Source organism: Thermobia domestica, unplaced genomic scaffold (genome assembly GCF_964235325.1).
Source record: "Thermobia domestica unplaced genomic scaffold, izTheDome1.hap1.1 HAP1_SCAFFOLD_698, whole genome shotgun sequence".
NCBI lineage: Eukaryota > Metazoa > Arthropoda > Insecta > Zygentoma > Lepismatidae > Thermobia > Thermobia domestica.
In genome coordinates this window covers 74-72,162 of record NW_027656408.1, presented here as the reverse complement: position 1 = coordinate 72,162, position 72,089 = coordinate 74, and the positions used below count along the sequence as shown (strand labels likewise).

Genomic DNA, 72,089 nt, shown 5'->3' with positions numbered 1-72,089 from the left:
GCTTGGGTGATGGTGTCCGGAAAGTCGGATTCCTTGAATGGGCTATCTCTGGATAGAAATGGCGGAGATGGTGGGTGCATGGCTGTGATTTGTGGAGTTTCCTCTGATGGACCCCAGATGTAGTCGCGACTGCGTAGAGAATCACTTCGTAGTTGACGAGTGGAAGTAGCCTGTTCTGTTTCTGCTTCTTTCTTCTGAGATGGTGTTTGCACTGGTTTTCGGGGAGCGGTATGGTCCTTAGGTTTCCTTCCTGAGGTCTTCATGGTGATGTTGTCTGGCTGAGATATTAAGGAACACCACAGATTAGTAGGTGTAAGAATAGCTGGGGTGGGTTATGAGAGGGACTAAAAAGGGCCGAAGTGAAAAGTAAGGCTCTGGGACTAAAAAGGGCCGATAGGAGGTGTGTATAACGTATAGTGTGTGATTGTGTATTGAGGGTGTTGGTATAATAGCAAACCTTTAGTTAACACCGCTGGGTAGCCAGGTCGCTGTGTTGTATCGTATGAAAAAAGTGTAAGTGTGATAAATTATTGTCCCTAACTCAACAGTCCCGTTGGGATTGGTTAAGGCCAATCGTTCCCCGGCTGTCGGCAAAGCCTGTACAATCTAAAGTCCTTACTCTATGCTCAGGAGCTCTAGAGGGCCAGGGAAACGTATGATCTTAACCACTCCGGCCGGTGTGTCACTCGTCAATACAGTCGGGGAGGGAGGAAATTAACTTAGCTCTGGCCCTAATAAGAGCCGAATTCACTTAGGAATTCTATTCAGTCAATGTCAGGTCTTAAGAAAGACCGGCAAAGCCGATAGTCCAAGTCAGATAACGATAATTCCAAAAACCCGGAGACGAATTAAACAATTAGCCCATCCGCAGACTAATTTCCAACAACTGTTGTAACTAGTGTGCTAATAATATATAAACGCGTGGACGATAGCTTGCTACGGTTAATCCGCAGGAAACGTGCAAACGATGAATTGTGTTCTTGCGCCGAATTGCGCGCTGAATGAAGTCAAGTTATATAAAGAGCAAAACCGTTAAATCAAGCTATTTCTCATTGGATAAAGTCAGTCGAAAAGGACAGTTCTCATTGGCTTAGACACGTTTTGTGTTTTTCCTCCGTGCTTTCCCTGCATGATCGAAGGAACAAAACCACGAGTCTTGGGCTGCTTGGGCTTGTATTTCTCGTGTGTGGTGAGCGAAGCAGTAACATATCGAAATGACAGGACGTGGAAAAGGAGGCAAGGGTCTTGGCAAAGGAGGTGCCAAGCGCCACCGTAAAGTTCTTCGTGACAACATCCAGGGTATCACCAAACCCGCTATTAGGCGTCTTGCTCGCCGTGGTGGTGTGAAGCGTATCTCTGGTCTCATTTATGAAGAGACCCGAGGAGTATTGAAAGTATTCCTGGAGAACGTAATCAGAGATGCTGTTACATACACAGAACACGCCAAGAGGAAGACAGTGACAGCTATGGATGTTGTGTATGCCTTGAAGAGGCAAGGAAGAACCCTGTACGGTTTCGGAGGTTAAGTTGGGGTTCCTCCTATTTTGGATATAAAATTGGCATAAACGGCTCTTTTCAGAGCCAACAAATTTATATAAAGGGAAAGATTTACTTTGTGCGATTTTCTGTTAGATTATAAGAATTCGTGTAACTACATTAAAGCCTTTTGATGCACACTAAATTACAGACGTAGAGAGATTAATTTGAGAAAATCATACGTTTTTTTTTACATTATGTACGTTCATGTATACGTATTCATATCATGTAGCAGTATTAATGCTGGAGAAGGGGTTCTGGTTGGAAATTGGCGATTTGTTGGAAGTAGCGAGCATGAGAGATGCGAAACGCAAGTCGGAATTTCTGTTCTGACAGTAGGATGTACGTATAGAGGCTTATACAACTTCTATACTGTGCTGTGAGGGGCGAATAATGCGTTAGAAACCTGAATCTTGTCCTTTATCTTGTTTACGTGGTCTTGGGTTCGATTTCTTTCTTTTGCGGTAGTGTCTATTGTGATTTACATGTAAATTAATGACACTTCGTAGCGGGTTACTAAAATAAAGAGTAATACAAATATGAGATGTAGGTTAATGCATTGTATACTTCACATTATTTACTAAAGAAAGGCAGTAGTTACAAGAAACCTAGGCTCGCTCGTTGGGCACAGTAGCAAATGAGTTCTGAGATCAGAGAATAAGAGTAGTTGCGTATTACAAACCATATACATATAACACATATCACACAAATATGAATATCGACCTTGCAAAGAATAAATCGTACTTAAGTGTGCATTTAATGTCATTACTATGTTGCAAAAGAAATTTAGGAAAGTTTTCTGATCCGCTCTGTTCATGATGTCATTGGGGCATAGTAATGAACAATAATAAATGTCGAGAACATATTGAACAGAGTAATTTCAGCCAAGCCAACGCAAGAGAGAAACATGAGTGCTTTAAGAATGTTGGAAATTCCTTTGTCTAGCATGAAGTACATGAGAATATGTGGTATGAGGTTTTCTTCCATTGCTGAGAATCTGGGCTCGACTGTCCTGTCCTCTGGGTAATATGAGCCCGATGTACGCAAATATCAAAAAAATGTAGCTAGCGACAATACAAAAGGTAATGATCTTATAATTAATAATGTAGTGGGAACTAAGCACATCGCTGTTTGGAGTATTCTAAAGTTAGTGTGACTTCCTATGGGCTTCAATTACGATCGACGACTACACATATACTAATTAATCGAATAGCAGCGAGAATTTCGAATGAAACTAAGCAACTATCTCAGACACTTTTGATGAGTCTGTATATCGAAAACAATTCATTTCAATCGTAAATCTCCTCTATAAAGGGGTTTGTGGCCCTCATAAGGGCCGATTTGTATGAGATATAGGTCTTACATTTATGCCTTCTTCTCAGTTTTCTTGGGCAGAAGTACAGCTTGAATGTTGGGCAAAACACCACCCTGAGCGATTGTAACTCCAGACAACAACTTGTTTAATTCCTCGTCGTTACGGATAGCTAACTGCAGATGACGTGGAATAATCCTAGTCTTCTTGTTGTCACGAGCAGCGTTGCCTGCCAACTCAAGAACTTCAGCTGCCAGGTATTCCATGACTGCAGCCAAATACACGGGAGCGCCAGCACCAACTCGTTCGGCATAGTTACCCTTTCGCAAAAGACGATGGATTCTGCCTACTGGGAATTGAAGGCCAGCCCTGCTGGAGCGGGACTTGCTCTTTCCCTTGACTTTTCCACCTTTGCCGCGACCAGACATTGTTCAATATTCTTTCGTAATAAGATGAGAGGAAAAATTGCGGCCTCCCATGAATCAAGTCAGTTTTGTTACTACTTCAAGCGTGCACCCGAGTGCATCAAATGAAAAGCAAGGCAGTTGGCGCGAATTGAAACACGTACTGTAATTTAAATGAAGTCGATAAATCGGCGGACACATCTAATTTTGCTGAACGAGTGAGTCATCATGCCACCAAAAACTAGCGGAAAGGCTGCAAAGAAGGCTGGTAAAGCCCAAAAGAATATCTCCAAGGGAGATAAGAAGAAGAAGAGGAGGAGGAAGGAGAGCTATGCCATTTACATCTACAAAGTTTTGAAGCAAGTGCATCCTGACACTGGCATATCTAGCAAAGCTATGAGTATCATGAACAGCTTTGTTAATGACATCTTCGAGCGTATTGCTGCTGAAGCTTCTCGTTTGGCCCATTACAATAAGCGGTCAACTATCACCAGCCGGGAAATCCAAACAGCTGTGCGCCTTCTTTTGCCTGGTGAACTTGCCAAGCACGCTGTAAGTGAGGGTACGAAGGCTGTTACCAAGTACACAAGCTCTAAGTAAAAATCTTCTTCAAGATTTTTCATTTCAAACGGTCCTTGTCAGGACCAACACATTATTCGAAAGAGTTAAATCACGAAATTTGCTTCATTCTGTTATGTAGAAACACGTTGAAATCCAATTTCTATATGCTGTTAGTAAAAAAGTAAAGCACATAGCGGAGATGTGTCGTGCTTGTATACGAAAGGCATTTACTCGCCGGAGATCTACACTTAGTCATAATAATTTACTTTTAAAAAGTGGTAATACATTCCGTGTTAAGTATAGTAGTAGGTGCACACGGATCGGAAATCAGGTTATTTTAATGTGCCGTGCAAATAAACAGGCTGTTAGTGTAAGAAATAGTGGGTATAACGCTTAGAATATCGATTAATCGCTATGAAATAATGTTGATAAATTATCTCTTGAAAGTACTATAAAATTAATGTTTCTAGTATTTTCGTACTTGAAGGATAATGAAATTTGAAAAAGAGATGCCAACAGCACCTGGTGTTCCCAGGCGGTCACCCATCCAAGTACTGACCAGGCCCGATGCTGCTTGACTTCGGTGATCGGACGAGAACCGGTATATTCAGCATGGTATGGCCGTTGGCGAATGCATATGGCTTCGAGTGAGTTATTGTAGCTACGTAGGTTTGTCGGTGAATACTCAAAAAGACCAGCGCGTGGAAAGCGTTGCTAATTGTTTTAAGTAATGCATGATTACGAAATTATCGTGGTGAACGATGTGAGAATATTCGTCTTTGTGAAAAACAAAATTAGAAAAAGTATACCAACAGCACCTGGTGTTCCCAGGCGGTCACCCATCCAAGTACTGACCAGGCCCGATGCTGCTTGACTTCGGTGATCGGACGAGAACCGGTATATTCAGCATGGTATGGCCGTTGGCAACTACCTTTTCTTCAATGTCCTGTTAAGGAAGTATGTTTTAAGTAAGAATTGACATTATTAACTATAAAGGCAAGCATATTAACGTCGTTAACATTACTTGGAATATACTAATATTCGAATAAATATTTGAATGTTCGAATGATGAGTGATTCGGATGTTCATAGTGCCACTGTGTCCTATCGAGTTTACTATCACGAACCACGTATGAAATTGTATATAAATAAATAAAAATAAATCCTTTATTAAGTATTGATTACAGGAAAAAGGCAAACTTACATTCTTTAATGTACACAATGAAATGTATGAAAGATATTTTTAAGATATGTTTCACTTACCCTTTATAACGCAAGGTAGTTTTCAGTGTAGCATTCTCTTCAGCTGCGAGATAACGTAAGGCAGATGATCATTCAGTCGTGAAGCACTAAAATGTAATATACATTTTAACTATTATCGATAAGAATTATTTACTGCAGGGATGCAAATAAAGTGAGGCAAATTAGTAAATAAAAACCGATACTGTAACTGATAATATAATTAGTTGTATCTGTATTAGTTGTATATACAGTAATCGCACGATTATCCGCGGAGTTGGATGTTGGCATAATCGCGCATAATCAGCAGTATGAGCAGAAAAGGGAAATGAAATGAAATATTTAGATTTACGTCGCATACTTATACCGGTTACGCTAAAGGAGACGGTGATGATGAGTACTGAATGAAGAAAGTGGGAGGAAACGGGAGAAACCCGAGAAAACCCATGAGCACGGTCTTTATGCACGACAAAGTTCACACGGCACGAGCTGGGATTGAATCAGGGACCCCAAGCACCGGAGGCCAAAAAACGGACAAAAAGTCTTTCGTGCAACTTTCGTTTTCGGTAAAAAGTTTACACATAATTTAGAAAGAGTAGTTTTCTGGTCTTTTTATTTCACAAGTTGGTTCATGTCTATATTTTTTACATGCATAAAAAATTTTTCAACTCCCTTGCTTATTTCCTGTTAAAGACCTCTACCTCTGATTGTATTTTTTGCACATATTCTTATTGTTTTCAGACAACATTTCTAAAAGCGTAATTTATCGTCAGCAAGAAAAGAAAAGGAAAGCCTCGGATAGTGGAATGTGTACTGTATATATATATATATATATATATATATATATATATATATATATACGTATTAGTATATAGTTTTATTTTATACGTCTCCTATTATTACACAATGTGCAGATATTGTCAAAGCGCAAGTAAATATGTATAACTCCCCGTTCTGCACTTAATAACTTGAAAGAAGTTCGGGGAAGGTAGTGTAACAGAAAGTGCAAACAGAAATGAGGGTTTAAAGGCATTTAATATTATTCCGTAGTAGTATGATTTTTTGTAAAAAAAAAAATATATATATATATATATATATATATATATATATATATATATCTAAACATACATATTCAATGATATAGTAAGAGGTTAGCAGCACTGATAGAACTGCAGAAAGTACAAAACCGTTAATAAGAAAGAGAGAGAGATGGTGGCCGCTTTTGTGCTTTTCATTGGCTAATTCCGAATTGCGCGCGAATACGTACGAGATTTCTTTCTTTTTCCTCTTCGCAGCCCAGATGTTGCCAATTAGAAGTTTTTAGTACTACATTTGTATGAAAATGTTGCCTTTAAGAAATGTGGTTTGCATACAGAGAAAAGAGCAAAATGAATATTTACCTTAGTGGGCATGAAAAAAGACGAAACATTTTGCAAGATGGACACACGAACTTCCTTAATGCAGGCGTTCAGTACATTATTGTAAAGAAAAAAACACTAAAAAGAATTACTTCAATATCCCTAGCAACATTCAACAATTCATAGAGAAAAATCTTTATTTTGAGAACAATGGAAAACTATGTAATTGTAGATAACTACTAAATTTAATGATTAAGGAAAACGTTTAGGCCCGGCCCTTCAGAAAGAAAGTGCACAGAATATTCTCTCATGGAAGCAATTGCAAAATCAACATTTTGTTTGCAGTTATAATTAGAGGATCTATATACAGGGTGTTCGAAAAAGAATGTATCCTCTTGAAAGAAAATATTCTCTGGGCCCCTAATCCTTTATATACCGAAAGGAAGTTTGTATAGCATTTTTTCTTACCTTCGTTAGAAGAATTGAAAGTGACTACTATCGTGACACGGGAGATATTTAATCGATAGTCGAATTACTCACATACTCGAATGAACACGTCTCTTGTAAGGAGAGGAAAGGCTTCTGTGATCCGCTATCGCAGCTGTGTCATATCTGCAGAGAATGTTAGGACACAAACGTGATCTTTGAGAGCCTCGTGAAAAGAAGTCGCATAGTATCATGTGTGGAGACATCGGGGCCATCTGAAGAACGCTTCATCATTAGGACCAAGGGCGAGTTACGAAACACTCTGGGATATATTTATTAACATAACTTCTCGTCATTCTGCAAGTGTGGTGGAGCTCCATCCTATTGGAAAAGGAAACCTCGGGAGCCCTCTTCATGTGTAGGTATCGTTCACATCTGAAGCATGTGAAGATAGATTACTGTACTATCGTGTACCTAAAATCATTTTCTACGAATACGAACATGTCTACACTGAAGGCAGTGCAGCTCTTTTTCTCTTTTTTTTGGTCATGTATTGTAACGCGGGGCAATGCACACAATAACATGTAATGTTGTGTATCATCATAAAGGGCCAGGGCGATGATTGGATCTTGATGGACGTGGAGAACTGATAGGTGATGTGAGTGGTATTGTGATCTATGGTTGTATGTTTACTGATGAATGCATAAGGAGAGGTGAAGGGGTTGCCTTTTTTTTTATGTCGATCGGGAGGGAAGCGATTGGGAAACTTTTGACTTTGTTTTTCAACCGAATATATTGATTGAATAGGTCGCCGACAATTTTACGGGGCGTCACGTCGTTGCCTTTTTCATGTCGATCGCGAGCGAAGCGAGCGTTTTTTTTTTTTTTTTTTTTTTTTTTTTTTTTTTTTTTTTACCGACAATATGTATTGAATCGGTTGCCAACACCTTTAGGGGCGCGTCACGTCCTTCTTTCTGTGCTGATCGCGAGCGAAGCGAGCGCGAAATTTTTGACTTTTTTTTTTTTTTTTTTTTTTTTTTACCCACAATATTTATTCAATCGGTCGCCAACACTTTTAGGGGTGCGTCACGTCCTCTTTTCTCTGCTGATCGCGAGCGAAGCGAGCGCGAAATTTTGACCTTTTTTTCTCTTTTTAATTCTTTTTTTTCTTTAAGAAAAAATATTGATTTCATAGGTCGCGAACATTTTTACGGGATGCAACATCGTTTATTTGTTTTTCCAACCGTCTTTCTGTCTTGAGCCCCCGCCAAGTTAACTTTATGGTGGACAAAAACTATGTGCGGTGGGTTACCGCGGGGTTCTCCCGTTTCCTCCCACTTTCTTCATTCCACCACCATTTCAATCATTTCTCATAATCAGCGCCTCTTTTAGCCTAAGCGGCATAACGTGGGACGTAAAACAAAGATTTCCTTTAGTTGCTTTCTGTCTTGATTACGAGCGCGAAATTTTTTACTTTTTTTTTCTTTCTTTTGATATTATTCATTTAATAGGACGGCAACACCTTTACGGGCCGCCGCGTCGTCGTTTACACTTCTTCAGCCCATATTCTTTCTGCTTGTTCGTTTTCCGGCATCTTGTTATCACCGCCCGCGGCAATGCCTATGTCTTTCATCGCTTTTTGAAGCAAATCTTTAATAAATATGCACTCTCACATTTGTACTAATATGCATACCACAGTGGATAGACTGTAACTAGGAAAGCAGAAGCCTGCATATCATATTATTTAACAGTTGAAAGTGAACTGTCATTTTAAGTTTGATTTTGATCAGATGAGTGCAGTTCAACTCGTCGACAATTGTGAAGATTCTCGAGGTTAGGGACCATCCATTTTGTGCTTTGTAATGAAAATGGCTGCAGCCAAACTTCTCTGATCTGAATGAAACTTGGCATGATGATACATCTTGACCTGCTCTACAAGTTTATTTAGTATTTTCCGTTGCGCAGGCTTTTGCTTCTCCAGGTTCTCCCATGGAACTGAGAAACGTATTCAGTCGAACTTCTGCGGTAAGTCAGTATATCATCCTGAGAAGTTTGATCGAGATAGCAGAGGTTCGACTATTCGTTTTTCAATTCCATGTGATATTACAACACGGTGAACTAAATTTATATAGAAACACTTTGATTTTGTTTTGTTTTTTGCTAGCATTAAACTGAGAAAATGTTATTCAATAGACAGAGAACACCACTCAAAGAAAAGTACATCATAAGAATATATATATGGTTGCTGTGGTTCTCGGTTTAATTTGCTAGTTAAGAAACTTGCTCTAAATAAGTACATCTTACAGGTGAAAAACTAAGCCAGGCGATAGAATTAAATATAAAGTTATACACTTTTATTTTACGTTTACTAGTGTTGGGTTACTACTGTAAAATAAGTCAGTATATATGAAAGATAACTGTATTAGGTACTATTTTCCACCGGCGGTGTATTCTTGCATAGTGTACTTAATGTTTACAAGCGGGGCGCTACTAGTATGGATGCATGACAAGTGCTATTGAAACTCGAAAACTAACTGGTTTCCACTACCCTTGCTTATACGTATACCCGCGTCGCCTTCGCTCCTGTTCACTTTGGACGCACATTCTTGCTATCGCTCAGGCCCCCAGCTTTCTCCTGTTTTGGCTCCCTTAAATAGTATTCGTGCTTTTTATTGGCCACCTGGCAAAGCACTTGTAATGATTTTACACCAGTAACTCTAAAATACATGTGTATTACTTTATTTAATTCTGTCGTCTGCAGAATTTTTTTTTTTTTCGTACAAATATGCCTTTTCATGCAGAACACTGAATTTTGCCTGTAAATTTTTGAGAATATGCTGTGACGAAACTTGAGCACCGTTCTTCTTTTCTTTCTTATCACGAGTCTTCTTTAGCCTAATGAGCACAATCATCACACGATAACGACTATTCTTTTCATTTAACTTGTAAACAAGTTGAACTAATAATAATAATTGATGTACAAAGGAGAAGTGTCCTACATATTTGAGGTAAAAAATAAAATAAATATACTTCTACTTCATCCGTGTTTACAAAGTTAAATGTTATCGATTTACAAAAAATGGTCACCTATCCACACACTGACCAGGCTCGACACTGCTTGACCATACATATTAAAACATCGGTCCCACTGAATACACAAGTAGTAAGCACATTCACATAAAAATAATTAGGATTACAGTATATAAAATGCGTTAATTAAAATAGCAAATGCCTTACCTTATCACAGGCGATCCAAAGCCACTGCACATCATCTGCTACGCACACTATATTCCTCCAATATTTCACTCACTTCCTATATCACGCAACAGAAAATATTAATAAAATTCACTTAGCAACATTTTCATTTTTAATCAACAATACGTATAACAATTAAGAATAAAATTAATTGTGAGCACATTGTTATAATTAGAATACTGTTTTTATTCGTTTACAAATATGGGATTAATATAGAGCTGGCAGCAACAATATATACAACTCATCCTGTATGTATCGTAAATCCTAACTTGAGAAGACATCTCTGACGCAAACAATGAGACAAGAAATCAAATACTATATCCGACACATTTGGGGTTTATTGAACTTCAATGTTGGAAGATACCACCTTGTCGGTAGTACAAATGTAATATCCTTACAACACGCGGAACTTTTGCCAGGCATATCTAGGAATTTGGGAAGATTAATTGATATCCTTAATGTGCAATGTATGATTATGACGCATTGTTATGTACACGCAGACGGAACCAGGACAATCTATAGATGACATTTGCACTGTGTTTGGACAATTTGTTCGCAGAAAGTAACCGTTTTTGTCTATGAATACTTGAGAACATGGAAGGTATGAGATATACATTTTATGCGCAAATATTATAATACAAATCATTGTTAGTTTGGTGGATGCGTGAAAGAAAGAAAAGGAGTAGATTTTTGCAGACGTCCGGATATAAAGCGAGAACTGAGAATACGCATCTATAACATCTATTTTCTTTGTGTTAATGATATCGATGAACTAAACGGGGAAACTAAAATACAACTGTTTGCAGTATAATTCGAAGTATAGTCAAGTGCAGAGGCGTACTCACGGGGTGTCCACCGGGTGCGGACTCCTCGCAAAAGTTCCTAAGTGAACATACATTTGCAGACTTTCTCATTAAATGTAGTTATTAACAGGGAAAATATTGATGTATCATCAATATAAATCTGATCTTACACTTCATCTGTACTCTGTCTGTATCATGTTTTTGTGAAAAAGTAAGTGGAATATTTATCGTGTTTTCGAATGCAGAATAATAGTATATAGACATAGTGGCTTGTAGTATTGGAACCTTGCCCCCCGAAGCTTGGATCCCTTAGAAGAAAAAAAAATGCATGCGCGCCTGGTGAAATGGTTAAGGAATTCAGTTCACTCGATGAATCGACAGATAGTAATACACATTTCGACAGATCGACAGCATTCGACAGATACAGACATATGAAAGTAGCACAAGAATTAGGCGAAAGTCCGTGCGTTTCCTCAATTCACGTAGGAAACAACAGAAAATATCAACTACCATAAAATAATCCGTATATATATTTAATTTATTTGGAATAAAATAAATATAGAAACAACCTGTTCATACATAACTACGGTAAGTGCGTTAATTGCTAACGTAAGAACAAATATGAAACAAGGCACAAAATAAAAAAGAAAAATAAAGTTAAAGGGAATAAATATTTAGGCTTGATTGTCATTCGTATTAAGAAGCTGGGTAATAAAATGTTAAAATCTACAGAAAATTATGAAATTAAATCAGGATTTGAAATAAAAGTCTATACATTGGAAGTAGGCCAGGGAGTTTGCAAGGCAGATGTGTGCGACACGCGTTACTTTATAGATTCCCTTCATTGAACTATAGTAAGCAGTACGAAGATGGTACTTTGCGTATAATCACAGGAAGGATTGAAGTTAATTACCATGGTAATATAATTATTTATTGATAAGTATTTCCATGTTAAATTATGAAAATTATAAGCACAAGGAGGGTGAAAAAGTAGTGTGACCGACTTAGCAATGACTGAAACATAAAATAGAAAAGCGAATAAAAACAAATGCCTTTTGAGTTATGTGGAATAAAGTTTCTTCTAGCCAGTAAGGAAGAATAGGATCTGGTGCATTCATTGAATACCTGAAAAAAATCGTTTATCAAAATAGAAGGAAACACACTTATCGTTGTGGCAACTACGAACTTCTGTTTACCTCAGCCCGCCTCAGCAAGTGCTTTCTATCCGGTCCGCGCTCCGTAACCAAACTCAACGCTGCCTGCTAGCGAAAATTGTACCCGGATGTTAGATGTTTACAGTGCGTTCACGCTTGTTTTCATTCCTGATATTCGTGTGTTTTTCTGTGGGAGAAATAAACTTTTTTGACCCAGAAACACTTTCAGAACAAATCGGAACACCATTGCTCCCCTTTGTGAAAGTTTGGTGACGTTTAGTGCAGTGGAAGTGCTCTAAAAGTGTGCATTTAGTAGCTAGCGTGTAGTTAGTGTGTGCATGTGCATGACGCTAAACGCACACAACAGACCTAAGCTACAGCACTGAAGAGCAAAAACTAGTCATCTGAGAGCGCGGACGGGGTAGTAGTCACCCTTCCCTGATTGGCCCGTTCGAACCAAAATACTGCTCGCTGATTGGAGGAAGCATTTCCCCATTCAAATCCAGTATAAAAGAGAAGACAGGCGCTGGATTCATCCAGACTGCCTAGAGAAGAGGCAGTGTAAGGATCGTGGTAACCAGTGTCCAAAAAGTGAAAATTAGTCCCACACCCATTAACTAATAAACACTGACCATCAATCCAATAAGTTACCAATAGTGAAAATTACTCTTAACAGTGTAATAGGCTAAAAGAAAAATAGGCCAGCCGGGCGCAAGCCAAATAAGCCCCCGGCACGCAAAAACGTGCATAAATAGTGCAAGAGACAACTTGTTAGTGAATTTTTACATAAAAATCCACGTAATCCCAACCCGCAGCGGTCCTTTCAAGGGCCACGGCGAACATTAAATAGAGTCAGACTCTCATTCTACATCACCAACAGCACAATAGCAGATCCACCAAGTGCAATACCAGTGTTCAGCCCCCACCAGTGATAACCCCCCCCCCAAAATAGCCAGCCCCCCACAACTTTCATCCCCCTCGCCCCCCCTAAAAACAGAGAGATGACGAAAACCACGCCAACAGGGCAGACAGGATCAGCATCAGGGACCGCACCCACTGAACCCCCCATCAGAAAACCCCCCAGTTCAACCCCCATGGCCACCCTGACTAACCAACTGAAATCCATGCGGTTCAGCAATATTGGTGCTGTACAGAAAAGAAGAACCAAGCCTAAACTCATACCAGTCAGCATAGACGAGCTACAAGAGGCGGCCAACCCCAGCGTTGCCCCCCCACAACACCACTCCACGACTGATAGTGCAGAAACACAGTCTGCCCCAGCCCCCCCCCAGACTCAAGACCAAGACAACCTCATTGACATGGGGAACTACTCAGACGAGGACTGCAACCGAGAATCAGACAATGACTTCAAGCAAGCTAAGAAGAGAGCCCGCCGGCAAGAAGCCACCAACATCCCCTCCCTGATACAATTCAGGAACCAATTCTCGCCCCTAGCAGACGAATGCCCCGACGACCCCCAGACAGAACACGACACAGACGAGACAAATGAGCAAGCAAACACATTTTCCAAGAAACATATACCTCCTCTTCACATCTATGGTGTGGAAAAAGTGTATAATTTTACAAGAACTGTATCAGCCATCTGTGCCGCCCCCCCCAAAGTGGACAGCCACGGAAAAGATTATATCACATTTCGATGTGCCACACTCAGTGACTTCGAAAAGATTGAAACATATTGCCAACAAACCGGTCGCTCCTATGCAACAGAGACCCCGAAGCGAGACCGTCCCTTCAAGGTGGTAATAAGGAAACTACCCATAGACACCGACCCAAATGACATACACCAAGACCTATTGGACCTTGACTATCCAGTCAAATCTGTGACACAACTCCGGGGGAGGAGTGGCCCTGACGGTGAGAAGCCCCTCTTCCCACTATTCCTGGTTTCTCTTGTCAAGACCCCAGGAGTATCGCAAATATATGAACTGAAACACCTCCTAAGCTACCGGGTAGTGGTGGAAGCGTACAGGGGACAAAGTGTACTTCAGTGTTACCGGTGCCAGCGCGTAGGACATTCGCAACGAACGTGCTGCGCCGCACCAAGATGTGTTAAATGCGATCAGGGACACCTCAGCACATTGTGCCCGAAGACAAATAGAGAAACTCCACCGAAGTGCACCAATTGTGGTGGGGATCACCCAGCGAACTATCAGGGGTGTCCGACACTAAAGGCAGCCAGAGCAAGAAGAACTCAACAAAGATCAAAACCCGAGCCACCTCCCCCCAACCCTACCAGTGATACCACAAACAAGAGCACTCCAACTCAGAACCCACCGAGACGACGGAACTACGCCGGAGCACTCAACAGCGACCCCAAGCCACCCACCCCCAACCGAGGACAGACGAAAGACAAAGCCAACAAGAACGAGACAGGTGACCAAACCACAGACCAGACAAACGACACCAAACCATCAGCAGACACAACCTCCATCATGGACATGATCAGGGAGATCAAAGACCTGTTCCAAGGGCTCAACCTGAGGACGTTCCTGGAGAAGATCAAGACGGGGCTGAGGAAGATAGCTGAAGCAACTGATCCGGTCACCAGGATCACAACCATGTTCGAAGTCATCGCAACCCTGGTTGATGATGGTACGGACTAGGCCGACAATCTCCCGTGACCTCAGGGTCGTCCATTGGAATGCGGAGGGAATCCGCACACAAAAACACACCCTCGAAGATTTCCTTCAGAGAGAAAGAGTTGACATCGCCCTTATCTCAGAAACACTCCTCAAACCTCCAATCCTCTTCAACCTCAAAAACTATACAGTTCACCGAACCGACCGCCCAGGGGCCACCACCAAGGGCGGTACAGCAATCATCATCAAGAATCACCTTCCCCACGATCTCCTTCCTCCCCTCCAACTCCAATCCCTTGAGGTCACGGGCATCACACTCCATTCACCTGAGGGTCCGGTCAAGATCTTTGCAGCCTACAGGTCCCCAAACACCCGACTGGAGCCGCAGGATCTCAGAATACTACGCCAGCAAGGACAGAAGATACTAATTGGGGGAGACCTCAATTGTAAACATCCTGAATGGAACTCGAGGACAACTAACGAGAATGGCAACATCCTACACAGGGCCCTCAGGCACATCGATCTGCTCCCGGCCGCACCGAACGAACCAACCCACTACCCCCGCAATGGAGGAAGACCAGACGTACTGGACATGGTACTTACCGCCAACCTCGCTCTCCTGGAAGGACCAACAGTCATCCACGATCTGAAATCAGATCACATACCAGTGATTCAGACACTCGCCATCCGCCACCATCTGAAGAACTCCGAACTCCCGAACATCACCACCACCAACTGGCAATACTTCAGGCAGCTGCTGGCAGAAACAGTTAACCCTCGGCTCCCCGTGAACAGCCCAGAGACCATAGACGAGACAGTGACCACCATCACCTCCCAAATCCAAAATGCACTCAGACTAGCCACGACTACCAACCCCACACGACTCCCAACTCCACCACCCGAAGAGCAACGCACAACAGTCCTGATTCACCTCAAGCGCTGGGCCAGAAAGCAGTGGCAACGCACCCGCCACCCCAACTTCAAGCAACTGTGGAACAGCCTCACCACCAGGGTTAAAAAGAGACTGCTACGGCTAAAACTACAGGCTTGGAACCAGCGACTGCAGGAACTAGACTCTCCCAACCGGGACTTCTGGCGGCTGGTGAGAGGATTCACCAAACCATCCTCAGGACCTCGGAACTACCCCCTACAGGGACCCCAAGGACCACTGTATGAAGCCCAAGAACAAGCTGACTTGTTTGCCGAAACGCTCGAAGGCATCCTGCAGACAAACAACATCCAAACTCCACAGGAAACCGAAGACGCAGTCAGGCACACCCTGGAAGAAGCAGACCTGGACGATCCTACGCCTCCAACCGCTTTCACCACCCCTAGAGAAATCCAACAAACCATCAAGAGACTGAACCTGCACCGCGCTTCCGGACCCGACAGGATAACACCAGCTGCACTCCGAAACATACCCCGCAAGGCCCTGGTTCTGCTCTGTAGAATCTTCAACGGAATCATGACTACAGGCTACTTCCCGCAGGCATGGAAGCAGGCGAGAATAGTGATGATCCCTAAACCAGGAACTACTCGGTCCAACCCAAACAACTATCGCCCGATCAGTCTCCTTTCGCATACCAGCAAGGTATTCGAACGAATCTTTCAAAGGAGACTGAAGCAGCACATAGATGATCACCAGCTACTACCCGATCACCAGTACGGATTCAGATCTGGACACAGCGCAGAACAACAACTGGTCCGAGTAGTGGAAATAATCACGTCCAGGTTTAACGACGGAGGCCACACGTTGGGGGTCTTCCTAGACATAGAAAAGGCCTTCGACAGGGTGTGGCACGAAGGGCTCATTCACAAGCTCTATCTCCAAGCCCTTCCACACTACATGATCCGAGTCATCGCCTCCTACCTGTATCAGAGGTCATTCTACGTCTCCCACGCAGGGCAGCAATCTCCCCCTCATACGATCCATGCAGGAGTCCCACAAGGCTCCTGCATCTCACCCATCCTGTACGCATTGTACACCAATGACATTCCTACCACCCTGAACACCTCCATCGCAACCTTTGCAGACGACACCGCCATATTTGCAAGTCACGGAAACGAGAGATATGCCTCAACATATCTCAGGCGCCATCTACAACTGCTTGACAGCTGGACCCAACAATGGAAGATCAAAGTTAACGCAAGGAAGACAGCCATTGTCGACTTTACGAAAAACCGCAAACGGACACCAGTGCGACTCCACCTAGATGGCCATCCGCTAACGGAAGTCGAACAAACAAAGTACCTCGGGGTCCAGCTCGATCGAAAACTCACCTTTGGAACACACTTGACAACAGTAACGAAGAAGGCAATGCAAAGGTTCCTGGCACTCCTACCCATTCTCCTGTCCCCATCCCTAACTCACAAGACAAGGAAACACGTCTACGAGATGAGTATCCGCCCTATCCTCCTGTACGCACACCCTGCGTGGCAACATGCAGCAAGAACTACACTCCGCCAACTGCAAGTCCTGCAGAACAGGGCAGCCAGGGCCATCACGGGTCATTCAATGGACACCAGGGTGCAGCAAATTCACGAAGACTTGGACCTTCCCCTTCTGGAGGACGTTCGAAGAAAAAGAAGTGCAAAATTCTGGAGAAGCATCAGAACCTCTCCTCACCCACATGTGCAAGCAATTGGAACAACGCAGCCCAGAAGACAAATCTATAGGATGCCCCAACCGCCCGACTGATCAGGATAAGTAACTGAACACCGGAGGACGCGACAGCTGCGACTCCGCAACACAACCAACATCTGACCACCTCACCAACAGCCAATCACAATCAAAGAACGAAGGCATGGGCTTCGGCCCGAAACTTCTCACAGAGGCAACAAGCCTGAGAGGAACAAGACTGAGACTGAGACTAGCGAAAATTTCATTCTTCAGTATCGTTGAGTTTATTGCAGAAAGCAATGGCAGATACGGCATCAGCACCTGCAGCCCCGGCACAGGCTTCTCCTAAGAAGTCTGCAAAGCCTAAGAAACCAAAAACAACACCTTCTCATCCAAGAACATCAGAAATGGTGAACAACGCCATCAAGAATTTGAAGGAAAGGGGAGGAAGTTCACTGCAAGCTATTAAGAAATACATCTCTCAGAACTACAAAGTGGATGCCGAGAAGCTTGCTCCATTTATCAAGAAATACTTGAGAAGTGCAGTTGCTTCTGGGTCTTTGGTTCAGACCAAGGGAAAAGGTGCATCTGGATCGTTTAAGCTTAGTGCTTCATCGCTGAAGGAGAAGCCTGAAGGTGGATCTTCAACCAAGGCGAAACGATCAGCATCAAAGGAGAAGAAGCCTGCGAAAAAGCCAGCAGCTAAACGTCCCAAGAAGACTGGTGAAAAGAAAAAGGCTGCTGCTCCCAAACCTAAGAAATCACCATCTAAAGTGAAGAAGGCAAAAACTCCCAAGAAGCCAAAGGCCCCGAAGCCAAAGAAGGCTACAGCAAAACCGAAAAGTGCTAAGAAGGCTGCACCAAAGAAGAAGTAAATGTGTCAGTAAATCATCTGACATTTTAAAACGGCTCTTTTTAGAGCCATCAAATACTTTGAGAAGAGTAAAATTGTGCTTTTCCTATCATTATCACATGTTCATTCATAGCAATGTATAGTATACACGCAAGGGACTTTGAGTTTTCTTTTTAACCGAAGCACTTCTTGATGTAAGTGCTTTATAACAGAGGGGAATTGAGGGTGGGGAAAGAAAGCTTTCACGGGTGTCAAGAATGGTGTACTCGAAAAAAAATGGGGAACACATTACGTAATGTCAATTTGTGATCACTTACTTTTTCCTTGTTCCTATCTTCAAGTAGCGAAACAGTACAGAAAACGCACTTAATGCATTTGTTAGAAAAACTTTTGCAGGCTGACTGGGTTCGATTCTCGGTGGGAGCTCAAATGTTTCGCATTGCACGTTAATAAGTAGGTCCACGTTTGAAACAGCCTTGCTGCTGAAAGGGACACTAAACTAAAATCAACTCTTTTCAAGGCTGGGGTGAAAGAAATGTTCGAACTTATTACAACTCGTGAAAGTGAAGTAGACTATGTTTCAATTTAACGTCGTACTATTATGATTTTTATGATAAAGGAGACGGGTGATTACGCCTAATGAATGATGGAAATACTGGTGTAATGAGAAAGTGTTAGGAAAAGGGAACACGCTAATAACCACGGATACCGTCTTATAATTCGTAATATTGCTATAAAGAAAAATAGTAACACCAGCAGAAATGTAGGTGTACAATTGAACTGATGTTAAGTACAAACAGACACTTAAAGAAAGTTTAGTTTAACGTTTGCATTCAACAGCAGCGACCTCTGACAAAATAATATTACTTTTGCTACCTTGGAAGAAGTACATATTTCGCCTGCGAGTTCTATCAGATTAATAACGTTGAGAAGGGCAAACAGTGGTTGAATCGAAGTTAAGTTATGCAACATATGGCAAAATCGAACCCTTGACCACATAAAACGAAGATAATCAATCGGTAAACATAGGGGAAAACTAAAGAATATACTTGAAAGATAGGATGATATACGAAACGACAGGAAAACGAAGGTAGATGTATTAACTATGCAACATACGGCGTGAGAATTTAAAAAAAAAAGATAACAAGTATGGACAAGATCCTTGTTAGGATAACAGCATCTCTAAGTAGTGTATTGGTCCTAAAAAGGACCGTTTTTGAACTCAGTGCCAGAACTTCAAACTTAAGCACGTTCCCCACGGATGCGGCGAGCAAGCTGAATGTCCTTAGGCATGATTGTGACTCTCTTTGCGTGAATAGCACACAAGTTGGTGTCTTCGAAAAGCCCTACAAGGTAAGCTTCACTTGCCTCCTGTAAAGCCATGACAGCTGAGCTTTGGAAGCGAAGATCTGTCTTGAAATCTTGTGCAATTTCTCGGACGAGTCGTTGGAAGGGCAGCTTGCGGATGAGCAATTCAGTGCTCTTCTGGTAACGACGAATTTCTCGGAGAGCCACAGTACCAGGCCTGTAACGATGGGGCTTTTTCACTCCACCGGTAGCTGGAGCACTCTTTCTTGCAGCTTTGGTGGCAAGCTGCTTTCGAGGAGCTTTGCCTCCAGTAGATTTCCTAGCTGTCTGCTTGGTACGTGCCATTGCAACTGTCACGACTTGTTTCAAATAATTGCGCGCTGAATGAAGTCAAGTTATATAAAGAGCAAAACCGTTAAATCAAGCTATTTCTCATTGGATAAAGTCAGTCGAAAAGGACAGTTCTCATTGGCTTAGACACGTTTTGTGTTTTTCCTCCGTGCTTTCCCTGCATGATCGAAGGAACAAAACCACGAGTCTTGGGCTGCTTGGGCTTGTATTTCTCGTGTGTGGTGAGCGAAGCAGTAACATATCGAAATGACAGGACGTGGAAAAGGAGGCAAGGGTCTTGGCAAAGGAGGTGCCAAGCGCCACCGTAAAGTTCTTCGTGACAACATCCAGGGTATCACCAAACCCGCTATTAGGCGTCTTGCTCGCCGTGGTGGTGTGAAGCGTATCTCTGGTCTCATTTATGAAGAGACCCGAGGAGTATTGAAAGTTGGATATAAAATTTTGGATATAAAATTGGCATAAACGGCTCTTTTCAGAGCCAACAAATTTATATAAAGGGAAAGATTTACTTTGTGCGATTTTCTGTTAGATTATAAGAATTCGTGTAACTACATTAAAGCCTTTTGATGCACACTAAATTACAGACGTAGAGAGATTAATTTGAGAAAATCATACGTTTTTTTTACATTATGTACGTTCATGTATACGTATTCATATCATGTAGCAGTATTAATGCTGGAGAAGGGGTTCTGGTTGGAAATTGGCGATTTGTTGGAAGTAGCGAGCATGAGAGATGCGAAACGCAAGTCGGAATTTCTGTTCTGACAGTAGGATGTACGTATAGAGGCTTATACAACTTCTATACTGTGCTGTGAGGGGCGAATAATGCGTTAGAAACCTGAATCTTGTCCTTTATCTTGTTTACGTGGTCTTGGGTTCGATTTCTTTCTTTTGCGGTAGTGTCTATTGTGATTTACATGTAAATTAATGACACTTCGTAGCGGGTTACTAAAATAAAGAGTAATACAAATATGAGATGTAGGTTAATGCATTGTATACTTCACATTATTTACTAAAGAAAGGCAGTAGTTACAAGAAACCTAGGCTCGCTCGTTGGGCACAGTAGCAAATGAGTTCTGAGATCAGAGAATAAGAGTAGTTGCGTATTACAAACCATATACATATAACACATATCACACAAATATGAATATCGACCTTGCAAAGAATAAATCGTACTTAAGTGTGCATTTAATGTCATTACTATGTTGCAAAAGAAATTTAGGAAAGTTTTCTGATCCGCTCTGTTCATGATGTCATTGGGGCATAGTAATGAACAATAATAAATGTCGAGAACATATTGAACAGAGTAATTTCAGCCAAGCCAACGCAAGAGAGAAACATGAGTGCTTTAAGAATGTTGGAAATTCCTTTGTCTAGCATGAAGTACATGAGAATATGTGGTATGAGGTTTTCTTCCATTGCTGAGAATCTGGGCTCGACTGTCCTGTCCTCTGGGTAATATGAGCCCGATGTACGCAAATATCAAAAAAATGTAGCTAGCGACAATACAAAAGGTAATGATCTTATAATTAATAATGTAGTGGGAACTAAGCACATCGCTGTTTGGAGTATTCTAAAGTTAGTGTGACTTCCTATGGGCTTCAATTACGATCGACGACTACACATATACTAATTAATCGAATAGCAGCGAGAATTTCGAATGAAACTAAGCAACTATCTCAGACACTTTTGATGAGTCTGTATATCGAAAACAATTCATTTCAATCGTAAATCTCCTCTATAAAGGGGTTTGTGGCCCTCATAAGGGCCGATTTGTATGAGATATAGGTCTTACATTTATGCCTTCTTCTCAGTTTTCTTGGGCAGAAGTACAGCTTGAATGTTGGGCAAAACACCACCCTGAGCGATTGTAACTCCAGACAACAACTTGTTTAATTCCTCGTCGTTACGGATAGCTAACTGCAGATGACGTGGAATAATCCTAGTCTTCTTGTTGTCACGAGCAGCGTTGCCTGCCAACTCAAGAACTTCAGCTGCCAGGTATTCCATGACTGCAGCCAAATACACGGGAGCGCCAGCACCAACTCGTTCGGCATAGTTACCCTTTCGCAAAAGACGATGGATTCTGCCTACTGGGAATTGAAGGCCAGCCCTGCTGGAGCGGGACTTGCTCTTTCCCTTGACTTTTCCACCTTTGCCGCGACCAGACATTGTTCAATATTCTTTCGTAATAAGATGAGAGGAAAAATTGCGGCCTCCCATGAATCAAGTCAGTTTTGTTACTACTTCAAGCGTGCACCCGAGTGCATCAAATGAAAAGCAAGGCAGTTGGCGCGAATTGAAACACGTACTGTAATTTAAATGAAGTCGATAAATCGGCGGACACATCTAATTTTGCTGAACGAGTGAGTCATCATGCCACCAAAAACTAGCGGAAAGGCTGCAAAGAAGGCTGGTAAAGCCCAAAAGAATATCTCCAAGGGAGATAAGAAGAAGAAGAGGAGGAGGAAGGAGAGCTATGCCATTTACATCTACAAAGTTTTGAAGCAAGTGCATCCTGACACTGGCATATCTAGCAAAGCTATGAGTATCATGAACAGCTTTGTTAATGACATCTTCGAGCGTATTGCTGCTGAAGCTTCTCGTTTGGCCCATTACAATAAGCGGTCAACTATCACCAGCCGGGAAATCCAAACAGCTGTGCGCCTTCTTTTGCCTGGTGAACTTGCCAAGCACGCTGTAAGTGAGGGTACGAAGGCTGTTACCAAGTACACAAGCTCTAAGTAAAAATCTTCTTCAAGATTTTTCATTTCAAACGGTCCTTGTCAGGACCAACACATTATTCGAAAGAGTTAAATCACGAAATTTGCTTCATTCTGTTATGTAGAAACACCTTGAAATCCAATTTCTATATGCTGTTAGTAAAAAAGTAAAGCACATAGCGGAGATGTGTCGTGCTTGTATACGAAAGGCATTTACTCGCCGGAGATCTACACTTAGTCATAATAATTTACTTTTAAAAAGTGGTAATACATTCCGTGTTAAGTATAGTAGTAGGTGCACACGGATCGGAAATCAGGTTATTTTAATGTGCCGTGCAAATAAACAGGCTGTTAGTGTAAGAAATAGTGGGTATAACGCTTAGAATATCGATTAATCGCTATGAAATAATGTTGATAAATTATCTCTTGAAAGTACTATAAAATTAATGTTTCTAGTATTTTCGTACTTGAAGGATAATGAAATTTGAAAAAGAGATGCCAACAGCACCTGGTGTTCCCAGGCGGTCACCCATCCAAGTACTGACCAGGCCCGATGCTGCTTGACTTCGGTGATCGGACGAGAACCGGTATATTCAGCATGGTATGGCCGTTGGCGAATGCATATGGCTTCGAGTGAGTTATTGTAGCTACGTAGGTTTGTCGGTGAATACTCAAAAAGACCAGCGCGTGGAAAGCGTTGCTAATTGTTTTAAGTAATGCATGATTACGAAATTATCGTGGTGAACGATGTGAGAATATTCGTCTTTGTGAAAAACAAAATTAGAAAAAGTATACCAACAGCACCTGGTGTTCCCAGGCGGTCACCCATCCAAGTACTGACCAGGCCCGATGCTGCTTGACTTCGGTGATCGGACGAGAACCGGTATATTCAGCATGGTATGGCCGTTGGCAACTACCTTTTCTTCAATGTCCTGTTAAGGAAGTATGTTTTAAGTAAGAATTGACATTATTAACTATAAAGGCAAGCATATTAACGTCGTTAACATTACTTGGAATATACTAATATTCGAATAAATATTTGAATGTTCGAATGATGAGTGATTCGGATGTTCATAGTGCCACTGTGTCCTATCGAGTTTACTATCACGAACCACGTATGAAATTGTATATAAATAAATAAAAATAAATCCTTTATTAAGTATTGATTACAGGAAAAAGGCAAACTTACATTCTTTAATGTACACAATGAAATGTATGAAAGATATTTTTAAGATATGTTTCACTTACCCTTTATAACGCAAGGTAGTTTTCAGTGTAGCATTCTCTTCAGCTGCGAGATAACGTAAGGCAGATGATCATTCAGTCGTGAAGCACTAAAATGTAATATACATTTTAACTATTATCGATAAGAATTATTTACTGCAGGGATGCAAATAAAGTGAGGCAAATTAGTAAATAAAAACCGATACTGTAACTGATAATATAATTAGTTGTATCTGTATTAGTTGTATATACAGTAATCGCACGATTATCCGCGGAGTTGGATGTTGGCATAATCGCGCATAATCAGCAGTATGAGCAGAAAAGGGAAATGAAATGAAATATTTAGATTTACGTCGCATACTTATACCGGTTACGCTAAAGGAGACGGTGATGATGAGTACTGAATGAAGAAAGTGGGAGGAAACGGGAGAAACCCGAGAAAACCCATGAGCACGGTCTTTATGCACGACAAAGTTCACACGGCACGAGCTGGGATTGAATCAGGGACCCCAAGCACCGGAGGCCAAAAAACGGACAAAAAGTCTTTCGTGCAACTTTCGTTTTCGGTAAAAAGTTTACACATAATTTAGAAAGAGTAGTTTTCTGGTCTTTTTATTTCACAAGTTGGTTCATGTCTATATTTTTTACATGCATAAAAAATTTTTCAACTCCCTTGCTTATTTCCTGTTAAAGACCTCTACCTCTGATTGTATTTTTTGCACATATTCTTATTGTTTTCAGACAACATTTCTAAAAGCGTAATTTATCGTCAGCAAGAAAAGAAAAGGAAAGCCTCGGATAGTGGAATGTGTACTGTATATATATATATATATATATATATATATATATATATATATATACGTATTAGTATATAGTTTTATTTTATACGTCTCCTATTATTACACAATGTGCAGATATTGTCAAAGCGCAAGTAAATATGTATAACTCCCCGTTCTGCACTTAATAACTTGAAAGAAGTTCGGGGAAGGTAGTGTAACAGAAAGTGCAAACAGAAATGAGGGTTTAAAGGCATTTAATATTATTCCGTAGTAGTATGATTTTTTGTAAAAAAAAAAATATATATATATATATATATATATATATATATATCTAAACATACATATTCAATGATATAGTAAGAGGTTAGCAGCACTGATAGAACTGCAGAAAGTACAAAACCGTTAATAAGAAAGAGAGAGAGATGGTGGCCGCTTTTGTGCTTTTCATTGGCTAATTCCGAATTGCGCGCGAATACGTACGAGATTTCTTTCTTTTTCCTCTTCGCAGCCCAGATGTTGCCAATTAGAAGTTTTTAGTACTACATTTGTATGAAAATGTTGCCTTTAAGAAATGTGGTTTGCATACAGAGAAAAGAGCAAAATGAATATTTACCTTAGTGGGCATGAAAAAAGACGAAACATTTTGCAAGATGGACACACGAACTTCCTTAATGCAGGCGTTCAGTACATTATTGTAAAGAAAAAAACACTAAAAAGAATTACTTCAATATCCCTAGCAACATTCAACAATTCATAGAGAAAAATCTTTATTTTGAGAACAATGGAAAACTATGTAATTGTAGATAACTACTAAATTTAATGATTAAGGAAAACGTTTAGGCCCGGCCCTTCAGAAAGAAAGTGCACAGAATATTCTCTCATGGAAGCAATTGCAAAATCAACATTTTGTTTGCAGTTATAATTAGAGGATCTATATACAGGGTGTTCGAAAAAGAATGTATCCTCTTGAAAGAAAATATTCTCTGGGCCCCTAATCCTTTATATACCGAAAGGAAGTTTGTATAGCATTTTTTCTTACCTTCGTTAGAAGAATTGAAAGTGACTACTATCGTGACACGGGAGATATTTAATCGATAGTCGAATTACTCACATACTCGAATGAACACGTCTCTTGTAAGGAGAGGAAAGGCTTCTGTGATCCGCTATCGCAGCTGTGTCATATCTGCAGAGAATGTTAGGACACAAACGTGATCTTTGAGAGCCTCGTGAAAAGAAGTCGCATAGTATCATGTGTGGAGACATCGGGGCCATCTGAAGAACGCTTCATCATTAGGACCAAGGGCGAGTTACGAAACACTCTGGGATATATTTATTAACATAACTTCTCGTCATTCTGCAAGTGTGGTGGAGCTCCATCCTATTGGAAAAGGAAACCTCGGGAGCCCTCTTCATGTGTAGGTATCGTTCACATCTGAAGCATGTGAAGATAGATTACTGTACTATCGTGTACCTAAAATCATTTTCTACGAATACGAACATGTCTACACTGAAGGCAGTGCAGCTCTTTTTCTCTTTTTTTTGGTCATGTATTGTAACGCGGGGCAATGCACACAATAACATGTAATGTTGTGTATCATCATAAAGGGCCAGGGCGATGATTGGATCTTGATGGACGTGGAGAACTGATAGGTGATGTGAGTGGTATTGTGATCTATGGTTGTATGTTTACTGATGAATGCATAAGGAGAGGTGAAGGGGTTGCCTTTTTTTTTATGTCGATCGGGAGGGAAGCGATTGGGAAACTTTTGACTTTGTTTTTCAACCGAATATATTGATTGAATAGGTCGCCGACAATTTTACGGGGCGTCACGTCGTTGCCTTTTTCATGTCGATCGCGAGCGAAGCGAGCGTTTTTTTTTTTTTTTTTTTTTTTTTTTTTTTTTTTTACCGACAATATGTATTGAATCGGTTGCCAACACCTTTAGGGGCGCGTCACGTCCTTCTTTCTGTGCTGATCGCGAGCGAAGCGAGCGCGAAATTTTTGACTTTTTTTTTTTTTTTTTTTTTTTTTACCCACAATATTTATTCAATCGGTCGCCAACACTTTTAGGGGTGCGTCACGTCCTCTTTTCTCTGCTGATCGCGAGCGAAGCGAGCGCGAAATTTTGACCTTTTTTTCTCTTTTTAATTCTTTTTTTTCTTTAAGAAAAAATATTGATTTCATAGGTCGCGAACATTTTTACGGGATGCAACATCGTTTATTTGTTTTTCCAACCGTCTTTCTGTCTTGAGCCCCCGCCAAGTTAACTTTATGGTGGACAAAAACTATGTGCGGTGGGTTACCGCGGGGTTCTCCCGTTTCCTCCCACTTTCTTCATTCCACCACCATTTCAATCATTTCTCATAATCAGCGCCTCTTTTAGCCTAAGCGGCATAACGTGGGACGTAAAACAAAGATTTCCTTTAGTTGCTTTCTGTCTTGATTACGAGCGCGAAATTTTTTACTTTTTTTTTCTTTCTTTTGATATTATTCATTTAATAGGACGGCAACACCTTTACGGGCCGCCGCGTCGTCGTTTACACTTCTTCAGCCCATATTCTTTCTGCTTGTTCGTTTTCCGGCATCTTGTTATCACCGCCCGCGGCAATGCCTATGTCTTTCATCGCTTTTTGAAGCAAATCTTTAATAAATATGCACTCTCACATTTGTACTAATATGCATACCACAGTGGATAGACTGTAACTAGGAAAGCAGAAGCCTGCATATCATATTATTTAACAGTTGAAAGTGAACTGTCATTTTAAGTTTGATTTTGATCAGATGAGTGCAGTTCAACTCGTCGACAATTGTGAAGATTCTCGAGGTTAGGGACCATCCATTTTGTGCTTTGTAATGAAAATGGCTGCAGCCAAACTTCTCTGATCTGAATGAAACTTGGCATGATGATACATCTTGACCTGCTCTACAAGTTTATTTAGTATTTTCCGTTGCGCAGGCTTTTGCTTCTCCAGGTTCTCCCATGGAACTGAGAAACGTATTCAGTCGAACTTCTGCGGTAAGTCAGTATATCATCCTGAGAAGTTTGATCGAGATAGCAGAGGTTCGACTATTCGTTTTTCAATTCCATGTGATATTACAACACGGTGAACTAAATTTATATAGAAACACTTTGATTTTGTTTTGTTTTTTGCTAGCATTAAACTGAGAAAATGTTATTCAATAGACAGAGAACACCACTCAAAGAAAAGTACATCATAAGAATATATATATGGTTGCTGTGGTTCTCGGTTTAATTTGCTAGTTAAGAAACTTGCTCTAAATAAGTACATCTTACAGGTGAAAAACTAAGCCAGGCGATAGAATTAAATATAAAGTTATACACTTTTATTTTACGTTTACTAGTGTTGGGTTACTACTGTAAAATAAGTCAGTATATATGAAAGATAACTGTATTAGGTACTATTTTCCACCGGCGGTGTATTCTTGCATAGTGTACTTAATGTTTACAAGCGGGGCGCTACTAGTATGGATGCATGACAAGTGCTATTGAAACTCGAAAACTAACTGGTTTCCACTACCCTTGCTTATACGTATACCCGCGTCGCCTTCGCTCCTGTTCACTTTGGACGCACATTCTTGCTATCGCTCAGGCCCCCAGCTTTCTCCTGTTTTGGCTCCCTTAAATAGTATTCGTGCTTTTTATTGGCCACCTGGCAAAGCACTTGTAATGATTTTACACCAGTAACTCTAAAATACATGTGTATTACTTTATTTAATTCTGTCGTCTGCAGAATTTTTTTTTTTTCGTACAAATATGCCTTTTCATGCAGAACACTGAATTTTGCCTGTAAATTTTTGAGAATATGCTGTGACGAAACTTGAGCACCGTTCTTCTTTTCTTTCTTATCACGAGTCTTCTTTAGCCTAATGAGCACAATCATCACACGATAACGACTATTCTTTTCATTTAACTTGTAAACAAGTTGAACTAATAATAATAATTGATGTACAAAGGAGAAGTGTCCTACATATTTGAGGTAAAAAATAAAATAAATATACTTCTACTTCATCCGTGTTTACAAAGTTAAATGTTATCGATTTACAAAAAATGGTCACCTATCCACACACTGACCAGGCTCGACACTGCTTGACCATACATATTAAAACATCGGTCCCACTGAATACACAAGTAGTAAGCACATTCACATAAAAATAATTAGGATTACAGTATATAAAATGCGTTAATTAAAATAGCAAATGCCTTACCTTATCACAGGCGATCCAAAGCCACTGCACATCATCTGCTACGCACACTATATTCCTCCAATATTTCACTCACTTCCTATATCACGCAACAGAAAATATTAATAAAATTCACTTAGCAACATTTTCATTTTTAATCAACAATACGTATAACAATTAAGAATAAAATTAATTGTGAGCACATTGTTATAATTAGAATACTGTTTTTATTCGTTTACAAATATGGGATTAATATAGAGCTGGCAGCAACAATATATACAACTCATCCTGTATGTATCGTAAATCCTAACTTGAGAAGACATCTCTGACGCAAACAATGAGACAAGAAATCAAATACTATATCCGACACATTTGGGGTTTATTGAACTTCAATGTTGGAAGATACCACCTTGTCGGTAGTACAAATGTAATATCCTTACAACACGCGGAACTTTTGCCAGGCATATCTAGGAATTTGGGAAGATTAATTGATATCCTTAATGTGCAATGTATGATTATGACGCATTGTTATGTACACGCAGACGGAACCAGGACAATCTATAGATGACATTTGCACTGTGTTTGGACAATTTGTTCGCAGAAAGTAACCGTTTTTGTCTATGAATACTTGAGAACATGGAAGGTATGAGATATACATTTTATGCGCAAATATTATAATACAAATCATTGTTAGTTTGGTGGATGCGTGAAAGAAAGAAAAGGAGTAGATTTTTGCAGACGTCCGGATATAAAGCGAGAACTGAGAATACGCATCTATAACATCTATTTTCTTTGTGTTAATGATATCGATGAACTAAACGGGGAAACTAAAATACAACTGTTTGCAGTATAATTCGAAGTATAGTCAAGTGCAGAGGCGTACTCACGGGGTGTCCACCGGGTGCGGACTCCTCGCAAAAGTTCCTAAGTGAACATACATTTGCAGACTTTCTCATTAAATGTAGTTATTAACAGGGAAAATATTGATGTATCATCAATATAAATCTGATCTTACACTTCATCTGTACTCTGTCTGTATCATGTTTTTGTGAAAAAGTAAGTGGAATATTTATCGTGTTTTCGAATGCAGAATAATAGTATATAGACATAGTGGCTTGTAGTATTGGAACCTTGCCCCCCGAAGCTTGGATCCCTTAGAAGAAAAAAAATGCATGCGCGCCTGGTGAAATGGTTAACGAATTCAGTTCACTCGATGAATCGACAGATAGTAATACACATTTCGACAGATCGACAGCATTCGACAGATACAGACATATGAAAGTAGCACAAGAATTAGGCGAAAGTCCGTGCGTTTCCTCAATTCACGTAGGAAACAACAGAAAATATCAACTACCATAAAATAATCCGTATATATATTTAATTTATTTGGAATAAAATAAATATAGAAACAACCTGTTCATACATAACTACGGTAAGTGCGTTAATTGCTAACGTAAGAACAAATATGAAACAAGGCACAAAATAAAAAAGAAAAATAAAGTTAAAGGGAATAAATATTTAGGCTTGATTGTCATTCGTATTAAGAAGCTGGGTAATAAAATGTTAAAATCTACAGAAAATTATGAAATTAAATCAGGATTTGAAATAAAAGTCTATACATTGGAAGTAGGCCAGGGAGTTTGCAAGGCAGATGTGTGCGACACGCGTTACTTTATAGATTCCCTTCATTGAACTATAGTAAGCAGTACGAAGATGGTACTTTGCGTATAATCACAGGAAGGATTGAAGTTAATTACCATGGTAATATAATTATTTATTGATAAGTATTTCCATGTTAAATTATGAAAATTATAAGCACAAGGAGGGTGAAAAAGTAGTGTGACCGACTTAGCAATGACTGAAACATAAAATAGAAAAGCGAATAAAAACAAATGCCTTTTGAGTTATGTGGAATAAAGTTTCTTCTAGCCAGTAAGGAAGAATAGGATCTGGTGCATTCATTGAATACCTGAAAAAAATCGTTTATCAAAATAGAAGGAAACACACTTATCGTTGTGGCAACTACGAACTTCTGTTTACCTCAGCCCGCCTCAGCAAGTGCTTTCTATCCGGTCCGCGCTCCGTAACCAAACTCAACGCTGCCTGCTAGCGAAAATTTCATTCTTCAGTATCGTTGAGTTTATTGCAGAAAGCAATGGCAGATACGGCATCAGCACCTGCAGCCCCGGCACAGGCTTCTCCTAAGAAGTCTGCAAAGCCTAAGAAACCAAAAACAACACCTTCTCATCCAAGAACATCAGAAATGGTGAACAACGCCATCAAGAATTTGAAGGAAAGGGGAGGAAGTTCACTGCAAGCTATTAAGAAATACATCTCTGAGAACTACAAAGTGGATGCCGAGAAGCTTGCTCCATTTATCAAGAAATACTTGAGAAGTGCAGTTGCTTCTGGGTCTTTGGTTCAGACCAAGGGAAAAGGTGCATCTGGATCGTTTAAGCTTAGTGCTTCATCGCTGAAGGAGAAGCCTGAAGGTGGATCTTCAACCAAGGCGAAACGATCAGCATCAAAGGAGAAGAAGCCTGCGAAAAAGCCAGCAGCTAAACGTCCCAAGAAGACTGGTGAAAAGAAAAAGGCTGCTGCTCCCAAACCTAAGAAATCACCATCTAAAGTGAAGAAGGCAAAAACTCCCAAGAAGCCAAAGGCCCCGAAGCCAAAGAAGGCTACAGCAAAACCGAAAAGTGCTAAGAAGGCTGCACCAAAGAAGAAGTAAATGTGTCAGTAAATCATCTGACATTTTAAAACGGCTCTTTTTAGAGCCATCAAATACTTTGAGAAGAGTAAAATTGTGCTTTTCCTATCATTATCACATGTTCATTCATAGCAATGTATAGTATACACGCAAGGGACTTTGAGTTTTCTTTTTAACCGAAGCACTTCTTGATGTAAGTGCTTTATAACAGAGGGGAATTGAGGGTGGGGAAAGAAAGCTTTCACGGGTGTCAAGAATGGTGTACTCGAAAAAAAATGGGGAACACATTACGTAATGTCAATTTGTGATCACTTACTTTTTCCTTGTTCCTATCTTCAAGTAGCGAAACAGTACAGAAAACGCACTTAATGCATTTGTTAGAAAAACTTTTGCAGGCTGACTGGGTTCGATTCTCGGTGGGAGCTCAAATGTTTCGCATTGCACGTTAATAAGTAGGTCCACGTTTGAAACAGCCTTGCTGCTGAAAGGGACACTAAACTAAAATCAACTCTTTTCAAGGCTGGGGTGAAAGAAATGTTCGAACTTATTACAACTCGTGAAAGTGAAGTAGACTATGTTTCAATTTAACGTCGTACTATTATGATTTTTATGATAAAGGAGACGGGTGATTACGCCTAATGAATGATGGAAATACTGGTGTAATGAGAAAGTGTTAGGAAAAGGGAACACGCTAATAACCACGGATACCGTCTTATAATTCGTAATATTGCTATAAAGAAAAATAGTAACACCAGCAGAAATGTAGGTGTACAATTGAACTGATGTTAAGTACAAACAGACACTTAAAGAAAGTTTAGTTTAACGTTTGCATTCAACAGCAGCGACCTCTGACAAAATAATATTACTTTTGCTACCTTGGAAGAAGTACATATTTCGCCTGCGAGTTCTATCAGATTAATAACGTTGAGAAGGGCAAACAGTGGTTGAATCGAAGTTAAGTTATGCAACATATGGCAAAATCGAACCCTTGACCACATAAAACGAAGATAATCAATCGGTAAACATAGGGGAAAACTAAAGAATATACTTGAAAGATAGGATGATATACGAAACGACAGGAAAACGAAGGTAGATGTATTAACTATGCAACATACGGCGTGAGAATTTAAAAAAAAAAGATAACAAGTATGGACAAGATCCTTGTTAGGATAACAGCATCTCTAAGTAGTGTATTGGTCCTAAAAAGGACCGTTTTTGAACTCAGTGCCAGAACTTCAAACTTAAGCACGTTCCCCACGGATGCGGCGAGCAAGCTGAATGTCCTTAGGCATGATTGTGACTCTCTTTGCGTGAATAGCACACAAGTTGGTGTCTTCGAAAAGCCCTACAAGGTAAGCTTCACTTGCCTCCTGTAAAGCCATGACAGCTGAGCTTTGGAAGCGAAGATCTGTCTTGAAATCTTGTGCAATTTCTCGGACGAGTCGTTGGAAGGGCAGCTTGCGGATGAGCAATTCAGTGCTCTTCTGGTAACGACGAATTTCTCGGAGAGCCACAGTACCAGGCCTGTAACGATGGGGCTTTTTCACTCCACCGGTAGCTGGAGCACTCTTTCTTGCAGCTTTGGTGGCAAGCTGCTTTCGAGGAGCTTTGCCTCCAGTAGATTTCCTAGCTGTCTGCTTGGTACGTGCCATTGCAACTGTCACGACTTGTTTCAAATAATTGCGCGCTGAATGAAGTCAAGTTATATAAAGAGCAAAACCGTTAAATCAAGCTATTTCTCATTGGATAAAGTCAGTCGAAAAGGACAGTTCTCATTGGCTTAGACACGTTTTGTGTTTTTCCTCCGTGCTTTCCCTGCATGATCGAAGGAACAAAACCACGAGTCTTGGGCTGCTTGGGCTTGTATTTCTCGTGTGTGGTGAGCGAAGCAGTAACATATCGAAATGACAGGACGTGGAAAAGGAGGCAAGGGTCTTGGCAAAGGAGGTGCCAAGCGCCACCGTAAAGTTCTTCGTGACAACATCCAGGGTATCACCAAACCCGCTATTAGGCGTCTTGCTCGCCGTGGTGGTGTGAAGCGTATCTCTGGTCTCATTTATGAAGAGACCCGAGGAGTATTGAAAGTATTCCTGGAGAACGTAATCAGAGATGCTGTTACATACACAGAACACGCCAAGAGGAAGACAGTGACAGCTATGGATGTTGTGTATGCCTTGAAGAGGCAAGGAAGAACCCTGTACGGTTTCGGAGGTTAAGTTGGGGTTCCTCCTATTTTGGATATAAAATTGAGAAACATGAGTGCTTTAAGAATGTTGGAAATTCCTTTGTCTAGCATGAAGTACATGAGAATATGTGGTATGAGGTTTTCTTCCATTGCTGAGAATCTGGGCTCGACTGTCCTGTCCTCTGGGTAATATGAGCCCGATGTACGCAAATATCAAAAAAATGTAGCTAGCGACAATACAAAAGGTAATGATCTTATAATTAATAATGTAGTGGGAACTAAGCACATCGCTGTTTGGAGTATTCTAAAGTTAGTGTGACTTCCTATGGGCTTCAATTACGATCGACGACTACACATATACTAATTAATCGAATAGCAGCGAGAATTTCGAATGAAACTAAGCAACTATCTCAGACACTTTTGATGAGTCTGTATATCGAAAACAATTCATTTCAATCGTAAATCTCCTCTATAAAGGGGTTTGTGGCCCTCATAAGGGCCGATTTGTATGAGATATAGGTCTTACATTTATGCCTTCTTCTCAGTTTTCTTGGGCAGAAGTACAGCTTGAATGTTGGGCAAAACACCACCCTGAGCGATTGTAACTCCAGACAACAACTTGTTTAATTCCTCGTCGTTACGGATAGCTAACTGCAGATGACGTGGAATAATCCTAGTCTTCTTGTTGTCACGAGCAGCGTTGCCTGCCAACTCAAGAACTTCAGCTGCCAGGTATTCCATGACTGCAGCCAAATACACGGGAGCGCCAGCACCAACTCGTTCGGCATAGTTACCCTTTCGCAAAAGACGATGGATTCTGCCTACTGGGAATTGAAGGCCAGCCCTGCTGGAGCGGGACTTGCTCTTTCCCTTGACTTTTCCACCTTTGCCGCGACCAGACATTGTTCAATATTCTTTCGTAATAAGATGAGAGGAAAAATTGCGGCCTCCCATGAATCAAGTCAGTTTTGTTACTACTTCAAGCGTGCACCCGAGTGCATCAAATGAAAAGCAAGGCAGTTGGCGCGAATTGAAACACGTACTGTAATTTAAATGAAGTCGATAAATCGGCGGACACATCTAATTTTGCTGAACGAGTGAGTCATCATGCCACCAAAAACTAGCGGAAAGGCTGCAAAGAAGGCTGGTAAAGCCCAAAAGAATATCTCCAAGGGAGATAAGAAGAAGAAGAGGAGGAGGAAGGAGAGCTATGCCATTTACATCTACAAAGTTTTGAAGCAAGTGCATCCTGACACTGGCATATCTAGCAAAGCTATGAGTATCATGAACAGCTTTGTTAATGACATCTTCGAGCGTATTGCTGCTGAAGCTTCTCGTTTGGCCCATTACAATAAGCGGTCAACTATCACCAGCCGGGAAATCCAAACAGCTGTGCGCCTTCTTTTGCCTGGTGAACTTGCCAAGCACGCTGTAAGTGAGGGTACGAAGGCTGTTACCAAGTACACAAGCTCTAAGTAAAAATCTTCTTCAAGATTTTTCATTTCAAACGGTCCTTGTCAGGACCAACACATTATTCGAAAGAGTTAAATCACGAAATTTGCTTCATTCTGTTATGTAGAAACACCTTGAAATCCAATTTCTATATGCTGTTAGTAAAAAAGTAAAGCACATAGCGGAGATGTGTCGTGCTTGTATACGAAAGGCATTTACTCGCCGGAGATCTACACTTAGTCATAATAATTTACTTTTAAAAAGTGGTAATACATTCCGTGTTAAGTATAGTAGTAGGTGCACACGGATCGGAAATCAGGTTATTTTAATGTGCCGTGCAAATAAACAGGCTGTTAGTGTAAGAAATAGTGGGTATAACGCTTAGAATATCGATTAATCGCTATGAAATAATGTTGATAAATTATCTCTTGAAAGTACTATAAAATTAATGTTTCTAGTATTTTCGTACTTGAAGGATAATGAAATTTGAAAAAGAGATGCCAACAGCACCTGGTGTTCCCAGGCGGTCACCCATCCAAGTACTGACCAGGCCCGATGCTGCTTGACTTCGGTGATCGGACGAGAACCGGTATATTCAGCATGGTATGGCCGTTGGCGAATGCATATGGCTTCGAGTGAGTTATTGTAGCTACGTAGGTTTGTCGGTGAATACTCAAAAAGACCAGCGCGTGGAAAGCGTTGCTAATTGTTTTAAGTAATGCATGATTACGAAATTATCGTGGTGAACGATGTGAGAATATTCGTCTTTGTGAAAAACAAAATTAGAAAAAGTATACCAACAGCACCTGGTGTTCCCAGGCGGTCACCCATCCAAGTACTGACCAGGCCCGATGCTGCTTGACTTCGGTGATCGGACGAGAACCGGTATATTCAGCATGGTATGGCCGTTGGCAACTACCTTTTCTTCAATGTCCTGTTAAGGAAGTATGTTTTAAGTAAGAATTGACATTATTAACTATAAAGGCAAGCATATTAACGTCGTTAACATTACTTGGAATATACTAATATTCGAATAAATATTTGAATGTTCGAATGATGAGTGATTCGGATGTTCATAGTGCCACTGTGTCCTATCGAGTTTACTATCACGAACCACGTATGAAATTGTATATAAATAAATAAAAATAAATCCTTTATTAAGTATTGATTACAGGAAAAAGGCAAACTTACATTCTTTAATGTACACAATGAAATGTATGAAAGATATTTTTAAGATATGTTTCACTTACCCTTTATAACGCAAGGTAGTTTTCAGTGTAGCATTCTCTTCAGCTGCGAGATAACGTAAGGCAGATGATCATTCAGTCGTGAAGCACTAAAATGTAATATACATTTTAACTATTATCGATAAGAATTATTTACTGCAGGGATGCAAATAAAGTGAGGCAAATTAGTAAATAAAAACCGATACTGTAACTGATAATATAATTAGTTGTATCTGTATTAGTTGTATATACAGTAATCGCACGATTATCCGCGGAGTTGGATGTTGGCATAATCGCGCATAATCAGCAGTATGAGCAGAAAAGGGAAATGAAATGAAATATTTAGATTTACGTCGCATACTTATACCGGTTACGCTAAAGGAGACGGTGATGATGAGTACTGAATGAAGAAAGTGGGAGGAAACGGGAGAAACCCGAGAAAACCCATGAGCACGGTCTTTATGCACGACAAAGTTCACACGGCACGAGCTGGGATTGAATCAGGGACCCCAAGCACCGGAGGCCAAAAAACGGACAAAAAGTCTTTCGTGCAACTTTCGTTTTCGGTAAAAAGTTTACACATAATTTAGAAAGAGTAGTTTTCTGGTCTTTTTATTTCACAAGTTGGTTCATGTCTATATTTTTTACATGCATAAAAAATTTTTCAACTCCCTTGCTTATTTCCTGTTAAAGACCTCTACCTCTGATTGTATTTTTTGCACATATTCTTATTGTTTTCAGACAACATTTCTAAAAGCGTAATTTATCGTCAGCAAGAAAAGAAAAGGAAAGCCTCGGATAGTGGAATGTGTACTGTATATATATATATATATATATATATATATATATATATATATATACGTATTAGTATATAGTTTTATTTTATACGTCTCCTATTATTACACAATGTGCAGATATTGTCAAAGCGCAAGTAAATATGTATAACTCCCCGTTCTGCACTTAATAACTTGAAAGAAGTTCGGGGAAGGTAGTGTAACAGAAAGTGCAAACAGAAATGAGGGTTTAAAGGCATTTAATATTATTCCGTAGTAGTATGATTTTTTGTAAAAAAAAAAATATATATATATATATATATATATATATATATATATCTAAACATACATATTCAATGATATAGTAAGAGGTTAGCAGCACTGATAGAACTGCAGAAAGTACAAAACCGTTAATAAGAAAGAGAGAGAGATGGTGGCCGCTTTTGTGCTTTTCATTGGCTAATTCCGAATTGCGCGCGAATACGTACGAGATTTCTTTCTTTTTCCTCTTCGCAGCCCAGATGTTGCCAATTAGAAGTTTTTAGTACTACATTTGTATGAAAATGTTGCCTTTAAGAAATGTGGTTTGCATACAGAGAAAAGAGCAAAATGAATATTTACCTTAGTGGGCATGAAAAAAGACGAAACATTTTGCAAGATGGACACACGAACTTCCTTAATGCAGGCGTTCAGTACATTATTGTAAAGAAAAAAACACTAAAAAGAATTACTTCAATATCCCTAGCAACATTCAACAATTCATAGAGAAAAATCTTTATTTTGAGAACAATGGAAAACTATGTAATTGTAGATAACTACTAAATTTAATGATTAAGGAAAACGTTTAGGCCCGGCCCTTCAGAAAGAAAGTGCACAGAATATTCTCTCATGGAAGCAATTGCAAAATCAACATTTTGTTTGCAGTTATAATTAGAGGATCTATATACAGGGTGTTCGAAAAAGAATGTATCCTCTTGAAAGAAAATATTCTCTGGGCCCCTAATCCTTTATATACCGAAAGGAAGTTTGTATAGCATTTTTTCTTACCTTCGTTAGAAGAATTGAAAGTGACTACTATCGTGACACGGGAGATATTTAATCGATAGTCGAATTACTCACATACTCGAATGAACACGTCTCTTGTAAGGAGAGGAAAGGCTTCTGTGATCCGCTATCGCAGCTGTGTCATATCTGCAGAGAATGTTAGGACACAAACGTGATCTTTGAGAGCCTCGTGAAAAGAAGTCGCATAGTATCATGTGTGGAGACATCGGGGCCATCTGAAGAACGCTTCATCATTAGGACCAAGGGCGAGTTACGAAACACTGGGATATATTTATTAACATAACTTCTCGTCATTCTGCAAGTGTGGTGGAGCTCCATCCTATTGGAAAAGGAAACCTCGGGAGCCCTCTTCATGTGTAGGTATCGTTCACATCTGAAGCATGTGAAGATAGATTACTGTACTATCGTGTACCTAAAATCATTTTCTACGAATACGAACATGTCTACACTGAAGGCAGTGCAGCTCTTTTTCTCTTTTTTTTGGTCATGTATTGTAACGCGGGGCAATGCACACAATAACATGTAATGTTGTGTATCATCATAAAGGGCCAGGGCGATGATTGGATCTTGATGGACGTGGAGAACTGATAGGTGATGTGAGTGGTATTGTGATCTATGGTTGTATGTTTACTGATGAATGCATAAGGAGAGGTGAAGGGGTTGCCTTTTTTTTTATGTCGATCGGGAGGGAAGCGATTGGGAAACTTTTGACTTTGTTTTTCAACCGAATATATTGATTGAATAGGTCGCCGACAATTTTACGGGGCGTCACGTCGTTGCCTTTTTCATGTCGATCGCGAGCGAAGCGAGCGTTTTTTTTTTTTTTTTTTTTTTTTTTTTTTTTTTTACCGACAATATGTATTGAATCGGTTGCCAACACCTTTAGGGGCGCGTCACGTCCTTCTTTCTGTGCTGATCGCGAGCGAAGCGAGCGCGAAATTTTTGACTTTTTTTTTTTTTTTTTTTTTTTTTTTACCCACAATATTTATTCAATCGGTCGCCAACACTTTTAGGGGTGCGTCACGTCCTCTTTTCTCTGCTGATCGCGAGCGAAGCGAGCGCGAAATTTTGACCTTTTTTTCTCTTTTTAATTCTTTTTTTTCTTTAAGAAAAAATATTGATTTCATAGGTCGCGAACATTTTTACGGGATGCAACATCGTTTATTTGTTTTTCCAACCGTCTTTCTGTCTTGAGCCCCCGCCAAGTTAACTTTATGGTGGACAAAAACTATGTGCGGTGGGTTACCGCGGGGTTCTCCCGTTTCCTCCCACTTTCTTCATTCCACCACCATTTCAATCATTTCTCATAATCAGCGCCTCTTTTAGCCTAAGCGGCATAACGTGGGACGTAAAACAAAGATTTCCTTTAGTTGCTTTCTGTCTTGATTACGAGCGCGAAATTTTTTACTTTTTTTTTCTTTCTTTTGATATTATTCATTTAATAGGACGGCAACACCTTTACGGGCCGCCGCGTCGTCGTTTACACTTCTTCAGCCCATATTCTTTCTGCTTGTTCGTTTTCCGGCATCTTGTTATCACCGCCCGCGGCAATGCCTATGTCTTTCATCGCTTTTTGAAGCAAATCTTTAATAAATATGCACTCTCACATTTGTACTAATATGCATACCACAGTGGATAGACTGTAACTAGGAAAGCAGAAGCCTGCATATCATATTATTTAACAGTTGAAAGTGAACTGTCATTTTAAGTTTGATTTTGATCAGATGAGTGCAGTTCAACTCGTCGACAATTGTGAAGATTCTCGAGGTTAGGGACCATCCATTTTGTGCTTTGTAATGAAAATGGCTGCAGCCAAACTTCTCTGATCTGAATGAAACTTGGCATGATGATACATCTTGACCTGCTCTACAAGTTTATTTAGTATTTTCCGTTGCGCAGGCTTTTGCTTCTCCAGGTTCTCCCATGGAACTGAGAAACGTATTCAGTCGAACTTCTGCGGTAAGTCAGTATATCATCCTGAGAAGTTTGATCGAGATAGCAGAGGTTCGACTATTCGTTTTTCAATTCCATGTGATATTACAACACGGTGAACTAAATTTATATAGAAACACTTTGATTTTGTTTTGTTTTTTGCTAGCATTAAACTGAGAAAATGTTATTCAATAGACAGAGAACACCACTCAAAGAAAAGTACATCATAAGAATATATATATGGTTGCTGTGGTTCTCGGTTTAATTTGCTAGTTAAGAAACTTGCTCTAAATAAGTACATCTTACAGGTGAAAAACTAAGCCAGGCGATAGAATTAAATATAAAGTTATACACTTTTATTTTACGTTTACTAGTGTTGGGTTACTACTGTAAAATAAGTCAGTATATATGAAAGATAACTGTATTAGGTACTATTTTCCACCGGCGGTGTATTCTTGCATAGTGTACTTAATGTTTACAAGCGGGGCGCTACTAGTATGGATGCATGACAAGTGCTATTGAAACTCGAAAACTAACTGGTTTCCACTACCCTTGCTTATACGTATACCCGCGTCGCCTTCGCTCCTGTTCACTTTGGACGCACATTCTTGCTATCGCTCAGGCCCCCAGCTTTCTCCTGTTTTGGCTCCCTTAAATAGTATTCGTGCTTTTTATTGGCCACCTGGCAAAGCACTTGTAATGATTTTACACCAGTAACTCTAAAATACATGTGTATTACTTTATTTAATTCTGTCGTCTGCAGAATTTTTTTTTTTTTCGTACAAATATGCCTTTTCATGCAGAACACTGAATTTTGCCTGTAAATTTTTGAGAATATGCTGTGACGAAACTTGAGCACCGTTCTTCTTTTCTTTCTTATCACGAGTCTTCTTTAGCCTAATGAGCACAATCATCACACGATAACGACTATTCTTTTCATTTAACTTGTAAACAAGTTGAACTAATAATAATAATTGATGTACAAAGGAGAAGTGTCCTACATATTTGAGGTAAAAAATAAAATAAATATACTTCTACTTCATCCGTGTTTACAAAGTTAAATGTTATCGATTTACAAAAAATGGTCACCTATCCACACACTGACCAGGCTCGACACTGCTTGACCATACATATTAAAACATCGGTCCCACTGAATACACAAGTAGTAAGCACATTCACATAAAAATAATTAGGATTACAGTATATAAAATGCGTTAATTAAAATAGCAAATGCCTTACCTTATCACAGGCGATCCAAAGCCACTGCACATCATCTGCTACGCACACTATATTCCTCCAATATTTCACTCACTTCCTATATCACGCAACAGAAAATATTAATAAAATTCACTTAGCAACATTTTCATTTTTAATCAACAATACGTATAACAATTAAGAATAAAATTAATTGTGAGCACATTGTTATAATTAGAATACTGTTTTTATTCGTTTACAAATATGGGATTAATATAGAGCTGGCAGCAACAATATATACAACTCATCCTGTATGTATCGTAAATCCTAACTTGAGAAGACATCTCTGACGCAAACAATGAGACAAGAAATCAAATACTATATCCGACACATTTGGGGTTTATTGAACTTCAATGTTGGAAGATACCACCTTGTCGGTAGTACAAATGTAATATCCTTACAACACGCGGAACTTTTGCCAGGCATATCTAGGAATTTGGGAAGATTAATTGATATCCTTAATGTGCAATGTATGATTATGACGCATTGTTATGTACACGCAGACGGAACCAGGACAATCTATAGATGACATTTGCACTGTGTTTGGACAATTTGTTCGCAGAAAATAACCGTTTTTGTCTATGAATACTTGAGAACATGGAAGGTATGAGATATACATTTTATGCGCAAATATTATAATACAAATCATTGTTAGTTTGGTGGATGCGTGAAAGAAAGAAAAGGAGTAGATTTTTGCAGACGTCCGGATATAAAGCGAGAACTGAGAATACGCATCTATAACATCTATTTTCTTTGTGTTAATGATATCGATGAACTAAACGGGGAAACTAAAATACAACTGTTTGCAGTATAATTCGAAGTATAGTCAAGTGCAGAGGCGTACTCACGGGGTGTCCACCGGGTGCGGACTCCTCGCAAAAGTTCCTAAGTGAACATACATTTGCAGACTTTCTCATTAAATGTAGTTATTAACAGGGAAAATATTGATGTATCATCAATATAAATCTGATCTTACACTTCATCTGTACTCTGTCTGTATCATGTTTTTGTGAAAAAGTAAGTGGAATATTTATCGTGTTTTCGAATGCAGAATAATAGTATATAGACATAGTGGCTTGTAGTATTGGAACCTTGCCCCCCGAAGCTTGGATCCCTTAGAAGAAAAAAAAATGCATGCGCGCCTGGTGAAATGGTTAACGAATTCAGTTCACTCGATGAATCGACAGATAGTAATACACATTTCGACAGATCGACAGCATTCGACAGATACAGACATATGAAAGTAGCACAAGAATTAGGCGAAAGTCCGTGCGTTTCCTCAATTCACGTAGGAAACAACAGAAAATATCAACTACCATAAAATAATCCGTATATATATTTAATTTATTTGGAATAAAATAAATATAGAAACAACCTGTTCATACATAACTACGGTAAGTGCGTTAATTGCTAACGTAAGAACAAATATGAAACAAGGCACAAAATAAAAAAGAAAAATAAAGTTAAAGGGAATAAATATTTAGGCTTGATTGTCATTCGTATTAAGAAGCTGGGTAATAAAATGTTAAAATCTACAGAAAATTATGAAATTAAATCAGGATTTGAAATAAAAGTCTATACATTGGAAGTAGGCCAGGGAGTTTGCAAGGCAGATGTGTGCGACACGCGTTACTTTATAGATTCCCTTCATTGAACTATAGTAAGCAGTACGAAGATGGTACTTTGCGTATAATCACAGGAAGGATTGAAGTTAATTACCATGGTAATATAATTATTTATTGATAAGTATTTCCATGTTAAATTATGAAAATTATAAGCACAAGGAGGGTGAAAAAGTAGTGTGACCGACTTAGCAATGACTGAAACATAAAATAGAAAAGCGAATAAAAACAAATGCCTTTTGAGTTATGTGGAATAAAGTTTCTTCTAGCCAGTAAGGAAGAATAGGATCTGGTGCATTCATTGAATACCTGAAAAAAATCGTTTATCAAAATAGAAGGAAACACACTTATCGTTGTGGCAACTACGAACTTCTGTTTACCTCAGCCCGCCTCAGCAAGTGCTTTCTATCCGGTCCGCGCTCCGTAACCAAACTCAACGCTGCCTGCTAGCGAAAATTTCATTCTTCAGTATCGTTGAGTTTATTGCAGAAAGCAATGGCAGATACGGCATCAGCACCTGCAGCCCCGGCACAGGCTTCTCCTAAGAAGTCTGCAAAGCCTAAGAAACCAAAAACAACACCTTCTCATCCAAGAACATCAGAAATGGTGAACAACGCCATCAAGAATTTGAAGGAAAGGGGAGGAAGTTCACTGCAAGCTATTAAGAAATACATCTCTCAGAACTACAAAGTGGATGCCGAGAAGCTTGCTCCATTTATCAAGAAATACTTGAGAAGTGCAGTTGCTTCTGGGTCTTTGGTTCAGACCAAGGGAAAAGGTGCATCTGGATCGTTTAAGCTTAGTGCTTCATCGCTGAAGGAGAAGCCTGAAGGTGGATCTTCAACCAAGGCGAAACGATCAGCATCAAAGGAGAAGAAGCCTGCGAAAAAGCCAGCAGCTAAACGTCCCAAGAAGACTGGTGAAAAGAAAAAGGCTGCTGCTCCCAAACCTAAGAAATCACCATCTAAAGTGAAGAAGGCAAAAACTCCCAAGAAGCCAAAGGCCCCGAAGCCAAAGAAGGCTACAGCAAAACCGAAAAGTGCTAAGAAGGCTGCACCAAAGAAGAAGTAAATGTGTCAGTAAATCATCTGACATTTTAAAACGGCTCTTTTTAGAGCCATCAAATACTTTGAGAAGAGTAAAATTGTGCTTTTCCTATCATTATCACATGTTCATTCATAGCAATGTATAGTATACACGCAAGGGACTTTGAGTTTTCTTTTTAACCGAAGCACTTCTTGATGTAAGTGCTTTATAACAGAGGGGAATTGAGGGTGGGGAAAGAAAGCTTTCACGGGTGTCAAGAATGGTGTACTCGAAAAAAAATGGGGAACACATTACGTAATGTCAATTTGTGATCACTTACTTTTTCCTTGTTCCTATCTTCAAGTAGCGAAACAGTACAGAAAACGCACTTAATGCATTTGTTAGAAAAACTTTTGCAGGCTGACTGGGTTCGATTCTCGGTGGGAGCTCAAATGTTTCGCATTGCACGTTAATAAGTAGGTCCACGTTTGAAACAGCCTTGCTGCTGAAAGGGACACTAAACTAAAATCAACTCTTTTCAAGGCTGGGGTGAAAGAAATGTTCGAACTTATTACAACTCGTGAAAGTGAAGTAGACTATGTTTCAATTTAACGTCGTACTATTATGATTTTTATGATAAAGGAGACGGGTGATTACGCCTAATGAATGATGGAAATACTGGTGTAATGAGAAAGTGTTAGGAAAAGGGAACACGCTAATAACCACGGATACCGTCTTATAATTCGTAATATTGCTATAAAGAAAAATAGTAACACCAGCAGAAATGTAGGTGTACAATTGAACTGATGTTAAGTACAAACAGACACTTAAAGAAAGTTTAGTTTAACGTTTGCATTCAACAGCAGCGACCTCTGACAAAATAATATTACTTTTGCTACCTTGGAAGAAGTACATATTTCGCCTGCGAGTTCTATCAGATTAATAACGTTGAGAAGGGCAAACAGTGGTTGAATCGAAGTTAAGTTATGCAACATATGGCAAAATCGAACCCTTGACCACATAAAACGAAGATAATCAATCGGTAAACATAGGGGAAAACTAAAGAATATACTTGAAAGATAGGATGATATACGAAACGACAGGAAAACGAAGGTAGATGTATTAACTATGCAACATACGGCGTGAGAATTTAAAAAAAAAAGATAACAAGTATGGACAAGATCCTTGTTAGGATAACAGCATCTCTAAGTAGTGTATTGGTCCTAAAAAGGACCGTTTTTGAACTCAGTGCCAGAACTTCAAACTTAAGCACGTTCCCCACGGATGCGGCGAGCAAGCTGAATGTCCTTAGGCATGATTGTGACTCTCTTTGCGTGAATAGCACACAAGTTGGTGTCTTCGAAAAGCCCTACAAGGTAAGCTTCACTTGCCTCCTGTAAAGCCATGACAGCTGAGCTTTGGAAGCGAAGATCTGTCTTGAAATCTTGTGCAATTTCTCGGACGAGTCGTTGGAAGGGCAGCTTGCGGATGAGCAATTCAGTGCTCTTCTGGTAACGACGAATTTCTCGGAGAGCCACAGTACCAGGCCTGTAACGATGGGGCTTTTTCACTCCACCGGTAGCTGGAGCACTCTTTCTTGCAGCTTTGGTGGCAAGCTGCTTTCGAGGAGCTTTGCCTCCAGTAGATTTCCTAGCTGTCTGCTTGGTACGTGCCATTGCAACTGTCACGACTTGTTTCAAATAATTGCGCGCTGAATGAAGTCAAGTTATATAAAGAGCAAAACCGTTAAATCAAGCTATTTCTCATTGGATAAAGTCAGTCGAAAAGGACAGTTCTCATTGGCTTAGACACGTTTTGTGTTTTTCCTCCGTGCTTTCCCTGCATGATCGAAGGAACAAAACCACGAGTCTTGGGCTGCTTGGGCTTGTATTTCTCGTGTGTGGTGAGCGAAGCAGTAACATATCGAAATGACAGGACGTGGAAAAGGAGGCAAGGGTCTTGGCAAAGGAGGTGCCAAGCGCCACCGTAAAGTTCTTCGTGACAACATCCAGGGTATCACCAAACCCGCTATTAGGCGTCTTGCTCGCCGTGGTGGTGTGAAGCGTATCTCTGGTCTCATTTATGAAGAGACCCGAGGAGTATTGAAAGTATTCCTGGAGAACGTAATCAGAGATGCTGTTACATACACAGAACACGCCAAGAGGAAGACAGTGACAGCTATGGATGTTGTGTATGCCTTGAAGAGGCAAGGAAGAACCCTGTACGGTTTCGGAGGTTAAGTTGGGGTTCCTCCTATTTTGGATATAAAATTGGCATAAACGGCTCTTTTCAGAGCCAACAAATTTATATAAAGGGAAAGATTTACTTTGTGCGATTTTCTGTTAGATTATAAGAATTCGTGTAACTACATTAAAGCCTTTTGATGCACACTAAATTACAGACGTAGAGAGATTAATTTGAGAAAATCATACGTTTTTTTTTACATTATGTACGTTCATGTATACGTATTCATATCATGTAGCAGTATTAATGCTGGAGAAGGGGTTCTGGTTGGAAATTGGCGATTTGTTGGAAGTAGCGAGCATGAGAGATGCGAAACGCAAGTCGGAATTTCTGTTCTGACAGTAGGATGTACGTATAGAGGCTTATACAACTTCTATACTGTGCTGTGAGGGGCGAATAATGCGTTAGAAACCTGAATCTTGTCCTTTATCTTGTTTACGTGGTCTTGGGTTCGATTTCTTTCTTTTGCGGTAGTGTCTATTGTGATTTACATGTAAATTAATGACACTTCGTAGCGGGTTACTAAAATAAAGAGTAATACAAATATGAGATGTAGGTTAATGCATTGTATACTTCACATTATTTACTAAAGAAAGGCAGTAGTTACAAGAAACCTAGGCTCGCTCGTTGGGCACAGTAGCAAATGAGTTCTGAGATCAGAGAATAAGAGTAGTTGCGTATTACAAACCATATACATATAACACATATCACACAAATATGAATATCGACCTTGCAAAGAATAAATCGTACTTAAGTGTGCATTTAATGTCATTACTATGTTGCAAAAGAAATTTAGGAAAGTTTTCTGATCCGCTCTGTTCATGATGTCATTGGGGCATAGTAATGAACAATAATAAATGTCGAGAACATATTGAACAGAGTAATTTCAGCCAAGCCAACGCAAGAGAGAAACATGAGTGCTTTAAGAATGTTGGAAATTCCTTTGTCTAGCATGAAGTACATGAGAATATGTGGTATGAGGTTTTCTTCCATTGCTGAGAATCTGGGCTCGACTGTCCTGTCCTCTGGGTAATATGAGCCCGATGTACGCAAATATCAAAAAAATGTAGCTAGCGACAATACAAAAGGTAATGATCTTATAATTAATAATGTAGTGGGAACTAAGCACATCGCTGTTTGGAGTATTCTAAAGTTAGTGTGACTTCCTATGGGCTTCAATTACGATCGACGACTACACATATACTAATTAATCGAATAGCAGCGAGAATTTCGAATGAAACTAAGCAACTATCTCAGACACTTTTGATGAGTCTGTATATCGAAAACAATTCATTTCAATCGTAAATCTCCTCTATAAAGGGGTTTGTGGCCCTCATAAGGGCCGATTTGTATGAGATATAGGTCTTACATTTATGCCTTCTTCTCAGTTTTCTTGGGCAGAAGTACAGCTTGAATGTTGGGCAAAACACCACCCTGAGCGATTGTAACTCCAGACAACAACTTGTTTAATTCCTCGTCGTTACGGATAGCTAACTGCAGATGACGTGGAATAATCCTAGTCTTCTTGTTGTCACGAGCAGCGTTGCCTGCCAACTCAAGAACTTCAGCTGCCAGGTATTCCATGACTGCAGCCAAATACACGGGAGCGCCAGCACCAACTCGTTCGGCATAGTTACCCTTTCGCAAAAGACGATGGATTCTGCCTACTGGGAATTGAAGGCCAGCCCTGCTGGAGCGGGACTTGCTCTTTCCCTTGACTTTTCCACCTTTGCCGCGACCAGACATTGTTCAATATTCTTTCGTAATAAGATGAGAGGAAAAATTGCGGCCTCCCATGAATCAAGTCAGTTTTGTTACTACTTCAAGCGTGCACCCGAGTGCATCAAATGAAAAGCAAGGCAGTTGGCGCGAATTGAAACACGTACTGTAATTTAAATGAAGTCGATAAATCGGCGGACACATCTAATTTTGCTGAACGAGTGAGTCATCATGCCACCAAAAACTAGCGGAAAGGCTGCAAAGAAGGCTGGTAAAGCCCAAAAGAATATCTCCAAGGGAGATAAGAAGAAGAAGAGGAGGAGGAAGGAGAGCTATGCCATTTACATCTACAAAGTTTTGAAGCAAGTGCATCCTGACACTGGCATATCTAGCAAAGCTATGAGTATCATGAACAGCTTTGTTAATGACATCTTCGAGCGTATTGCTGCTGAAGCTTCTCGTTTGGCCCATTACAATAAGCGGTCAACTATCACCAGCCGGGAAATCCAAACAGCTGTGCGCCTTCTTTTGCCTGGTGAACTTGCCAAGCACGCTGTAAGTGAGGGTACGAAGGCTGTTACCAAGTACACAAGCTCTAAGTAAAAATCTTCTTCAAGATTTTTCATTTCAAACGGTCCTTGTCAGGACCAACACATTATTCGAAAGAGTTAAATCACGAAATTTGCTTCATTCTGTTATGTAGAAACACGTTGAAATCCAATTTCTATATGCTGTTAGTAAAAAAGTAAAGCACATAGCGGAGATGTGTCGTGCTTGTATACGAAAGGCATTTACTCGCCGGAGATCTACACTTAGTCATAATAATTTACTTTTAAAAAGTGGTAATACATTCCGTGTTAAGTATAGTAGTAGGTGCACACGGATCGGAAATCAGGTTATTTTAATGTGCCGTGCAAATAAACAGGCTGTTAGTGTAAGAAATAGTGGGTATAACGCTTAGAATATCGATTAATCGCTATGAAATAATGTTGATAAATTATCTCTTGAAAGTACTATAAAATTAATGTTTCTAGTATTTTCGTACTTGAAGGATAATGAAATTTGAAAAAGAGATGCCAACAGCACCTGGTGTTCCCAGGCGGTCACCCATCCAAGTACTGACCAGGCCCGATGCTGCTTGACTTCGGTGATCGGACGAGAACCGGTATATTCAGCATGGTATGGCCGTTGGCGAATGCATATGGCTTCGAGTGAGTTATTGTAGCTACGTAGGTTTGTCGGTGAATACTCAAAAAGACCAGCGCGTGGAAAGCGTTGCTAATTGTTTTAAGTAATGCATGATTACGAAATTATCGTGGTGAACGATGTGAGAATATTCGTCTTTGTGAAAAACAAAATTAGAAAAAGTATACCAACAGCACCTGGTGTTCCCAGGCGGTCACCCATCCAAGTACTGACCAGGCCCGATGCTGCTTGACTTCGGTGATCGGACGAGAACCGGTATATTCAGCATGGTATGGCCGTTGGCAACTACCTTTTCTTCAATGTCCTGTTAAGGAAGTATGTTTTAAGTAAGAATTGACATTATTAACTATAAAGGCAAGCATATTAACGTCGTTAACATTACTTGGAATATACTAATATTCGAATAAATATTTGAATGTTCGAATGATGAGTGATTCGGATGTTCATAGTGCCACTGTGTCCTATCGAGTTTACTATCACGAACCACGTATGAAATTGTATATAAATAAATAAAAATAAATCCTTTATTAAGTATTGATTACAGGAAAAAGGCAAACTTACATTCTTTAATGTACACAATGAAATGTATGAAAGATATTTTTAAGATATGTTTCACTTACCCTTTATAACGCAAGGTAGTTTTCAGTGTAGCATTCTCTTCAGCTGCGAGATAACGTAAGGCAGATGATCATTCAGTCGTGAAGCACTAAAATGTAATATACATTTTAACTATTATCGATAAGAATTATTTACTGCAGGGATGCAAATAAAGTGAGGCAAATTAGTAAATAAAAACCGATACTGTAACTGATAATATAATTAGTTGTATCTGTATTAGTTGTATATACAGTAATCGCACGATTATCCGCGGAGTTGGATGTTGGCATAATCGCGCATAATCAGCAGTATGAGCAGAAAAGGGAAATGAAATGAAATATTTAGATTTACGTCGCATACTTATACCGGTTACGCTAAAGGAGACGGTGATGATGAGTACTGAATGAAGAAAGTGGGAGGAAACGGGAGAAACCCGAGAAAACCCATGAGCACGGTCTTTATGCACGACAAAGTTCACACGGCACGAGCTGGGATTGAATCAGGGACCCCAAGCACCGGAGGCCAAAAAACGGACAAAAAGTCTTTCGTGCAACTTTCGTTTTCGGTAAAAAGTTTACACATAATTTAGAAAGAGTAGTTTTCTGGTCTTTTTATTTCACAAGTTGGTTCATGTCTATATTTTTTACATGCATAAAAAATTTTTCAACTCCCTTGCTTATTTCCTGTTAAAGACCTCTACCTCTGATTGTATTTTTTGCACATATTCTTATTGTTTTCAGACAACATTTCTAAAAGCGTAATTTATCGTCAGCAAGAAAAGAAAAGGAAAGCCTCGGATAGTGGAATGTGTACTGTATATATATATATATATATATATATATATATATATATATATATACGTATTAGTATATAGTTTTATTTTATACGTCTCCTATTATTACACAATGTGCAGATATTGTCAAAGCGCAAGTAAATATGTATAACTCCCCGTTCTGCACTTAATAACTTGAAAGAAGTTCGGGGAAGGTAGTGTAACAGAAAGTGCAAACAGAAATGAGGGTTTAAAGGCATTTAATATTATTCCGTAGTAGTATGATTTTTTGTAAAAAAAAAAATATATATATATATATATATATATATATATATATATCTAAACATACATATTCAATGATATAGTAAGAGGTTAGCAGCACTGATAGAACTGCAGAAAGTACAAAACCGTTAATAAGAAAGAGAGAGAGATGGTGGCCGCTTTTGTGCTTTTCATTGGCTAATTCCGAATTGCGCGCGAATACGTACGAGATTTCTTTCTTTTTCCTCTTCGCAGCCCAGATGTTGCCAATTAGAAGTTTTTAGTACTACATTTGTATGAAAATGTTGCCTTTAAGAAATGTGGTTTGCATACAGAGAAAAGAGCAAAATGAATATTTACCTTAGTGGGCATGAAAAAAGACGAAACATTTTGCAAGATGGACACACGAACTTCCTTAATGCAGGCGTTCAGTACATTATTGTAAAGAAAAAAACACTAAAAAGAATTACTTCAATATCCCTAGCAACATTCAACAATTCATAGAGAAAAATCTTTATTTTGAGAACAATGGAAAACTATGTAATTGTAGATAACTACTAAATTTAATGATTAAGGAAAACGTTTAGGCCCGGCCCTTCAGAAAGAAAGTGCACAGAATATTCTCTCATGGAAGCAATTGCAAAATCAACATTTTGTTTGCAGTTATAATTAGAGGATCTATATACAGGGTGTTCGAAAAAGAATGTATCCTCTTGAAAGAAAATATTCTCTGGGCCCCTAATCCTTTATATACCGAAAGGAAGTTTGTATAGCATTTTTTCTTACCTTCGTTAGAAGAATTGAAAGTGACTACTATCGTGACACGGGAGATATTTAATCGATAGTCGAATTACTCACATACTCGAATGAACACGTCTCTTGTAAGGAGAGGAAAGGCTTCTGTGATCCGCTATCGCAGCTGTGTCATATCTGCAGAGAATGTTAGGACACAAACGTGATCTTTGAGAGCCTCGTGAAAAGAAGTCGCATAGTATCATGTGTGGAGACATCGGGGCCATCTGAAGAACGCTTCATCATTAGGACCAAGGGCGAGTTACGAAACACTCTGGGATATATTTATTAACATAACTTCTCGTCATTCTGCAAGTGTGGTGGAGCTCCATCCTATTGGAAAAGGAAACCTCGGGAGCCCTCTTCATGTGTAGGTATCGTTCACATCTGAAGCATGTGAAGATAGATTACTGTACTATCGTGTACCTAAAATCATTTTCTACGAATACGAACATGTCTACACTGAAGGCAGTGCAGCTCTTTTTCTCTTTTTTTTGGTCATGTATTGTAACGCGGGGCAATGCACACAATAACATGTAATGTTGTGTATCATCATAAAGGGCCAGGGCGATGATTGGATCTTGATGGACGTGGAGAACTGATAGGTGATGTGAGTGGTATTGTGATCTATGGTTGTATGTTTACTGATGAATGCATAAGGAGAGGTGAAGGGGTTGCCTTTTTTTTTATGTCGATCGGGAGGGAAGCGATTGGGAAACTTTTGACTTTGTTTTTCAACCGAATATATTGATTGAATAGGTCGCCGACAATTTTACGGGGCGTCACGTCGTTGCCTTTTTCATGTCGATCGCGAGCGAAGCGAGCGTTTTTTTTTTTTTTTTTTTTTTTTTTTTTTTTTTTTTTACCGACAATATGTATTGAATCGGTTGCCAACACCTTTAGGGGCGCGTCACGTCCTTCTTTCTGTGCTGATCGCGAGCGAAGCGAGCGCGAAATTTTTGACTTTTTTTTTTTTTTTTTTTTTTTTTTTACCCACAATATTTATTCAATCGGTCGCCAACACTTTTAGGGGTGCGTCACGTCCTCTTTTCTCTGCTGATCGCGAGCGAAGCGAGCGCGAAATTTTGACCTTTTTTTCTCTTTTTAATTCTTTTTTTTCTTTAAGAAAAAATATTGATTTCATAGGTCGCGAACATTTTTACGGGATGCAACATCGTTTATTTGTTTTTCCAACCGTCTTTCTGTCTTGAGCCCCCGCCAAGTTAACTTTATGGTGGACAAAAACTATGTGCGGTGGGTTACCGCGGGGTTCTCCCGTTTCCTCCCACTTTCTTCATTCCACCACCATTTCAATCATTTCTCATAATCAGCGCCTCTTTTAGCCTAAGCGGCATAACGTGGGACGTAAAACAAAGATTTCCTTTAGTTGCTTTCTGTCTTGATTACGAGCGCGAAATTTTTTACTTTTTTTTTCTTTCTTTTGATATTATTCATTTAATAGGACGGCAACACCTTTACGGGCCGCCGCGTCGTCGTTTACACTTCTTCAGCCCATATTCTTTCTGCTTGTTCGTTTTCCGGCATCTTGTTATCACCGCCCGCGGCAATGCCTATGTCTTTCATCGCTTTTTGAAGCAAATCTTTAATAAATATGCACTCTCACATTTGTACTAATATGCATACCACAGTGGATAGACTGTAACTAGGAAAGCAGAAGCCTGCATATCATATTATTTAACAGTTGAAAGTGAACTGTCATTTTAAGTTTGATTTTGATCAGATGAGTGCAGTTCAACTCGTCGACAATTGTGAAGATTCTCGAGGTTAGGGACCATCCATTTTGTGCTTTGTAATGAAAATGGCTGCAGCCAAACTTCTCTGATCTGAATGAAACTTGGCATGATGATACATCTTGACCTGCTCTACAAGTTTATTTAGTATTTTCCGTTGCGCAGGCTTTTGCTTCTCCAGGTTCTCCCATGGAACTGAGAAACGTATTCAGTCGAACTTCTGCGGTAAGTCAGTATATCATCCTGAGAAGTTTGATCGAGATAGCAGAGGTTCGACTATTCGTTTTTCAATTCCATGTGATATTACAACACGGTGAACTAAATTTATATAGAAACACTTTGATTTTGTTTTGTTTTTTGCTAGCATTAAACTGAGAAAATGTTATTCAATAGACAGAGAACACCACTCAAAGAAAAGTACATCATAAGAATATATATATGGTTGCTGTGGTTCTCGGTTTAATTTGCTAGTTAAGAAACTTGCTCTAAATAAGTACATCTTACAGGTGAAAAACTAAGCCAGGCGATAGAATTAAATATAAAGTTATACACTTTTATTTTACGTTTACTAGTGTTGGGTTACTACTGTAAAATAAGTCAGTATATATGAAAGATAACTGTATTAGGTACTATTTTCCACCGGCGGTGTATTCTTGCATAGTGTACTTAATGTTTACAAGCGGGGCGCTACTAGTATGGATGCATGACAAGTGCTATTGAAACTCGAAAACTAACTGGTTTCCACTACCCTTGCTTATACGTATACCCGCGTCGCCTTCGCTCCTGTTCACTTTGGACGCACATTCTTGCTATCGCTCAGGCCCCCAGCTTTCTCCTGTTTTGGCTCCCTTAAATAGTATTCGTGCTTTTTATTGGCCACCTGGCAAAGCACTTGTAATGATTTTACACCAGTAACTCTAAAATACATGTGTATTACTTTATTTAATTCTGTCGTCTGCAGAATTTTTTTTTTTTTCGTACAAATATGCCTTTTCATGCAGAACACTGAATTTTGCCTGTAAATTTTTGAGAATATGCTGTGACGAAACTTGAGCACCGTTCTTCTTTTCTTTCTTATCACGAGTCTTCTTTAGCCTAATGAGCACAATCATCACACGATAACGACTATTCTTTTCATTTAACTTGTAAACAAGTTGAACTAATAATAATAATTGATGTACAAAGGAGAAGTGTCCTACATATTTGAGGTAAAAAATAAAATAAATATACTTCTACTTCATCCGTGTTTACAAAGTTAAATGTTATCGATTTACAAAAAATGGTCACCTATCCACACACTGACCAGGCTCGACACTGCTTGACCATACATATTAAAACATCGGTCCCACTGAATACACAAGTAGTAAGCACATTCACATAAAAATAATTAGGATTACAGTATATAAAATGCGTTAATTAAAATAGCAAATGCCTTACCTTATCACAGGCGATCCAAAGCCACTGCACATCATCTGCTACGCACACTATATTCCTCCAATATTTCACTCACTTCCTATATCACGCAACAGAAAATATTAATAAAATTCACTTAGCAACATTTTCATTTTTAATCAACAATACGTATAACAATTAAGAATAAAATTAATTGTGAGCACATTGTTATAATTAGAATACTGTTTTTATTCGTTTACAAATATGGGATTAATATAGAGCTGGCAGCAACAATATATACAACTCATCCTGTATGTATCGTAAATCCTAACTTGAGAAGACATCTCTGACGCAAACAATGAGACAAGAAATCAAATACTATATCCGACACATTTGGGGTTTATTGAACTTCAATGTTGGAAGATACCACCTTGTCGGTAGTACAAATGTAATATCCTTACAACACGCGGAACTTTTGCCAGGCATATCTAGGAATTTGGGAAGATTAATTGATATCCTTAATGTGCAATGTATGATTATGACGCATTGTTATGTACACGCAGACGGAACCAGGACAATCTATAGATGACATTTGCACTGTGTTTGGACAATTTGTTCGCAGAAAATAACCGTTTTTGTCTATGAATACTTGAGAACATGGAAGGTATGAGATATACATTTTATGCGCAAATATTATAATACAAATCATTGTTAGTTTGGTGGATGCGTGAAAGAAAGAAAAGGAGTAGATTTTTGCAGACGTCCGGATATAAAGCGAGAACTGAGAATACGCATCTATAACATCTATTTTCTTTGTGTTAATGATATCGATGAACTAAACGGGGAAACTAAAATACAACTGTTTGCAGTATAATTCGAAGTATAGTCAAGTGCAGAGGCGTACTCACGGGGTGTCCACCGGGTGCGGACTCCTCGCAAAAGTTCCTAAGTGAACATACATTTGCAGACTTTCTCATTAAATGTAGTTATTAACAGGGAAAATATTGATGTATCATCAATATAAATCTGATCTTACACTTCATCTGTACTCTGTCTGTATCATGTTTTTGTGAAAAAGTAAGTGGAATATTTATCGTGTTTTCGAATGCAGAATAATAGTATATAGACATAGTGGCTTGTAGTATTGGAACCTTGCCCCCCGAAGCTTGGATCCCTTAGAAGAAAAAAAAATGCATGCGCGCCTGGTGAAATGGTTAACGAATTCAGTTCACTCGATGAATCGACAGATAGTAATACACATTTCGACAGATCGACAGCATTCGACAGATACAGACATATGAAAGTAGCACAAGAATTAGGCGAAAGTCCGTGCGTTTCCTCAATTCACGTAGGAAACAACAGAAAATATCAACTACCATAAAATAATCCGTATATATATTTAATTTATTTGGAATAAAATAAATATAGAAACAACCTGTTCATACATAACTACGGTAAGTGCGTTAATTGCTAACGTAAGAACAAATATGAAACAAGGCACAAAATAAAAAAGAAAAATAAAGTTAAAGGGAATAAATATTTAGGCTTGATTGTCATTCGTATTAAGAAGCTGGGTAATAAAATGTTAAAATCTACAGAAAATTATGAAATTAAATCAGGATTTGAAATAAAAGTCTATACATTGGAAGTAGGCCAGGGAGTTTGCAAGGCAGATGTGTGCGACACGCGTTACTTTATAGATTCCCTTCATTGAACTATAGTAAGCAGTACGAAGATGGTACTTTGCGTATAATCACAGGAAGGATTGAAGTTAATTACCATGGTAATATAATTATTTATTGATAAGTATTTCCATGTTAAATTATGAAAATTATAAGCACAAGGAGGGTGAAAAAGTAGTGTGACCGACTTAGCAATGACTGAAACATAAAATAGAAAAGCGAATAAAAACAAATGCCTTTTGAGTTATGTGGAATAAAGTTTCTTCTAGCCAGTAAGGAAGAATAGGATCTGGTGCATTCATTGAATACCTGAAAAAAATCGTTTATCAAAATAGAAGGAAACACACTTATCGTTGTGGCAACTACGAACTTCTGTTTACCTCAGCCCGCCTCAGCAAGTGCTTTCTATCCGGTCCGCGCTCCGTAACCAAACTCAACGCTGCCTGCTAGCGAAAATTTCATTCTTCAGTATCGTTGAGTTTATTGCAGAAAGCAATGGCAGATACGGCATCAGCACCTGCAGCCCCGGCACAGGCTTCTCCTAAGAAGTCTGCAAAGCCTAAGAAACCAAAAACAACACCTTCTCATCCAAGAACATCAGAAATGGTGAACAACGCCATCAAGAATTTGAAGGAAAGGGGAGGAAGTTCACTGCAAGCTATTAAGAAATACATCTCTCAGAACTACAAAGTGGATGCCGAGAAGCTTGCTCCATTTATCAAGAAATACTTGAGAAGTGCAGTTGCTTCTGGGTCTTTGGTTCAGACCAAGGGAAAAGGTGCATCTGGATCGTTTAAGCTTAGTGCTTCATCGCTGAAGGAGAAGCCTGAAGGTGGATCTTCAACCAAGGCGAAACGATCAGCATCAAAGGAGAAGAAGCCTGCGAAAAAGCCAGCAGCTAAACGTCCCAAGAAGACTGGTGAAAAGAAAAAGGCTGCTGCTCCCAAACCTAAGAAATCACCATCTAAAGTGAAGAAGGCAAAAACTCCCAAGAAGCCAAAGGCCCCGAAGCCAAAGAAGGCTACAGCAAAACCGAAAAGTGCTAAGAAGGCTGCACCAAAGAAGAAGTAAATGTGTCAGTAAATCATCTGACATTTTAAAACGGCTCTTTTTAGAGCCATCAAATACTTTGAGAAGAGTAAAATTGTGCTTTTCCTATCATTATCACATGTTCATTCATAGCAATGTATAGTATACACGCAAGGGACTTTGAGTTTTCTTTTTAACCGAAGCACTTCTTGATGTAAGTGCTTTATAACAGAGGGGAATTGAGGGTGGGGAAAGAAAGCTTTCACGGGTGTCAAGAATGGTGTACTCGAAAAAAAATGGGGAACACATTACGTAATGTCAATTTGTGATCACTTACTTTTTCCTTGTTCCTATCTTCAAGTAGCGAAACAGTACAGAAAACGCACTTAATGCATTTGTTAGAAAAACTTTTGCAGGCTGACTGGGTTCGATTCTCGGTGGGAGCTCAAATGTTTCGCATTGCACGTTAATAAGTAGGTCCACGTTTGAAACAGCCTTGCTGCTGAAAGGGACACTAAACTAAAATCAACTCTTTTCAAGGCTGGGGTGAAAGAAATGTTCGAACTTATTACAACTCGTGAAAGTGAAGTAGACTATGTTTCAATTTAACGTCGTACTATTATGATTTTTATGATAAAGGAGACGGGTGATTACGCCTAATGAATGATGGAAATACTGGTGTAATGAGAAAGTGTTAGGAAAAGGGAACACGCTAATAACCACGGATACCGTCTTATAATTCGTAATATTGCTATAAAGAAAAATAGTAACACCAGCAGAAATGTAGGTGTACAATTGAACTGATGTTAAGTACAAACAGACACTTAAAGAAAGTTTAGTTTAACGTTTGCATTCAACAGCAGCGACCTCTGACAAAATAATATTACTTTTGCTACCTTGGAAGAAGTACATATTTCGCCTGCGAGTTCTATCAGATTAATAACGTTGAGAAGGGCAAACAGTGGTTGAATCGAAGTTAAGTTATGCAACATATGGCAAAATCGAACCCTTGACCACATAAAACGAAGATAATCAATCGGTAAACATAGGGGAAAACTAAAGAATATACTTGAAAGATAGGATGATATACGAAACGACAGGAAAACGAAGGTAGATGTATTAACTATGCAACATACGGCGTGAGAATTTAAAAAAAAAAGATAACAAGTATGGACAAGATCCTTGTTAGGATAACAGCATCTCTAAGTAGTGTATTGGTCCTAAAAAGGACCGTTTTTGAACTCAGTGCCAGAACTTCAAACTTAAGCACGTTCCCCACGGATGCGGCGAGCAAGCTGAATGTCCTTAGGCATGATTGTGACTCTCTTTGCGTGAATAGCACACAAGTTGGTGTCTTCGAAAAGCCCTACAAGGTAAGCTTCACTTGCCTCCTGTAAAGCCATGACAGCTGAGCTTTGGAAGCGAAGATCTGTCTTGAAATCTTGTGCAATTTCTCGGACGAGTCGTTGGAAGGGCAGCTTGCGGATGAGCAATTCAGTGCTCTTCTGGTAACGACGAATTTCTCGGAGAGCCACAGTACCAGGCCTGTAACGATGGGGCTTTTTCACTCCACCGGTAGCTGGAGCACTCTTTCTTGCAGCTTTGGTGGCAAGCTGCTTTCGAGGAGCTTTGCCTCCAGTAGATTTCCTAGCTGTCTGCTTGGTACGTGCCATTGCAACTGTCACGACTTGTTTCAAATAATTGCGCGCTGAATGAAGTCAAGTTATATAAAGAGCAAAACCGTTAAATCAAGCTATTTCTCATTGGATAAAGTCAGTCGAAAAGGACAGTTCTCATTGGCTTAGACACGTTTTGTGTTTTTCCTCCGTGCTTTCCCTGCATGATCGAAGGAACAAAACCACGAGTCTTGGGCTGCTTGGGCTTGTATTTCTCGTGTGTGGTGAGCGAAGCAGTAACATATCGAAATGACAGGACGTGGAAAAGGAGGCAAGGGTCTTGGCAAAGGAGGTGCCAAGCGCCACCGTAAAGTTCTTCGTGACAACATCCAGGGTATCACCAAACCCGCTATTAGGCGTCTTGCTCGCCGTGGTGGTGTGAAGCGTATCTCTGGTCTCATTTATGAAGAGACCCGAGGAGTATTGAAAGTATTCCTGGAGAACGTAATCAGAGATGCTGTTACATACACAGAACACGCCAAGAGGAAGACAGTGACAGCTATGGATGTTGTGTATGCCTTGAAGAGGCAAGGAAGAACCCTGTACGGTTTCGGAGGTTAAGTTGGGGTTCCTCCTATTTTGGATATAAAATTGGCATAAACGGCTCTTTTCAGAGCCAACAAATTTATATAAAGGGAAAGATTTACTTTGTGCGATTTTCTGTTAGATTATAAGAATTCGTGTAACTACATTAAAGCCTTTTGATGCACACTAAATTACAGACGTAGAGAGATTAATTTGAGAAAATCATACGTTTTTTTTTACATTATGTACGTTCATGTATACGTATTCATATCATGTAGCAGTATTAATGCTGGAGAAGGGGTTCTGGTTGGAAATTGGCGATTTGTTGGAAGTAGCGAGCATGAGAGATGCGAAACGCAAGTCGGAATTTCTGTTCTGACAGTAGGATGTACGTATAGAGGCTTATACAACTTCTATACTGTGCTGTGAGGGGCGAATAATGCGTTAGAAACCTGAATCTTGTCCTTTATCTTGTTTACGTGGTCTTGGGTTCGATTTCTTTCTTTTGCGGTAGTGTCTATTGTGATTTACATGTAAATTAATGACACTTCGTAGCGGGTTACTAAAATAAAGAGTAATACAAATATGAGATGTAGGTTAATGCATTGTATACTTCACATTATTTACTAAAGAAAGGCAGTAGTTACAAGAAACCTAGGCTCGCTCGTTGGGCACAGTAGCAAATGAGTTCTGAGATCAGAGAATAAGAGTAGTTGCGTATTACAAACCATATACATATAACACATATCACACAAATATGAATATCGACCTTGCAAAGAATAAATCGTACTTAAGTGTGCATTTAATGTCATTACTATGTTGCAAAAGAAATTTAGGAAAGTTTTCTGATCCGCTCTGTTCATGATGTCATTGGGGCATAGTAATGAACAATAATAAATGTCGAGAACATATTGAACAGAGTAATTTCAGCCAAGCCAACGCAAGAGAGAAACATGAGTGCTTTAAGAATGTTGGAAATTCCTTTGTCTAGCATGAAGTACATGAGAATATGTGGTATGAGGTTTTCTTCCATTGCTGAGAATCTGGGCTCGACTGTCCTGTCCTCTGGGTAATATGAGCCCGATGTACGCAAATATCAAAAAAATGTAGCTAGCGACAATACAAAAGGTAATGATCTTATAATTAATAATGTAGTGGGAACTAAGCACATCGCTGTTTGGAGTATTCTAAAGTTAGTGTGACTTCCTATGGGCTTCAATTACGATCGACGACTACACATATACTAATTAATCGAATAGCAGCGAGAATTTCGAATGAAACTAAGCAACTATCTCAGACACTTTTGATGAGTCTGTATATCGAAAACAATTCATTTCAATCGTAAATCTCCTCTATAAAGGGGTTTGTGGCCCTCATAAGGGCCGATTTGTATGAGATATAGGTCTTACATTTATGCCTTCTTCTCAGTTTTCTTGGGCAGAAGTACAGCTTGAATGTTGGGCAAAACACCACCCTGAGCGATTGTAACTCCAGACAACAACTTGTTTAATTCCTCGTCGTTACGGATAGCTAACTGCAGATGACGTGGAATAATCCTAGTCTTCTTGTTGTCACGAGCAGCGTTGCCTGCCAACTCAAGAACTTCAGCTGCCAGGTATTCCATGACTGCAGCCAAATACACGGGAGCGCCAGCACCAACTCGTTCGGCATAGTTACCCTTTCGCAAAAGACGATGGATTCTGCCTACTGGGAATTGAAGGCCAGCCCTGCTGGAGCGGGACTTGCTCTTTCCCTTGACTTTTCCACCTTTGCCGCGACCAGACATTGTTCAATATTCTTTCGTAATAAGATGAGAGGAAAAATTGCGGCCTCCAGACAGAAACAGAAAAGCTAGAATACAGAGGGCCCCTTAGCAAGAAAGCTCGCCCCGTGAGTGAAGCACCAACCTATATCTACGTGCTTCTCCTGCATGCGTTAGTAAACCTAAAGCATGTGTCGGTGGGTGTGTTCCGCGGTTTCTATCTTTACGAGACATTTACACGCGAGTCTGAGTTGTATAAATAGGAAGAAAGAAGGGTAAGAAAAAGAAGATAGGAAAGCGCGAGAAGTTTTTTCACATTCTGAGATTTGATAGAGGGATAAAAAACCTATGAATCAAGTCAGTTTTGTTACTACTTCAAGCGTGCACCCGAGTGCATCAAATGAAAAGCAAGGCAGTTGGCGCGAATTGAAACACGTACTGTAATTTAAATGAAGTCGATAAATCGGCGGACACATCTAATTTTGCTGAACGAGTGAGTCATCATGCCACCAAAAACTAGCGGAAAGGCTGCAAAGAAGGCTGGTAAAGCCCAAAAGAATATCTCCAAGGGAGATAAGAAGAAGAAGAGGAGGAGGAAGGAGAGCTATGCCATTTACATCTACAAAGTTTTGAAGCAAGTGCATCCTGACACTGGCATATCTAGCAAAGCTATGAGTATCATGAACAGCTTTGTTAATGACATCTTCGAGCGTATTGCTGCTGAAGCTTCTCGTTTGGCCCATTACAATAAGCGGTCAACTATCACCAGCCGGGAAATCCAAACAGCTGTGCGCCTTCTTTTGCCTGGTGAACTTGCCAAGCACGCTGTAAGTGAGGGTACGAAGGCTGTTACCAAGTACACAAGCTCTAAGTAAAAATCTTCTTCAAGATTTTTCATTTCAAACGGTCCTTGTCAGGACCAACACATTATTCGAAAGAGTTAAATCACGAAATTTGCTTCATTCTGTTATGTAGAAACACGTTGAAATCCAATTTCTATATGCTGTTAGTAAAAAAGTAAAGCACATAGCGGAGATGTGTCGTGCTTGTATACGAAAGGCATTTACTCGCCGGAGATCTACACTTAGTCATAATAATTTACTTTTAAAAAGTGGTAATACATTCCGTGTTAAGTATAGTAGTAGGTGCACACGGATCGGAAATCAGGTTATTTTAATGTGCCGTGCAAATAAACAGGCTGTTAGTGTAAGAAATAGTGGGTATAACGCTTAGAATATCGATTAATCGCTATGAAATAATGTTGATAAATTATCTCTTGAAAGTACTATAAAATTAATGTTTCTAGTATTTTCGTACTTGAAGGATAATGAAATTTGAAAAAGAGATGCCAACAGCACCTGGTGTTCCCAGGCGGTCACCCATCCAAGTACTGACCAGGCCCGATGCTGCTTGACTTCGGTGATCGGACGAGAACCGGTATATTCAGCATGGTATGGCCGTTGGCGAATGCATATGGCTTCGAGTGAGTTATTGTAGCTACGTAGGTTTGTCGGTGAATACTCAAAAAGACCAGCGCGTGGAAAGCGTTGCTAATTGTTTTAAGTAATGCATGATTACGAAATTATCGTGGTGAACGATGTGAGAATATTCGTCTTTGTGAAAAACAAAATTAGAAAAAGTATACCAACAGCACCTGGTGTTCCCAGGCGGTCACCCATCCAAGTACTGACCAGGCCCGATGCTGCTTGACTTCGGTGATCGGACGAGAACCGGTATATTCAGCATGGTATGGCCGTTGGCAACTACCTTTTCTTCAATGTCCTGTTAAGGAAGTATGTTTTAAGTAAGAATTGACATTATTAACTATAAAGGCAAGCATATTAACGTCGTTAACATTACTTGGAATATACTAATATTCGAATAAATATTTGAATGTTCGAATGATGAGTGATTCGGATGTTCATAGTGCCACTGTGTCCTATCGAGTTTACTATCACGAACCACGTATGAAATTGTATATAAATAAATAAAAATAAATCCTTTATTAAGTATTGATTACAGGAAAAAGGCAAACTTACATTCTTTAATGTACACAATGAAATGTATGAAAGATATTTTTAAGATATGTTTCACTTACCCTTTATAACGCAAGGTAGTTTTCAGTGTAGCATTCTCTTCAGCTGCGAGATAACGTAAGGCAGATGATCATTCAGTCGTGAAGCACTAAAATGTAATATACATTTTAACTATTATCGATAAGAATTATTTACTGCAGGGATGCAAATAAAGTGAGGCAAATTAGTAAATAAAAACCGATACTGTAACTGATAATATAATTAGTTGTATCTGTATTAGTTGTATATACAGTAATCGCACGATTATCCGCGGAGTTGGATGTTGGCATAATCGCGCATAATCAGCAGTATGAGCAGAAAAGGGAAATGAAATGAAATATTTAGATTTACGTCGCATACTTATACCGGTTACGCTAAAGGAGACGGTGATGATGAGTACTGAATGAAGAAAGTGGGAGGAAACGGGAGAAACCCGAGAAAACCCATGAGCACGGTCTTTATGCACGACAAAGTTCACACGGCACGAGCTGGGATTGAATCAGGGACCCCAAGCACCGGAGGCCAAAAAACGGACAAAAAGTCTTTCGTGCAACTTTCGTTTTCGGTAAAAAGTTTACACATAATTTAGAAAGAGTAGTTTTCTGGTCTTTTTATTTCACAAGTTGGTTCATGTCTATATTTTTTACATGCATAAAAAATTTTTCAACTCCCTTGCTTATTTCCTGTTAAAGACCTCTACCTCTGATTGTATTTTTTGCACATATTCTTATTGTTTTCAGACAACATTTCTAAAAGCGTAATTTATCGTCAGCAAGAAAAGAAAAGGAAAGCCTCGGATAGTGGAATGTGTACTGTATATATATATATATATATATATATATATATATATATATATATACGTATTAGTATATAGTTTTATTTTATACGTCTCCTATTATTACACAATGTGCAGATATTGTCAAAGCGCAAGTAAATATGTATAACTCCCCGTTCTGCACTTAATAACTTGAAAGAAGTTCGGGGAAGGTAGTGTAACAGAAAGTGCAAACAGAAATGAGGGTTTAAAGGCATTTAATATTATTCCGTAGTAGTATGATTTTTTGTAAAAAAAAAAATATATATATATATATATATATATATATATCTAAACATACATATTCAATGATATAGTAAGAGGTTAGCAGCACTGATAGAACTGCAGAAAGTACAAAACCGTTAATAAGAAAGAGAGAGAGATGGTGGCCGCTTTTGTGCTTTTCATTGGCTAATTCCGAATTGCGCGCGAATACGTACGAGATTTCTTTCTTTTTCCTCTTCGCAGCCCAGATGTTGCCAATTAGAAGTTTTTAGTACTACATTTGTATGAAAATGTTGCCTTTAAGAAATGTGGTTTGCATACAGAGAAAAGAGCAAAATGAATATTTACCTTAGTGGGCATGAAAAAAGACGAAACATTTTGCAAGATGGACACACGAACTTCCTTAATGCAGGCGTTCAGTACATTATTGTAAAGAAAAAAACACTAAAAAGAATTACTTCAATATCCCTAGCAACATTCAACAATTCATAGAGAAAAATCTTTATTTTGAGAACAATGGAAAACTATGTAATTGTAGATAACTACTAAATTTAATGATTAAGGAAAACGTTTAGGCCCGGCCCTTCAGAAAGAAAGTGCACAGAATATTCTCTCATGGAAGCAATTGCAAAATCAACATTTTGTTTGCAGTTATAATTAGAGGATCTATATACAGGGTGTTCGAAAAAGAATGTATCCTCTTGAAAGAAAATATTCTCTGGGCCCCTAATCCTTTATATACCGAAAGGAAGTTTGTATAGCATTTTTTCTTACCTTCGTTAGAAGAATTGAAAGTGACTACTATCGTGACACGGGAGATATTTAATCGATAGTCGAATTACTCACATACTCGAATGAACACGTCTCTTGTAAGGAGAGGAAAGGCTTCTGTGATCCGCTATCGCAGCTGTGTCATATCTGCAGAGAATGTTAGGACACAAACGTGATCTTTGAGAGCCTCGTGAAAAGAAGTCGCATAGTATCATGTGTGGAGACATCGGGGCCATCTGAAGAACGCTTCATCATTAGGACCAAGGGCGAGTTACGAAACACTCTGGGATATATTTATTAACATAACTTCTCGTCATTCTGCAAGTGTGGTGGAGCTCCATCCTATTGGAAAAGGAAACCTCGGGAGCCCTCTTCATGTGTAGGTATCGTTCACATCTGAAGCATGTGAAGATAGATTACTGTACTATCGTGTACCTAAAATCATTTTCTACGAATACGAACATGTCTACACTGAAGGCAGTGCAGCTCTTTTTCTCTTTTTTTTGGTCATGTATTGTAACGCGGGGCAATGCACACAATAACATGTAATGTTGTGTATCATCATAAAGGGCCAGGGCGATGATTGGATCTTGATGGACGTGGAGAACTGATAGGTGATGTGAGTGGTATTGTGATCTATGGTTGTATGTTTACTGATGAATGCATAAGGAGAGGTGAAGGGGTTGCCTTTTTTTTTATGTCGATCGGGAGGGAAGCGATTGGGAAACTTTTGACTTTGTTTTTCAACCGAATATATTGATTGAATAGGTCGCCGACAATTTTACGGGGCGTCACGTCGTTGCCTTTTTCATGTCGATCGCGAGCGAAGCGAGCGTTTTTTTTTTTTTTTTTTTTTTTTTTTTTTTTTTTTTTTTACCGACAATATGTATTGAATCGGTTGCCAACACCTTTAGGGGCGCGTCACGTCCTTCTTTCTGTGCTGATCGCGAGCGAAGCGAGCGCGAAATTTTTGACTTTTTTTTTTTTTTTTTTTTTTTTTTTACCCACAATATTTATTCAATCGGTCGCCAACACTTTTAGGGGTGCGTCACGTCCTCTTTTCTCTGCTGATCGCGAGCGAAGCGAGCGCGAAATTTTGACCTTTTTTTCTCTTTTTAATTCTTTTTTTTCTTTAAGAAAAAATATTGATTTCATAGGTCGCGAACATTTTTACGGGATGCAACATCGTTTATTTGTTTTTCCAACCGTCTTTCTGTCTTGAGCCCCCGCCAAGTTAACTTTATGGTGGACAAAAACTATGTGCGGTGGGTTACCGCGGGGTTCTCCCGTTTCCTCCCACTTTCTTCATTCCACCACCATTTCAATCATTTCTCATAATCAGCGCCTCTTTTAGCCTAAGCGGCATAACGTGGGACGTAAAACAAAGATTTCCTTTAGTTGCTTTCTGTCTTGATTACGAGCGCGAAATTTTTTACTTTTTTTTTCTTTCTTTTGATATTATTCATTTAATAGGACGGCAACACCTTTACGGGCCGCCGCGTCGTCGTTTACACTTCTTCAGCCCATATTCTTTCTGCTTGTTCGTTTTCCGGCATCTTGTTATCACCGCCCGCGGCAATGCCTATGTCTTTCATCGCTTTTTGAAGCAAATCTTTAATAAATATGCACTCTCACATTTGTACTAATATGCATACCACAGTGGATAGACTGTAACTAGGAAAGCAGAAGCCTGCATATCATATTATTTAACAGTTGAAAGTGAACTGTCATTTTAAGTTTGATTTTGATCAGATGAGTGCAGTTCAACTCGTCGACAATTGTGAAGATTCTCGAGGTTAGGGACCATCCATTTTGTGCTTTGTAATGAAAATGGCTGCAGCCAAACTTCTCTGATCTGAATGAAACTTGGCATGATGATACATCTTGACCTGCTCTACAAGTTTATTTAGTATTTTCCGTTGCGCAGGCTTTTGCTTCTCCAGGTTCTCCCATGGAACTGAGAAACGTATTCAGTCGAACTTCTGCGGTAAGTCAGTATATCATCCTGAGAAGTTTGATCGAGATAGCAGAGGTTCGACTATTCGTTTTTCAATTCCATGTGATATTACAACACGGTGAACTAAATTTATATAGAAACACTTTGATTTTGTTTTGTTTTTTGCTAGCATTAAACTGAGAAAATGTTATTCAATAGACAGAGAACACCACTCAAAGAAAAGTACATCATAAGAATATATATATGGTTGCTGTGGTTCTCGGTTTAATTTGCTAGTTAAGAAACTTGCTCTAAATAAGTACATCTTACAGGTGAAAAACTAAGCCAGGCGATAGAATTAAATATAAAGTTATACACTTTTATTTTACGTTTACTAGTGTTGGGTTACTACTGTAAAATAAGTCAGTATATATGAAAGATAACTGTATTAGGTACTATTTTCCACCGGCGGTGTATTCTTGCATAGTGTACTTAATGTTTACAAGCGGGGCGCTACTAGTATGGATGCATGACAAGTGCTATTGAAACTCGAAAACTAACTGGTTTCCACTACCCTTGCTTATACGTATACCCGCGTCGCCTTCGCTCCTGTTCACTTTGGACGCACATTCTTGCTATCGCTCAGGCCCCCAGCTTTCTCCTGTTTTGGCTCCCTTAAATAGTATTCGTGCTTTTTATTGGCCACCTGGCAAAGCACTTGTAATGATTTTACACCAGTAACTCTAAAATACATGTGTATTACTTTATTTAATTCTGTCGTCTGCAGAATTTTTTTTTTTTTCGTACAAATATGCCTTTTCATGCAGAACACTGAATTTTGCCTGTAAATTTTTGAGAATATGCTGTGACGAAACTTGAGCACCGTTCTTCTTTTCTTTCTTATCACGAGTCTTCTTTAGCCTAATGAGCACAATCATCACACGATAACGACTATTCTTTTCATTTAACTTGTAAACAAGTTGAACTAATAATAATAATTGATGTACAAAGGAGAAGTGTCCTACATATTTGAGGTAAAAAATAAAATAAATATACTTCTACTTCATCCGTGTTTACAAAGTTAAATGTTATCGATTTACAAAAAATGGTCACCTATCCACACACTGACCAGGCTCGACACTGCTTGACCATACATATTAAAACATCGGTCCCACTGAATACACAAGTAGTAAGCACATTCACATAAAAATAATTAGGATTACAGTATATAAAATGCGTTAATTAAAATAGCAAATGCCTTACCTTATCACAGGCGATCCAAAGCCACTGCACATCATCTGCTACGCACACTATATTCCTCCAATATTTCACTCACTTCCTATATCACGCAACAGAAAATATTAATAAAATTCACTTAGCAACATTTTCATTTTTAATCAACAATACGTATAACAATTAAGAATAAAATTAATTGTGAGCACATTGTTATAATTAGAATACTGTTTTTATTCGTTTACAAATATGGGATTAATATAGAGCTGGCAGCAACAATATATACAACTCATCCTGTATGTATCGTAAATCCTAACTTGAGAAGACATCTCTGACGCAAACAATGAGACAAGAAATCAAATACTATATCCGACACATTTGGGGTTTATTGAACTTCAATGTTGGAAGATACCACCTTGTCGGTAGTACAAATGTAATATCCTTACAACACGCGGAACTTTTGCCAGGCATATCTAGGAATTTGGGAAGATTAATTGATATCCTTAATGTGCAATGTATGATTATGACGCATTGTTATGTACACGCAGACGGAACCAGGACAATCTATAGATGACATTTGCACTGTGTTTGGACAATTTGTTCGCAGAAAATAACCGTTTTTGTCTATGAATACTTGAGAACATGGAAGGTATGAGATATACATTTTATGCGCAAATATTATAATACAAATCATTGTTAGTTTGGTGGATGCGTGAAAGAAAGAAAAGGAGTAGATTTTTGCAGACGTCCGGATATAAAGCGAGAACTGAGAATACGCATCTATAACATCTATTTTCTTTGTGTTAATGATATCGATGAACTAAACGGGGAAACTAAAATACAACTGTTTGCAGTATAATTCGAAGTATAGTCAAGTGCAGAGGCGTACTCACGGGGTGTCCACCGGGTGCGGACTCCTCGCAAAAGTTCCTAAGTGAACATACATTTGCAGACTTTCTCATTAAATGTAGTTATTAACAGGGAAAATATTGATGTATCATCAATATAAATCTGATCTTACACTTCATCTGTACTCTGTCTGTATCATGTTTTTGTGAAAAAGTAAGTGGAATATTTATCGTGTTTTCGAATGCAGAATAATAGTATATAGACATAGTGGCTTGTAGTATTGGAACCTTGCCCCCCGAAGCTTGGATCCCTTAGAAGAAAAAAAAATGCATGCGCGCCTGGTGAAATGGTTAACGAATTCAGTTCACTCGATGAATCGACAGATAGTAATACACATTTCGACAGATCGACAGCATTCGACAGATACAGACATATGAAAGTAGCACAAGAATTAGGCGAAAGTCCGTGCGTTTCCTCAATTCACGTAGGAAACAACAGAAAATATCAACTACCATAAAATAATCCGTATATATATTTAATTTATTTGGAATAAAATAAATATAGAAACAACCTGTTCATACATAACTACGGTAAGTGCGTTAATTGCTAACGTAAGAACAAATATGAAACAAGGCACAAAATAAAAAAGAAAAATAAAGTTAAAGGGAATAAATATTTAGGCTTGATTGTCATTCGTATTAAGAAGCTGGGTAATAAAATGTTAAAATCTACAGAAAATTATGAAATTAAATCAGGATTTGAAATAAAAGTCTATACATTGGAAGTAGGCCAGGGAGTTTGCAAGGCAGATGTGTGCGACACGCGTTACTTTATAGATTCCCTTCATTGAACTATAGTAAGCAGTACGAAGATGGTACTTTGCGTATAATCACAGGAAGGATTGAAGTTAATTACCATGGTAATATAATTATTTATTGATAAGTATTTCCATGTTAAATTATGAAAATTATAAGCACAAGGAGGGTGAAAAAGTAGTGTGACCGACTTAGCAATGACTGAAACATAAAATAGAAAAGCGAATAAAAACAAATGCCTTTTGAGTTATGTGGAATAAAGTTTCTTCTAGCCAGTAAGGAAGAATAGGATCTGGTGCATTCATTGAATACCTGAAAAAAATCGTTTATCAAAATAGAAGGAAACACACTTATCGTTGTGGCAACTACGAACTTCTGTTTACCTCAGCCCGCCTCAGCAAGTGCTTTCTATCCGGTCCGCGCTCCGTAACCAAACTCAACGCTGCCTGCTAGCGAAAATTTCATTCTTCAGTATCGTTGAGTTTATTGCAGAAAGCAATGGCAGATACGGCATCAGCACCTGCAGCCCCGGCACAGGCTTCTCCTAAGAAGTCTGCAAAGCCTAAGAAACCAAAAACAACACCTTCTCATCCAAGAACATCAGAAATGGTGAACAACGCCATCAAGAATTTGAAGGAAAGGGGAGGAAGTTCACTGCAAGCTATTAAGAAATACATCTCTCAGAACTACAAAGTGGATGCCGAGAAGCTTGCTCCATTTATCAAGAAATACTTGAGAAGTGCAGTTGCTTCTGGGTCTTTGGTTCAGACCAAGGGAAAAGGTGCATCTGGATCGTTTAAGCTTAGTGCTTCATCGCTGAAGGAGAAGCCTGAAGGTGGATCTTCAACCAAGGCGAAACGATCAGCATCAAAGGAGAAGAAGCCTGCGAAAAAGCCAGCAGCTAAACGTCCCAAGAAGACTGGTGAAAAGAAAAAGGCTGCTGCTCCCAAACCTAAGAAATCACCATCTAAAGTGAAGAAGGCAAAAACTCCCAAGAAGCCAAAGGCCCCGAAGCCAAAGAAGGCTACAGCAAAACCGAAAAGTGCTAAGAAGGCTGCACCAAAGAAGAAGTAAATGTGTCAGTAAATCATCTGACATTTTAAAACGGCTCTTTTTAGAGCCATCAAATACTTTGAGAAGAGTAAAATTGTGCTTTTCCTATCATTATCACATGTTCATTCATAGCAATGTATAGTATACACGCAAGGGACTTTGAGTTTTCTTTTTAACCGAAGCACTTCTTGATGTAAGTGCTTTATAACAGAGGGGAATTGAGGGTGGGGAAAGAAAGCTTTCACGGGTGTCAAGAATGGTGTACTCGAAAAAAAATGGGGAACACATTACGTAATGTCAATTTGTGATCACTTACTTTTTCCTTGTTCCTATCTTCAAGTAGCGAAACAGTACAGAAAACGCACTTAATGCATTTGTTAGAAAAACTTTTGCAGGCTGACTGGGTTCGATTCTCGGTGGGAGCTCAAATGTTTCGCATTGCACGTTAATAAGTAGGTCCACGTTTGAAACAGCCTTGCTGCTGAAAGGGACACTAAACTAAAATCAACTCTTTTCAAGGCTGGGGTGAAAGAAATGTTCGAACTTATTACAACTCGTGAAAGTGAAGTAGACTATGTTTCAATTTAACGTCGTACTATTATGATTTTTATGATAAAGGAGACGGGTGATTACGCCTAATGAATGATGGAAATACTGGTGTAATGAGAAAGTGTTAGGAAAAGGGAACACGCTAATAACCACGGATACCGTCTTATAATTCGTAATATTGCTATAAAGAAAAATAGTAACACCAGCAGAAATGTAGGTGTACAATTGAACTGATGTTAAGTACAAACAGACACTTAAAGAAAGTTTAGTTTAACGTTTGCATTCAACAGCAGCGACCTCTGACAAAATAATATTACTTTTGCTACCTTGGAAGAAGTACATATTTCGCCTGCGAGTTCTATCAGATTAATAACGTTGAGAAGGGCAAACAGTGGTTGAATCGAAGT

General features: G+C 39.3%; 10 non-coding genes across 10 annotated transcripts; all 10 read right to left on the bottom strand.

Annotated features, from left to right (window-relative positions):
• Window positions 1–4,323: 4,323 nt before the first annotated feature.
• On the bottom strand, window positions 4,324–4,442 carry LOC145677225 (5S ribosomal RNA). The gene has a single exon (XR_014129703.1). It is a non-coding gene; the product is annotated as a 5S ribosomal RNA (ribosomal RNA).
• Window positions 4,443–4,619: 177 nt separating this feature from the next.
• LOC145677220 (5S ribosomal RNA) lies at window positions 4,620–4,738 on the bottom strand. Its single transcript, XR_014129697.1, has one exon. It is a non-coding gene; the product is annotated as a 5S ribosomal RNA (ribosomal RNA).
• An 18,260-nt stretch (window positions 4,739–22,998) lies between these two features.
• On the bottom strand, window positions 22,999–23,117 carry LOC145677224 (5S ribosomal RNA). Its single transcript, XR_014129702.1, has one exon. It is a non-coding gene; the product is annotated as a 5S ribosomal RNA (ribosomal RNA).
• Window positions 23,118–23,294: 177 nt separating this feature from the next.
• Window positions 23,295–23,413, bottom strand: LOC145677219 (5S ribosomal RNA). The gene has a single exon (XR_014129696.1). It is a non-coding gene; the product is annotated as a 5S ribosomal RNA (ribosomal RNA).
• Window positions 23,414–35,554: 12,141 nt separating this feature from the next.
• On the bottom strand, window positions 35,555–35,673 carry LOC145677223 (5S ribosomal RNA). Its single transcript, XR_014129701.1, has one exon. It is a non-coding gene; the product is annotated as a 5S ribosomal RNA (ribosomal RNA).
• A 177-nt stretch (window positions 35,674–35,850) lies between these two features.
• Window positions 35,851–35,969, bottom strand: LOC145677218 (5S ribosomal RNA). Its single transcript, XR_014129695.1, has one exon. It is a non-coding gene; the product is annotated as a 5S ribosomal RNA (ribosomal RNA).
• Window positions 35,970–48,991: 13,022 nt separating this feature from the next.
• On the bottom strand, window positions 48,992–49,110 carry LOC145677222 (5S ribosomal RNA). The gene has a single exon (XR_014129700.1). It is a non-coding gene; the product is annotated as a 5S ribosomal RNA (ribosomal RNA).
• A 177-nt stretch (window positions 49,111–49,287) lies between these two features.
• LOC145677217 (5S ribosomal RNA) lies at window positions 49,288–49,406 on the bottom strand. The gene has a single exon (XR_014129694.1). It is a non-coding gene; the product is annotated as a 5S ribosomal RNA (ribosomal RNA).
• A 13,302-nt stretch (window positions 49,407–62,708) lies between these two features.
• Window positions 62,709–62,827, bottom strand: LOC145677214 (5S ribosomal RNA). Its single transcript, XR_014129691.1, has one exon. It is a non-coding gene; the product is annotated as a 5S ribosomal RNA (ribosomal RNA).
• Window positions 62,828–63,004: 177 nt separating this feature from the next.
• Window positions 63,005–63,123, bottom strand: LOC145677216 (5S ribosomal RNA). Its single transcript, XR_014129693.1, has one exon. It is a non-coding gene; the product is annotated as a 5S ribosomal RNA (ribosomal RNA).
• Window positions 63,124–72,089: the final 8,966 nt, after the last annotated feature.